The sequence below is a fragment of the Castor canadensis genome, chromosome X (assembly GCF_047511655.1).
Source record: "Castor canadensis chromosome X, mCasCan1.hap1v2, whole genome shotgun sequence".
Classification (NCBI taxonomy): Eukaryota; Metazoa; Chordata; class Mammalia; order Rodentia; family Castoridae; genus Castor; species Castor canadensis.
Window position 1 is genome coordinate 51419969 of NC_133405.1, and position 72089 is coordinate 51492057.

The 72089-nt window shown below is 39.7% G+C and overlaps 1 protein-coding gene, 1 long non-coding RNA gene and 1 pseudogene across 12 annotated transcripts; 1 reads left to right on the forward strand and 2 right to left on the reverse strand.

Moving 5' to 3' along the window:
- Positions 1 to 13062: 13062 nt before the first annotated feature.
- LOC109700398 (cyclin-dependent kinases regulatory subunit 2 pseudogene) lies at positions 13063 to 13287 on the forward strand (annotated as a pseudogene).
- An 8840-nt stretch (positions 13288 to 22127) lies between these two features.
- On the reverse strand, positions 22128 to 48786 carry LOC141419606 (uncharacterized). 4 transcript variants are annotated; one of them, XR_012444242.1, is made up of 6 exons: positions 48601 to 48786; positions 33256 to 35196; positions 31188 to 31314; positions 29620 to 29696; positions 29066 to 29315; positions 22128 to 26046 (listed from the first exon to the last, which is right to left on the reverse strand). It is a non-coding gene; the product is annotated as an uncharacterized lncRNA (long non-coding RNA). The 4 variants fall into 4 exon arrangements; XR_012444240.1 differs by having other exon boundaries at positions 29066 to 31314; positions 33256 to 33593; positions 35056 to 35196; XR_012444241.1 differs by having other exon boundaries at positions 29620 to 31314.
- A 13448-nt stretch (positions 48787 to 62234) lies between these two features.
- Positions 62235 to 69504, reverse strand: Gprasp3 (G protein-coupled receptor associated sorting protein family member 3). 8 transcript variants are annotated; one of them, XM_074062187.1, is made up of 6 exons: positions 68503 to 69460; positions 68378 to 68433; positions 67772 to 67843; positions 67116 to 67212; positions 66654 to 66734; positions 62235 to 65956 (listed from the first exon to the last, which is right to left on the reverse strand). In XM_074062187.1, exon 6 carries the CDS (start codon positions 65682 to 65684, stop codon positions 64041 to 64043), a length of 1644 nt encoding a protein of 547 aa, XP_073918288.1. In that variant the 5' UTR covers positions 65685 to 65956; positions 66654 to 66734; positions 67116 to 67212; positions 67772 to 67843; positions 68378 to 68433; positions 68503 to 69460; the 3' UTR covers positions 62235 to 64040. The 8 variants fall into 8 exon arrangements, with proteins under 8 accessions (XP_073918288.1, XP_073918289.1, XP_073918285.1 ...); XM_074062188.1 differs by lacking the exon at positions 67772 to 67843; XM_074062184.1 differs by lacking the exon at positions 67772 to 67843 and having other exon boundaries at positions 68138 to 68433.
- Between the last annotated feature and the right edge of the window lie 2585 nt (positions 69505 to 72089).

The following is a 72089-nucleotide window of genomic DNA, read 5'->3' on the forward strand; positions in this document are numbered from 1 at the left end:
TTTTGTATTGTCCTTGTCTAGAAGCCCTCTGCCTAAGAGCCATTCCTTCTAAGCCTCTTTGTTGCTTAAATTTGGCCAAAAGGGCCTGGTTGGCACTGACTCCCACCTGATCTGCTCATTATTCCCTCCCAACGTGGGCCCAAGACCAACCAAATAAACAAAATCCAGGAAAAAGCAAATCCTGACGATGACCAATCAAGAAAGATTTTCAGTCTGAGGCCATATCACCCTGAATGCACCCAATCTCATCTGGTCTCGAAAGCTAAGCAGGGTCAGGCCTGGTTAGTACTTGGATGGAAGACAGATCTTCAAAAGAGACTGCTCAGAGACAAGCAGTTTGGAGAGAAAGGGGGGAATGCCATCAATGTTCAAATGGAGTCACTGGTTCCAGACCTCTCAAAAACTGAAGAAATTGTTCTTATGCATGTGTGGCTATCTGGCATTAAAGCCCTTCCAGACACAAACTCATATTTTTAGACAGGGTCTTCTACTTAAACAGAGACAAAATACCTATTTTTACTGGCTCTAAACATGTCCTTTCGTAATAAAGATGGTGGTTTTAACTTTTTTTTTAAACAATGAGTTTTCTTGGACATTTACACTGACAGTATATTGTTGCCGTAGTAATTCTACTCAGTTAAAAAAAAAGACATTGGGTAAAAATAAAATAAAATATCCAACAATTAAAACCCCATTGAAGGGGCCCTTTTGTTGTTATCTTGTCTACTCCCACCATAGCTAAAATAGCAGTGATTGCTCCTTGGATCCACCACAGTCTAGTCAAGCCAGCTTCTCTCAAGTGGGAATGCATCCCTGATCCAGCTTCACCGTGCAGGATCACCCTCTGGACCACAACAGAACTCTGCTTCCCAGGAAACAACAGGGGACCGAAAGCAATGGAACTACAGCCCTGCGCTTAATCACCACTGGAAGCTGACTAGTCTACGCACAGCAGAAGCTTGAGGAGTCAACTCTCCAACAGGACAAACAGGTTGTTTTTCACCCCAGTTATCTCACTGTAATGCATTGTCACCCCTTGTCTGTATCTGCTGCTGTAGTTCTCACCCTAGTCTTCGCCATCGGCTTGGCAGAAACTGCCCCCGCTGATTAGTCTCATGGTGAATGGTTTTTATTTGCTGTCTTCTATCTCTTTTGAACAGGATGCATAATTACTATTTTTTGTTACTGATCTGGTTTAACAAAGAACAAAATATGCAGCCCTCCTTCATAATGGAAAGCTGCCCCTAACTACACCCATGGCACCTGTAATACTGTAAATCTTACTGTACTTAAGCCATCCGATTAAACACAGAAAAAAGTAATTAGTATCTAAATAGATTAAAAGGGTCTTGACCCTGAGAGTCTGATACACCTCAAATTAGTAACTGTTACCCTTGAGAGTTCCTCATACCAAGTTTTTCAGTCCTTTTTTAAGGAGATGAAAAAATAAATTTTCCATCTCTGCCAAAGCTAAAAACTTGTTCCTCTCACTGGCTGAGTCTATAGCCCAGGCACTAAATGTCACTTCATGCTATGTTTGTGGGGGGACCAACATGGGAGAACACTGGGCTTTGGAAAAGGATGACAAATGGCCTTACATGTAATGATGTTATGAAAATACAAACCCCTAAATTAAGATGATGCTCTTTTACCCTAAGTGGGTCCAAGCATCAAAGGGGAGAATAATGTAGCAGGGAGGAGGATCAGAAGAAAACAGACTGGACCTGAGTCCTGAGAAAGTAGCAGGGAGGTAGGGATGGCATAGCAGAGAGATAAAACCTGAGAAATCTGAACACGAGGAAGGTCACGTAGCACCAGGGAGGGGAAAGTCACATAGCACTAGGGTAAAGTAGCCAATAAAATTAAATATAACCACATATGGATTAGACCTTGCTTTTTGCTTCTGTAACCTGCTTACAAGGGTATATAAAGTGAGACCCCTTTGTTCTCGGGGCTCAGCCTTTGGACATAAGTCTGCGGAGTCTGTGCTGGCACAATAAAATGTTGCTTCCTGCTAATCTGCCTCGACAGTCCCATATCTCAGCTAGTAAGCTCCCTCAACACAATGACCAAGAACTCATTTCTCCAGCCCAACTTTCAACAGTTTCTGCAGACCAGAGTGGCCACATGAACCCTGAATACTCTCCACTCACCCCACCCTTAATCCTTCATCTCTTCCTTCCTTGCAAGGCAGCTGAGGATCCTAGCACCCAGGAGAGTACCTTCTCCAGGATCCCCACAGCATCCACCCAACCCAGCTTTCCAGAAAACTCCTAGCTTCTGGGCCCCACAAAGCCAAGTTATGACACTGCCAGTACATCCTAGTCCCTTGATTCTGATTCTTCCTCAGACTCCAGTTCTCTGAAGAACCCCAGAACCTTGTCTCCCCAAATCCTGCTAGGCCATACTCACCTCCAGCTCTGCAAGGAACCAGGAGCCCCCGAATTACCTCCCTATCTCACCAGCAACTGGCAAGGGCCCCAGGCCAGGAGGTGGCTCTGAGTTGCTGATCTTAATAAGTGTTTTGAAGGTTAAGGATCAGGGTTCTGGGAAAAGCCTCTGACCTCTCAATAAAGCTGCAAGAGTCCAAAGCTGGCTTTGTCTGGTGAGTTTATCTAAGGCTTTTTCTCTGCTTAGAAACCTACCCCACTTAACTCCTCACTTCTATCCTCGAACTAGCTCCAAAGCCCCTCTCTTCCAGGAAGCCCTCCCAGCCCCCTAGGACCTTTTTTCTTTGGTAGGACTAGGGTTTGAACTAAGAGCTTCACCCTTGCAAAACAGATGCTCCACTACTTGAGCCACACCTCCAGTCCATTTTACTCTGGTTATTTTGAAGATGGGGTCTTGTGAACTATTTTCCTGGGCTGGACTTGAACCACAATCCTCCTGATACCAGCCTCCTAAGTAACTAGGAATACAGGCATGAGTCACCAGCACCTCACCTCCTAGGATCTTTGCAATCTTACAATTCATCTTTTCTCTGTCTAGACTAATGTTCCTACCAGCTCAAAAAAAGCTTTATTATATCTCTACTTCATATAAATATATTAAAAAATGAGCAGCCATACCCTTCCTTACCCTCAAGGGCAGTCTTTGAAGCACTTTCTTCCCTTCTATTCTTAAGCACTGGGTGAGTGTGATTGCCCAGAGAGGGTGCTACCTTTCCCCAAGGGAAAGGGAGATGAAAGGGAGGGGACCTAGATGAGCAGGCAGCCCCTCACTGGCTCTTTGGAGTCCTTTGCGGCCTGGGCCTCCCTTGCATGAGAGAACTGAAAGAAAGGATAGGGGTTTGTTGGTCTTGGAGGAGCGACAAATCCACAGCAGAGCCAAGATGGTAAGGCAAGAAGGGAGGCGGTTCCCCAGCCCCAGCACCTCAAGCAGAGGCAGCATGCTGCAGAACCCGCCAGATGGGGTGCCCCAAGTTCCCCCCAAGTCCTCCTGAATAATCAGAGGCTAGTGTCTCAGTGGTGGCTGCTGTGTTCCAAGAAGCTCTGGGAAGTCCTAGACAGTGGTGGTGGCTGTGGTTGGCCTCAGCATTCAGATGAGCTACTCCTCGGGGTGGCAACTTGAGATTGGGGGTGGTGGTGGCAGCGTATGGGCACCCACCTGCTTCTTGTTGCTGGGGCAGTAGGTGCTCTCTCTCTCTGCCTCTTCTCCCAAAGTTTCTGAATCAGCAATGCCAGCCCCACATCCAGAATGGAGAAGACCACAATAATGGCAGTGATGGCCCCCTGAGACAGGCCTCCAATGGAGCTGGGGACAGTGCGCAAAACAGTGCTGCTATTTTGTGTTCGATGCTTATCCCCAGGCCCAGCCCCAGAGAGCTGGCAGCAGCAGCAGGCTGAGCACCAAAAGCAGCCCCAGGAACGAGGTCACCATGGGCCTGGCGACAGGTAGGTGGCACCAGGAGTCAGGTTTCTCCAGTACGCCACTTCTGCATCTTGGGCCCGGGTTACCTGTGACCAGGCACCTGGCCCAGGAGTCTTTGGCCTCGCACAAGTTCTCTGTCCTGGTCCCTAGCTCGAACCCTTGCTCAGTCCCTCAGTTGCCCCCACCCCACAGGCCCTGCCTACTCATGTCAACAAAATGATTTTTAAAAGAGACAAAAAAATTGTGATAATGTTAAAGGATTAAGAAATCCACTAAGAAGATATTAGATATAAATATGTATATACCAAGTCACACAGCCAAATATTCATAGAGCACAAAGAAATATGAAAAAACACATTAGTAAATATTTGATTTTAACACACTTCCTCAATCCAAGAATATTCATGTGGCATAATTTACTAAGTACAGAAAAAGCCTAAGCAATATAACTTCAAGGGTAGATCTTTCAGGTAGACATGTAGAACTCTGATGCCTAATATTAAACAATACACTTAACTTTTCAGATGAATACAGAACATTCAAGAATTTTTAAGTATATCTGAGGCTGTTAAATCATGGGCCCAACTGTAAACATGGATTTAAAGTGCAGAATTTAATACAAATGATAAGAAAAAAGAACATAAGAGAATCTATAGCTAGGGAATTTGTTAGGTAATTCTGAAGCTCGAGAAATTATCAGAGAATTTTCAAGCACTAATTATCCACGTCGATAACAATGCAAGTAAGAGAAACAAATACTCAGTCAAAAATCTAGATATGCAGCTGGGAATGACTTTTCATGCCTGTAATCCCAGCTCCTCAGGGAAAGGAGGCAGGAAGATCACTAGTTTGAGGCTATGCTGGGCAAAGGTAGCAGCAAGACCATGTTCCCAAAACAAAACAACAGAAAAAAGTCTGGGGGCTTGTCTCAAGTGGTGGAATACTTGCTTAGCATGTGCAAAGACCCTGGGTTCAATCCCCAGCACCGAGGAAAAAAAGTCCAGATAAGGAAACAATATAAACTAAAAGATCGCAGACAGAAAAGGGAATTAAAGGTAAAAGTAGAAATTAATATGTAATAAAACAACACTATGCTAGAATTTATGCATAAAATTAGGAGAGGATAAAGAGTACATCGGTGAAAAAGTATTATGAATAGTAGTCAACAACCATGAAATCAGGCAAAATACCTAAACCTACATACTCAAGAACCCTAGTGAACCAGAAACAGTGAACCCAAAGAAATCCATGAAAAGGTACATCATAGTCATACCTTCAGAAAACTAAAGACACAGAAAAGAATCTTGAAATCAAAGAGAAACAATGCATTGCCTATAGAAAAAAAAATAGAAAAGACAGTAAATTTGTAGAGAGAAGTGATATAACATTTTTAAGTGCTAAAATAAAGGACCTGTCAATTTCAAAGTCTATGTCTAGGAAAATTATCCTTTAGGAATTAATGGGGCTATAAAAAAAATCCCAAGTGAAGGAAAACTAAGAGAATTTATTGCCCTCAGATATACCTAAAAATGGCAAAGAAGATTGTAAGAATAGAAAGAAATATATAAAAGAAGGAATCTAGGAATATTTGGAAGGCAGAAAGAACACAAATAAAAATTTATGGTTAAATAGAATACATTTTCCTATTCCTCATAAGATTTCTAAATTCTTTGATGGTTGCAGCAAAAAGCATAACATTATCCATTGTGGAACTCAAGATACGCAGAGAAAATAGTTTATATTATACTACTATAAATGTCAGATGATATGTATGTCTGCTGAGGGTGGTAAATAGACACATTTTTGTATTCTAATTACCTTATTATTAGTCAAGATTTCAGCTGATGTCATAAATGTAATAAACATATTTCTCAAAACATGGCAAATGAGAAAGGGACTTTATTGATCACGCCATTAGAAGGAGCTAGGCATGTAAGCATTCAATAGGGTACTTATTAGCAATGAATGCATGAATCAATAAATTAACTAGATATCCTGGGATAGGATGTACACATCTTCCCCACGTTCCAGACAGTTAGGATCTAAACACTTCTTTATACACTTTGTTATTTGGCCACAATAATCTTTCCTCTTCTCTTAAAAATATCTCCATTGGCAACTAAGAGAAAGGATGGACAAGTGGGACTACATAAAATTAAAAAGCTTCTGCACAACAAAAGAAATGGTCTCTAAACTGAAGACACCACCCACAGAGTGGGAGAAAATATTTGCCAGCTATACATTAGACAAAGGACTGATAACCAGAATATACAGGGAACTTAAGAAACTAAACTCTCCAAAAATCAATGAACCAATAAAGAAATGGGCAACTGAACTAAACAAAACTTTCTCAAAGGAAGAAATTCAAATGACCAAAAAGCACATGAAAAAATGCTCACCATCTCTGGCCATAAAGGAAATGCAAATAAAAACCACACTAAGATTCCACCTCACTCCTGTTAGAATAGCCATCATCAAAAACACCACCAACAACAGGTGTTGGTAAGGATGTGGGGAAAAAGGAACCCTCATACACTGCTGGTGGGAATGCAAGCTGGTGCAACCACTCTGGAAAACAATATGGAGGCTTCTTAAAAAATCTAAACATAGATCTGCCATATGATCCAGCAATCCCACTCCTAGGGATATACCCAAAGAATGCAACTCAGGTTACTCCAGAGGTACCTGTACACCCATGTTTATTGCAGCGCTATTCATGATAGCCAAGTTATGGAAACAGCCAAGATGCCCCACTACTGACGAATGGATTAAGAAAATGTGGTATTTATACACAGTGGAGTTTTACTCAGCCACAAAGAAGAATGAAATTTTGTCATTCACAAGTAAATGGATGGAACTGGAGAACATCATCTTGAGCAAGGTTAGCCAGGCTCAGAAGACCAAAAATCATATGTTCTCCCTCATATGTGGATTTTAGATCTAGGGCAAATACAGCAATGTTGTTGGACTTGGGTCACACGCTAAGGGGAGAGCACATACAGGAGGAATGGGGATAGGTAGGGAACCCAAAACTTGAAAGTGTTTGATGTCCACACTGCAGAGGAACTAATACAGAAACCTTAAAGCAACAGAGGTCAATATGGGAAGGGGATCAGGAACTAGTGAAAAGGTCAGGTAGAGATGAATCAATTCGTGTTGTAATACATTTGTGCACAGAAGCAATGCTAGGAATCTCTGTATAGCTATCCTTATCTCAACTAGCAAAAACACTGTGTCTTTCCTATTATTGCTTATATCTTCTCTTCAACAAAATTGGAGAAAAGGGTAGAACAGGTTCTGCCTGGAAGTGGGGGGGTAGGGGGAGAGGGAGGAGGCGGGGGGCAGGGGGAGAAATAGCCCAAACAATGTATGCACATATGAATAAATGAGTAAAAAATGAAAAATATATCTTTATTGGAATGCAATGCCTTCCAGAGGTTCCAAATTACTAATACCACAAATCTCATTTTTGTCAGACCTATTCCCTGGTATTAAAAGCTTCTGCTTCCAGGTCAAAGGAGTTAGGGTACCACAAGAATCATGGAAGAAGCATGAGGTCTTTTTTTAATAGTAAAGGTGTCAGGACTTTCCCCAACCCAAATCCATGATACTAAACAGCCCAGAAATGGCACTGAATGTTCTCCGTAATAGCTGAGTGTGTGTGGATCTCTTCTCCTTACATTCACAAATGCTCACTAAAACATACTGATGCTTTCAGGTAAAAAAATATATATTTTTTCTGTTCAAGATCAGAGTAGTTGGGGTGGGAAGGAAACAAACATTGCCCTTATAAAAGACATACCAAAGACCATGCTGGGATCTTGACTGAAGTTTCTGCTTGAACCCTTAGAAAGTTTCCTTGAGATAAGGTCAGGATTTCCTTTAACAAATGAGGAGAGACTGTGAGTGGTAAATCCCTGTTCACCTGATTCCAGAGCCTATGTTTGGAACCTCCCCTTCATGCCACTAGTGAGTTTACAGACACTCTGGAAAGTCATATGGAAACACCTACTTTATTTATTTATTTATTTATTTATGGTACTATGGTTTGAACTCAGGGCCTTAATAATAAAATAAGCCAAAATAAATCCTTCCTCCCTACCTTAAGTTGTTTTGTCAGATATTTTGTCACAGTGATGAAACAAATGACCAACACACCTAGTAAAGCTAAAAAGCAATTAGCTTGAAATATAAAGCACACTTAGCTAATAGAGATAAGGACAAATAACAGCAACAGAGAATTCCCTTGAAAATATACAATACCAAGCTATAGTAATTAAAACAGCATTGTACTGGCATAAAAACAGACACATACATTAATTGAACAGGGCAAAGAGCCCAGAAATAAATGCAAGCATACACAATAAACTAATTTTTTTGAGACAGGGTCTTGTCCAGACTGGCCTTGAACTGATGACCCTCTTGCCTCAGCCACTTAAGTACTGAAATTATAGGCATGTGCCATCACATTGGGTTTGTGATAAACTAAGTTTTGACAAGTTTGCCAAGAATACACACTGATAATAGAATACCTCTTCAATAAATAGTGCTAGAAAAATTGAATATACACATACAAAAGAATGCAATTGGACTTTTTTCTTTGATAATGCGAAGGAAAACTATAATAAGACATCACCTAATACCTGTAAGGATAATTATTCATGAAAATGAAAAAATAAGTTTTGATAAGGACATGGAGAAATAGACCCTTATACACTGATAGTGGTAATGTAAAGTGGTAAAGACATTATGCAAAACAGTGTGTTGGTTCCTAAAAACATGAAAAACAAAATTACCCTGTGATTTACCAATCAAATTCTTCTTCTGTTATATATCCAAAAGAAATGAAATCAGTATGTTGAAGAGACATTTACACTCCCATGTTCATTATAGCACTATTCACAACAGCCCAGATATGGAAACAACCTAAGTGTCTGTGACTATATGGATAAGTAATTGTGGTATATGTGTATGTTTGTATGCAACGAAATATTATTTAACCTTAAAAAGGAAGACATTATGCTAATTGAAATCAGCAAGGAAGGAAAATGCTGCATCCCACATATATGTGAAATCCAAAATAATTAAATGCATAGAAGCAGATTGTAGACCAGGCATTTGCAGGAGTGGGAGAGATAAAGGGAGATGTTGGCCAAAGGGTACAAAATTACAGCTATGTAACATGAATAAGCCTAGAAATATAATGTACAGCATGGCAATCAGAGTTAATAAAAATATAATATACATAGAAAAGGTTTTTAGATTTCAAGAGCTCTCATTAAAAAGAACAACTATGTGAGGAGATAAATGTTAATCTGCTTCACTGTAGTAAGCATTTCTTTCTCTATATATCAATATATAAACATGATTTTGTATACTTTAAATATATACAAATTTTATTAAAAATAAATATTTCTAAAATTCCAAAACCACAAAGACTAATGAAATGCACACAAATTGTTTGCCTTTGGAGACCAATAATATTAAACAAAAAAGCAAGCTAAGATGAGAATCTATACAATTATAATTTTATAAAATATGTGAAAGTGAACACATAATTGTATATATCCAAATATAAGTTTGTACTTCACGTACAGATAAAGACATCTAAAGAATATCCACAAATCACTGACAGAGTTCTCCCCACATTAAGGTGCGAGACAGAAGGTAATTTCATTTTATAAACACTTATTCCCTTACTGTTGAAAATGTTATTATCAGGAAAATCATTGGGGTATAACTTTAAGACAAATTTTAGGCAGGTATTCACAAAATGTTATACATATAATTACTATTTCTGAAATATGTTCAAAGCATTTCTTGTGAAGAGAGAAGCAGATGAAAAAAATAATTGCTTAGGCATAGCAAATGTGTACGTTCTGTGTGTGTGTGTGTGTGTGTGTGTGTGTATGTGTGTGTGTCTTTGGCTGAAACACAGAACCAACTATGTCCTTGTTTTCAGGTCTCAAATTCTACCACTCCATAAACACATTCACAGGAGCAGTTTTCTCTCAATCCCAGAGAAGAGCTGGGCTTTCCACTTTGGGCTTAGAGATCCCGGAGGTGATGGATACAGAACAATTGCTGCCACCTAGTGGAAAACTCCATAAAGCCATATGTGGAACCATAAAGCCTCCTATCTCTCTTTGATCACTCCTGTTGACTCTCCATCTGAGAATTGTAAAGCTTCAAAAGAGCAAAGATGCATGTGGCTCCAGTTTGCTTTTCTTTCTCCTTTCTTAAATACAAAGCCCTTAATTTGGAAATGAGAAAGCAGATGATAGTCCTTAGAATAAGTCATGAAATAGTATGGAAAGTATATAACCAACCTTGCTTCAAAAATTCCTATTTATATTAAAAGATTAAACATAAGTTTCATTTGATGTTAACCATAATCTATATTTTGTTCATTGACCATTTCCTTTATCTTGTTTGTTCCCTCATAGTATTAGCTAATATGTCTGTACTATAGATATGGTCCCTCCCAGAAAGCATTCCATAAACACACCAAAACCCCACTCCTATAAAGTCTGCCTATACTTTCTCTCCACCCCCTCTCTATTATACCTTCTCTAGGTTACTATGGACACAGCTGCCCAGACCAGTTTCACTGAATCATGGGCTGAACTTAGAGACAGGTTGTTGCATAGCAACAGAGGCTCCAAGCCAAATATAGCCTCTGGAAGGGAGACCATCTCAGGTAACTGCTGGTATTATTAGAAAAGTAGATATAATTGAAAACATCATCAAAAGAAGACCACCTCCTCTTTCCCATCAAGGACCTCTGGCCCACACACGTCACTGTGCTCTGGGCAAATTTAATACTGGCTTGATCCCCCTGTTTTCCAAACACCCCAGGGTCTCATTAACGGAAAGGGGCTATATTGCCACTGGGATAGTTTTCTGCATACATAGAATGGTGTTCCATCTTCAGAACCACCCTGTAATGGAGTAATATCAATCTTTTTCTTTTTTTGATTTCTTAAGGCAGGGTCTTGTTATGTAGCCTAGGCAGGCCTCAAACTCAGCCTCCCAAGTGCTGAGATTACAGGCATATACCACCATGCCCGGCTTCAACCCTTTTTTCAAGACCAGGAAACTATGCCTTCAAGATAGCAAGAATCAAGACTTCTTTGCTTCAAAAGGCAGCATGGGGTAATTCATGAGGAGAACAGAGATCTGGGATTGAGTAGGCCTATGAAAGCATGTAAATGTGCTCTAAAGTGCCCAGGTCAGCATCTCACTTAGCCAGAGTTGACGGACAAGGTCCTAATTTATCAGTATGTGGTTCTTATTTTAAGAGACCACTACTGCCCACTTAGCTATATCTCCTGTCCTCCTCTCAACTGCAGGAGGATGTTCTGTCCCCTGTCAATGGAATGTTAAAAATATCCCTGAACACCTGTGCCCTTCAAAAGAGTCAACCCTCCCCCATGACTGTACTGATCTGCCCACGTGAGAGCCACAATGTTGCTGTCATTGCTTACAATATCAAGAACCAGTTTCCAACAAATGCAAACAATGTTCGCAATATCAAGAACCAACTTCCAACAAATACAGACAAGGCAGTATCATCCTCTCACAGGGATTCCAGATGGATCTCAGGAGAGGAAATGTGCCACCTTTATTATTGATTATCACATTCAGAAAATTTTGGTTTAGGTCCATAGCTTTCAGTCATTTCTTGTATCAAGATCCCCTCCTCTCAGGGCTTTCTTATAAGCCGACAATTTCCTAGCATCCCTCCCATACCTAATTCCAAACAAAGCAAACACCTTCAGAGCCACAGATGGAGCACATCTTAGTCCACAGAAAATGATCCCAAAAGTAGAGGCAGCTTCTTGAGCCCACCATTGGGCTGCCATCTCCAGTTGATGCTATCATGTTACAAATAGGGGATCATCAATCATTTGCCATCTTGCCACTTGATTAATGGAATTTGACATGAGAAACAAAAATCCAATTCCATTTAATAAGTATTTTTGAACTTTCAATTTACCTTCAGGTTAGTCATAAAAGTCTATTTTCCCTTTGAGCTCATAAGATGGAAGATGCTATAGAGGAACAAGCTATCAATCTGTAATTTCAATGACTGTTTTAGCACTTTTCCAATGTGACAGATATGGAAATGAGCAATAACATTGTCAATTAAGGCAGAAGTTGGTATTAGCTACCTTATCTGATGTGGAAAAAAGGGAATAAATGGGCTCTCACAAACCCTCTAAGTGCCAAATGGGCATATCCATTTTTGAGGCCTTTATTAGTATAGTTCAATACATGAATGAATTAACTTAAGAGCAAGATGGCAAAACCCATATCCTCAGACCATAATATGTTTTTGAGAACACCAACAGTTGGAAACAAACCTGAGGCATCTGCATGGCCTAATACAATTGAGTGAAAACAGAATTAGAAAAGTAAGAACAATCTCCCATTCAAGTATTTTCTGGGCCAGTCTTGCTTAGCTTCCATGATAAGATGGACATGTTTAAGTTGGTATGTCAATAGACTAATTATCTAATACAGATGATTGAAACTTGACTTCTGTCTTTTACAATATAGAAATATCAACTCAAAATGATCAAGCACTTATTAATATTGAGACCTGAAACAATAAGAAGAAAACATAAGAGAATTCAAGACACTGGTGAGATAAGATCTCAAAAGCATGGGAAAAAAGCAAAAATAACTAGGAGGAATTATGTCAAACTAAGAAGCTCCTGCAAAGCAAAGTAAATAATCACTGAGGTGAAGAGAAAACCTATTAAATAGGAAAAAATATTTGCAAATTGGCTGGGCATGGTGGTACACGCCTGTAACCCCAGCTCCATGGAAGACATAGGTAGGGGGATTATAGTCTGGGGCCAGCCTGGGCAAAAAAGCATGAAACCTTATCTGAAAAATAACTAAAGCAAAAAGGGCTAGGGGCATGACTCAAGTGGTAGAACGTTTGCCTAGCAAGCACAAGGCCCTGAGTTCAAACTCCAATACCACCAACTATATATACATATAAGTATATATGCAAATTATTGATGCCTGGCTAAGGATTGATATCCAGGAACTCAAAAACTTTAAATGCCAAAAAGAAAATATACTATCATTGGAAGGGTTGCCCTAGCCTGAGGAAGACGTGTGGCCCATTGTTCCTGTTCTTCACACTTTTCATTTTCTGCCCCTCTGTATGCCAGCAGGATGGCCCATAAGCAGGCCTGCTACATGGACAAGTACTTTGATGAACATTAGAAGTATCAGCATGCTGTGTTACCCAGAGAACTTTCCAAACAAGTATTTCAAACTCATCTGATGTCTGAACAGGAGAGACTTGGTGTTCAATAGAGTGTAAGCTGAGTCCATTACATTTTTCACCAGCATATTCTTCTCTTTGCACAACCTCTTCCAAAAAGAACAATAAAATGAAGTAATCTGGGATTATCTATTAAACCTTTCTTAAATTTAAGGTATATGTTTTTACAAAGTAGTATTCAGTGAATACTTAAGAATGTACAATTCATCTGTACCTGTGCATAAGCCGTATTCTTCACAGCAAGAGAACCCAGTTAAATACAACTGCAAGTAGGTCATTATAAGGTGCTTAAAAATTCTTCCAGTCAGTTTTCTGTTACTATAAGTGCCTGTTGGACTTTACCTGTTACTTTTGTTAAATAAAGTTTGTGTACTGCATTTTTTTAAAAAATAAATAATCCAATTAAAAACTGGGCAGATGATCTGAATAGATTTTTCTTTTGGCGGTACTGGGATTTGAATTTAGTGCCTTGTGCTTGCTAAACAGGTGCTCTACTACTTGAGCCACACCCCCAGCTCTGGATAGACATTTTTCAAAAGAAGATATACAAAGGACTACCAATATATGAAAAAATGTTCAACATCATTAGCTATCAGAGAAATGCAAATTAAAACCACAATGAGATTCATCTCATCCCAGTTAGAATACCTTTTATCAAAAAGAGGATATGAAGAAAGGAAACTCTTATAAGATGTTGGCAGAAGTGTAAATTAGTAGAGGTACTATGGAGAATAGCATGGAGGTTCCTGAAAAAATGAAAAATAGATCTACCTTATGATTGGGCTATCCCACTTCTAGAGATATATCCAAAGCAAGGAAATCATCATACTAAAGTGATACCTACATGTTCATATCTGTTGCAATGTCCACACCTTTATCAGGGTCCTCCCACACACCCTCACTCATACTTTTAGGATATAGTAGTCCTCTCTTGTCTGTGGGAGATATATTCCAAGATTCACTCAGTGGATGCCTGAAACCAGAGAGCATGGAATCCTGTATATTTGGGTTTTTTCCTATATGGACTGCAGTGTTGCTATATAGTTCTGGAGCTAATCTGTCCTTCCATGTTTCATATCCTGATGCCTCCTTTACATCACTACTTTTATGCTTTTGGGAGCATTATTTAGCACTGTAATATTTCAATAGTCAATCTGATAACTTAGGTGACTACCAAGTAATTAATGGGCAGGTAGCATATACAGCACAGATACACTGGACAAGGGGATGAATCACATCCTGGCCTGCACACAGTGAGATGTTGCAAGATTTTGTCATGCTACTCAGGATGATATGCAATTTAAAAGTTATGAATTGTTTGTATCTAGAATTTTGCATTTAATATTTTAGATCACATTTTTATCGCATGTAACTGAAACTATGGAAAGCAAAACTGTGGGTAAGGAGGGACTTCTATACCATTCTTTCCAAACTGACAGCCTCACTTAAATAGTAGATTCCCTGCAAGGCTACAAATTCAAGTTGCGTTGGAATTTTGTCAGTCAAAGGATAAGAATCTGTGTTTGATTTTCAGAAATCTCAGCCCTGCAGCTATGGAAAATAAGGGTTTCCATTGAGGCATCTATGGAAACTTTCAAATAAATGTCTGTTGTTCTTGAGCTGGGAATTCAAATCCCTGAGCAAATCCCTTTCTTTTCTACTTTGTCCAAGGAGTTTAGAGCAACCTGCCATTCTTACTATTCTTCTGCCTGACTAAAATATTCAAATTATGTAAGAAGATATCCAAATCCTTACTTCTTGTAAGCGGGTAATTAGAATTACCTAGTTGTAGTATTTTTTTTATCTCTACTGACAGATCATTTCATGCTCTAGCACTGCAGTCTGTACTACTGAAAATAGAGTCTTTAGTATCTTTAAATACAATCAGGTAAGAGTACTGATTCCAGAGACCCTAAAACCAATTTAGAAGACTCATCAATAAAATTTTGTTCCTCTGCAAACATTGCTGGTACCAAAATCTGTATTAATCTGAGTTCTTCAGAAAACCAGACATATAGGATGGAGATAGATTTATTATAAGGAATTAACTCACATAATTATGGTGGCCGACAAGTTCCAATATCTATACTCAAGAAGTTGGAAACCCAGAGGAACCACTGGTGTAGCTTCAGTCAGAGTTCAAAGGCCTGAGAACTAGGAGAGTCAATGTAGTTACAATCTGAATACCAGCCAGTTCAAGATCCAAAAAGTGTGAATGTTTTAGTTCTGGTCCAAAGGCAAGAAAAAGCTACTTACAACAGCAGCCAGGTGGGAGAAGGTCCTTCTTAGTTGCAGTATATTCAGCCTTTTTGTTGTAATAATGCCTTTAACTAATAGGATGAGGCCCCTGTACATTAACCAGAACAACTATCTTTACAAGATTTAAATGTTAATGTCATTCAGAAGCATCCTCATAGTCACACTGAGACTAATGTTTAACCAAAAGCTGGGCACCCTAAGGCCAGTCCAGTTGATACATAAAATTAACCATCAGTGTATATATAGTTATGTTTGTGTGGTTAACTATGTTAGTACATTATATACAGAAAAAATCTAGAAAATTGCAATAATAAGTTAACAGATAATACTTTATACTATGGAGGGGGCAAATATTGAGCAGAAGAAAGATACAGAGTAATTTCAGCTTCTAAATATACATTTCTATATTAATACTTGTTAAACAATAAAATTATTAATAAATACTATGAAAACAGTTATAAAGTTTTATAAAACAGGAAAATGGTAGCACTTAGAATCATGTTCCTTACTATGGTGTTAAAATACCACATTAAAAAGAATTGCTTAGACTCAAAAAAAATGAAGGGCAGGAGGAAAAAACAGGCCTTTTCCAGGAGTAGGCACCAGAGGGTGGGCACAAGGAAAGGGGGAATGAGGGTGTATATGATGGATGTATTTTGTATCCATACATGAAAATAGAAGAATGAAACCTGTTGAAATTGTTCTAAGGGGGGGAAGAAGGGGAGAGAGAAAATGATGGAAGGGGTAAATCTAACTAAGATATAATGTAAGCACATATGTAAATATCACAATGCATCCCCCTATCCAACTATTTTACGTTAATAAAATTATTTTTAAAAGAATTGTTGAGGAATAATTCAGCATGTGCACATTAGTGAGAGATGGAGAATACTTTTATTTTATAAATTTGCATATCTAAAGCTTTTTAATAGGACTGGGGATCAATAGTTTTTTTATATTTGGTGGTACTGGGGTTTGAACTCAGGGCTTCTTGCTGGCTAGGCCGGCTCTCTACCACTTGAGCCACATCTCCAGCCTAAGGATAAAGTGAGGTTTTTTGTTGTTGTTGTTATTTATTTTCCTGTTTGTTCCCTATGGAGTCTTGTTCCTTTTTTTTTTTGGCAATATTGGGTTTTGAACTCAGGGCCTTGAGCTTGCTAGGCAGGGACTCTACCACTTGAACCATACCCTCATCCCTCTACAGCATTTCGATCATTGAAAATTTATTGAATAAAATTTTGAAAGCATTAAATAATTACGAACTAGTTACAAATATGAGGCTCCTACAGGTATTGTTGCAGAAACATTTTTACAATATAGTGTTTTATGCATAAAAGAAACAGATCAAAACAAGTTAACTGACAGTTTTTCCTGAGTGTATATCTGTTGTGTGTGTTTCTATGTTTTAAACTCAGCAATTATTCATATACTAAGTGGTGAGGCTTTTGGTTCATTATATAAAGAGGCTAGACTTCCACACGTAGGAAATGAAGATTCTAGGATAATATGACTATAGGAGGATTGCCAGAAATCCTCCAGGGAGTGGAGATTTCCAGAAAGCATTGGCCTATACGATGGAATCTATGCACCTCTGATAACCTGCCCCCGCCCCCAGACTGTCAAGTGCCCTAGAAGGCTTTCACTACTGCAATTCTTACTCTGTTCACCAGGTGGCATCTAGCTTCACTTTTTTCAACAGATTATTTTCTCACAATAAAAAGGCATTTTTTTTTATAAACAGAAACAATTTTTTTCTCAAGGCAGATTGTGAAACAATAAGTAGCAAGCAAGTCAACTCTATTTGAAAAAAATGGACACATTTATTAAAAAAAAGACTAAGAAAACATGTATGGTCTCATTTCCTGCTTATTCCTGCATCTGCATGTCATGTCATTCATTTGTTAATATGTTAGGAGTTTACTATGTGACAGGGACTATCAGTCCAATTCCATATCTGCATCCTTCCCCCTTATTCTTTTGATCTCTAGACCTGCATAAAAGAAAATGAAGAAAGGGAGCAATATGGATGTCGGCATCCTTGCACAGTGAATGATTCATACAAACTTCATTCCAACAATGTTTCGCCCAAGCTTTCCATGAGTCCTGGAAATCCAGCACCTATTCAAAAAATGATATGGCTGAGTAGAGAGAGAGGTTGCCACCTTGGTAAATTGAAGCATCTGTGCTCTGCACATCCATCCTCTTGCATAGCACTAAGAGACTAATATCTGCTCCCGATGGTACCTCACTTACAAAGAGGGAAGTACAAGGCACCCCTTGTGTGGCTTTAATATTGGTTCCTTTTATTAGTGGGAAGTAAAGGTTTGCTTTATTTGCCCTTCAATAAGATAGACTTCTTGTACCTGTCTTTTCCCTAGGAGGGAGATTCCTCCCATTTATTCTTCTGAGGTGACTTTACATGAAGTTACCTCCTTTCCCACACAGGAGACTAGACCAAGAGCCACAGGAAACAGAGTAATGACTTAATTCTTAAAGACAAGTATAAGCCTGAAATCCCCAATCTGAATACCTAACTCTCCCAACTTAGTAAAATTGTTTTTATAGATTTTTCATGTTATGTTCACCACTCCTCTGCATTCCTGCTAAAGAATCTGTGAGGAAATAGGCATTCTCATGTATTGCTGCAGGTAATGTCAAATGGTATAACTCCCGTTAAGGGGATTTGGTTCTATCTATAAAATTGCATTGGTATTTACTCTTGGAACTAGCAAGGTCTCTCCTAAGAATCTATCCCAAAGCAACAGTGCAAAAATACAAAAATTCATGTTCACAAGGCTTTTACTAGAAGAAGACCAGAAACATGACAGATGTCCATCCAGTGGCTCTAAGGTGCATGTACAAGCCAGAGTATCATGCAGGTACAGGAAGCAAGGATTCCCTCTCTTTACTGACATGGAGGGATCAAGATACATTGTAAGAGGAAAATGCAAGGTACAAAAAGTGTGGAGAGATGCTGTTGCTCAATCTAATAGCCAGTAGCCACATATTACAATTTAATAACTAAAATTACGTACTCGGTCTATCAGCAGCATACACAATGTTTTACATGCTCAATAGCCATGGATACCTAATGGCTCAAAGTGCAGATGCAGATACAGAACATTTTCATTTCCCCAGAAATTTCTATTGGAAATCATTGGTGTAGTATATGCTAGATTTTACCTGTTAATGAGGAAGGAAACTAAACAGTGTAAAGAAAACATATTATACCTTATCTTTTTAAACTTGCAGGTTAAAACAAAGACATAAAAATGATTTCCTATATGGGAGAGCAGCCCAGAATGGTACCCAATGATGTACATTAAATGTTAGGCATATTAATCGGTTCCATGCACCAAAAAGGTCAAAAAATGACCTACAGTAACCAGTACTGATACTATAAATTCATATCCCACTAAAAAAACCAGGTTCCCCTGGGGGAAATGGCTTATTCTAGGATTAGATTCAGAATTGTACCAGATGAGTCTGCACTGAACTATCATATCAAAAAGCATTGCAAAAAGCTCAGAAGCCAAGCTGAAGGAATTCCCACTGGTCAAACATAAAATATAAAAGACTAATGGCTATCATAAAATACACCAAATATATAAGCATGAATTCATCCATTATAACAATCTAACAATAACAACAAAAGAAAAACAAAGCAAGCACTCTGTTTACCTACGTAATCTCCTAAGGAAATAACTCATTGTTTTGAAAATGAAAATGTGCAAAATAATAAACATTTATTCTATTCCTCCTGACCAAAACTGAGTGTTATGTAATAGTTGATTGAGAAATTTCTTTACAAAGAATTTCAGCTAGTGAATGTAGAAGATAACAGATTTAGAATGTCAACATTTTGCAAATTTTAATGATTTGCAGATCTATATGATCTTCAGAGACTGCAAAATATTTGAGGTGAAAAGAACATTCTACAATGGATGGGTGGAACTAACAACACATGGACCTAGTGAACAATTTTAACATCAGAGCAAGTGACACAACCAGCAATGATAAGGCTCTTGGAATAAAAGTACAGGAAATAAAATACCACATCTGAGGTACTCTTGCCAAAAAAACAAGAAAGTAAAAAAAAAAAAAAAAAACTCCACACTACCACAATCAAAATAAGCCTTAAATCAAATTACCAATTCCAAGGAACTAGGAGAAACCTGAGAAATATAATAACACAATCAGAATACAATTCACAAAATCCAGAATGCAGACCTCTACAGGATAAAAGATCCAAAGTCATAAGAGAATGAATGGGAATGTTTTTCAAAGTTGAGGGACTTTCTTTAGATTGAGAGATACTTAACCCTTCAGATAGAGCTATATGAAAGATAAATTAAATTAGAGAAATTACAATTAAAAACACAATGAAATATCACCATACACCTAATAAACAATTTTAAGATGAAGGAACATTCCAAGTATCTGTGACCACATACAAGTAAAACACAGGTAGAAACAGATTGGAAAAACCACTTTGAAAAACTACCTGGCAATATCTACTGAGATGGATGTACCTGTGATACAGAAATGTAACTTTTTGGTACATGTCTATGTCTAATTGTTACTACAATGAAATAAATGCCTTAAGCAGGCTAACTTGATAAATAGAAAAGCATTATTTAGCTCACAGTTCTGGAGGTTGGGCACAGTGTGTGTGTTGGGGGAGGGGCAGCACTGGTTTGGCCACTGATGAGGACCTAACAGCAGATGGTGTCACAATGACAGAAAGCGAAAGAATAACTGTTTTTATAACAACTCACTCTCTCAAGAGCTCAGAAGTTCCACGAGAACTGCCTTATTCCCTTCCAAGGGCAACTACCCTACTAACCAAAGGACCTCCCACTAAGCCCCACTTCTTAAAAGTACTTTGTGGTGCTTTATTGAATAATATGTGTATTGCACCATACTAGGCACCCGTCAGGGACCAATGACAGCAGAACAATTGGGTGAGCTCATCATAACAACCAGAAGATACACTGGTCTTCTTATCAAGTGCCTTTGTCTTCTTTCACCATCTACCATCCCCTAACAAATTTGAAAGGAGTAAGAAGTGTGCTGAATTTACACAGGCATTGGCGATCCCACAATAACCACAGACCTATGGGCTTACACGTGTGTTATCACTGAAGGTCCCAGCGATGCTGAGGGTGAGCGCTCTCACCCCCACGTCACACAGGGGGAAGCTGGGCTCAGAGAGTCCCTCCCTGTCTTACCCTCCCACACCCCACCTGTACATGGAAAGCAGCTCCAGGACACCACCCTCCCTGGGCCCAGGAGGGTCCCACATCTCTCTCTCACGACACATCCCGGCACCGAGTCCCAAAACGGGAAGGAGCCGACCTGGGTCTGTGATCCCTGCGTCTCTCCACCCCCCGGGGGGTTCATTACCCCCCACCGCGGGCACCCACACCCTCAGCCTGCTGCACACAGCTGGAGGCGGGAGCCTGCTCTGTTCCAACCAGTTCACGCAGGTCTCCATTACAAAGTCGTCATGGTCGCCAGGGTCGCTGTGATGACGTCAGGTTTCTATGGCAACCGCGATGCGCAGACTTGTCCTTCCCGCCGGAAATGCCTCCGCACAGCCCTGGCCTTGACTCCCCTCACCTTTCTCGCAAAGCAAAATGCCTTCCCTGCATGCAGGCATCTGAGCAGCAGAATTAAAGGATCTAGGATGCTATGCCATCATCGCCAGGATGACGTCAGGTTTCTATGGTAACCACAATGTGCACAGTATTCTACACAACGGAAATGCTTCCAATAGCATTGCCATCTGTGCCTTTCCTTTTCCCTGAAAGCAAAACATTTTCACTCTTTAGGTCACCTGAGAAAGCATATGCATTAGAGAAACTCAGCAAGGACACAGGAAATTGGCAGAACTCTGGTTGTAAAAAACAACCCATGTCCCGATCTCAGGAATTTTGTTTGCTTTAAAAGTGACAGTCGGGAAGTAGTATCAGTACAGAGATGGAAGGAGATATCCCAGTGCTCCAGGAAACAAGTAAAATACTCATCAATCTGTGCAATCAGCCATCTGTGACTGAAAACTAAAAGACTGTCCATAATCATGTAATTGAATATCTAGTGACACCACAATTATCATTTAAGGAATTGCAGTTACCTTCTAGGTAGAAATGTGGTCGATTGAACTATTTATTAGGATATTCGGGGAAATTCTTATTCTTTTTTTTTTTTTCATTTTTCTTTTATTATTCATATGTGCATACAAGGCTTGGTTCATTTCTCCCCCTTGCCCCCACCCCCTCCCTTACCACCCACTCCACCCCCTCCCGCTCCCCCCCTCAATACCCCGCAGAAACTATTTTGCCCTTATCTCTAATTTTGTTGTAGAGAGAGTATAAGCAATAATAGGAAGGAACAAGGGGTTTTGCTGGTTGAGATAAGGATAGCTATACAGGGCATTGACTCACATTGATTTCCTGTGCATGTGTGTTACCTTCTAGGTTAATTCTTTTTGATCCAACCTTTTCTCTAGTTCCTGGTCCCCTTTTCCTATTGGCCTCAGTTGCTTTAAGGTATCTGCTTTAGTTTCTCTGCATTAAGGGCAACAAATGCTAGCTAGTTTTTTAGGTGTCTTACCTATCCTCACCCCTCCCTTGTGTGCTAAAGCTTTTATCATGTGCTCATAGTCCAATCCCCTTGTTGTGTTTGCCCTTGATCTAATGTCCACATATGAGGGAGAACATACGATTTTTGGTCTTTTGAGCCAGGCTAACCTCACTCAGAATGATGTTCTCCAATTCCATCCATTTACCAGCGAAATTCTTATTCTTGATTCCTGACATCTTCCTTCTTCCATGAGGAAGGGCATCCATGACCAACACAATTCTACCTTTTCTTTATCTTCACTCCTTCTTGTTAGACTGAAGAGAAGCATGGAAGGATAGGTGGTAGGCAGCTCAACTTCAGCACTCTGGAAAGAGTGCCTGAGGAGGGGGTACGAGAGCCAGAACCCACTGCTAGGCACAGGCTTAGGATAGTGATAAGGAACCCAGAGAAAGATCAAAGCTGGGAAAAGGATCAAAGATGAGTAAAGCCCTTTCCCCTAGCCGGGGCCCCTGCATCCAGCTATCTCCCTAGAAACTGCGAGGACGTTCGTCCACAGCTGTGCTGACATGATATATTGTAACCTTGAAAAGCTAACTGCCAAGTCTGCTTCTGTACTCTCTGCTTGCTTGCTGCTGCTTTCCTCTAGATATAAAAACCCCAACCACACTGAGCTCAGGATCCACGCCATGTTGCAGATAGTCAGGTGCTGGCCCATTAGCGTAATAAACTTCCTTTCCTCCAACCACCTGCATTTGGAGTCTTATTCTCGCTGGTCAGTCATACTTTCTGTAACGTTTTCTGCAACATTTTGGAGGCCCCAGGGAGATCAGACCGCTGAGCCCCATTGGGCAGCGGGTCCCCGCTCCCTGGCCCTGTAGCCTGAGGAGGTTGCTGGAATCTGGAAGTGCGCACCCCAGCTGTGATTCAAGGGTCTCCTTCCAGGCGACTGAAAGAGGCTGCAGAGACAAGGACCAGGCCCTGGAATTGGTGGAGAGAAACGGAGACCTGCACCAGACGTCTGGACCAGGTAGGAGCCCCGGGGTAGTCAGTGTAGGAGCTGGAGCAGATTGATCCTCGAAGGAGACCAGCTGATCCCTGATGTGATTCCAGGGTGACGCATCCCCTTCCTCTGGGACCGATGTGATTCTGTTCAACTGGGTTTAGTGATCAGTGTAATTCTGGTCAACTGGGTTTAGAGTAAGCCAGGATTTGAGGGGAACTAAATAGGGACTAATTGTTTTAAACTCTGAGTGAATGGTGTGTGACTGTGCAGCTTGACTCACTTGCATTTTAAGCTGGAATCTGTGGCTCCATGGCTGGGTACCCTTAAGGTCCCCTGAAGGCTATGGAGCCTGAGTGGGCTCATCCTGTGATTTCACAGTGAGTGACATACAGTCTATGGTGAGATTGGGTTACTGCCTGATCATAAGTCACCCTGTTGGGCTGATCCCACTACAGCTAAGTCACACCTGACTTCATGGTCTGGAGTTACGACCAGGTGAGCATCTGTGTGGCCTCACTGAGAGGCACCCCCCTCCTTTGTCTGTCTTGTGACATCGTCAATTATTAGGCACATATAAAATGGACATCCTGAAGGAGGACTGAGGCTCAGCACTAACTGAGCTTTTACAAAAATTAACACATGAAAGATGGACTTGCACTGATACATAAGATCTGGTCTGACTTAAAGAAAAGGAATATTGCAGAAGGGTTATGAATATCAAGAAAGGGTAAAAACAAAAAGAGCAACTTTGACTGTTGCTGGTAAAAAACAACTGTTCCAAAAGGTTGGTGCAGTAAGCTTGGTCTGTTATTCAGACAGTCATGAGATGCTTATGTTTCCCTTACTAATGGCTGGTCAGATTATACATCCATCTAATGGTGTACTCACAGTGTATGTGTATATGTAAATATCTTCCAAATAGTACTTAAAATGCTGCTATAAAGTTAATATGATACTCAAGGTAAAAAAACGGTATTTATTTTAAAGGTCTCTGTTATAAACTGCTTGGGCTTTTTACACATAAATATGTGAACATCTTGAGAACAGTTCTTATTATAGAGTCAATGTAAAAATTATTGCTCTGTTCTGCTGCTACTTTTTAAGAAAACAGGTTTCAAACATATTTCAATCAGGTCTCACTAGGATGCAGGCATTCAGGGATTAACACTCCACCTCAGACCAGAGGAAAAAAAGAAAAGGGGGGGGGTGGCCACAGCCTGAAACAGGAATATTAAAATATTGATAATTAAAGAAATGACCTTTGCATGTTTCATTCTGCCATAAATACAATCTGAAATTAAATTCTCTCTTATAATACAGGGGTCTATTAATAAATGGGCCCCTCTGGGTCAAAGTGCCTAATGGTGCTCCAGACTATGCTTGCTAACTTTAGAGAAGGCTTTCTGGTGACTATGGGGTTAAAATGAAACCAGCCAAGCTTCAGAGATTCTGTGAACTGTAATGGCCCACCTTTAATGCAGGATGGCCAGCAGAGGGCACCCTAGACTTGGCTATTATCCCCTGCATCAGGAACATAATCACTGGGGATCCAGGTCATCCTGACCAGTTCCCCTACATAGACATATGACAGACATTTACAGCTCATCCTCCTTGGCTTAAAAAAATGGTTTAAAGACAGTTTCAATATTCTGATGACAAGGGCTACAAATACTGAGACTCTTAAAAAGAAAAGGCTCCTCCTCCAGTGCTCCAGACACTCCTCAGCACGGAGAAACGGAGACAAGTTGCCCAAGCAGTCCTACATTTGTTTGAGGCTCATCCCACCCCCCACCACCAATGGGAGAAATGTTGTATAAGCCTATGCCCAGAAGGCTTTTCCAGAAGCTAAACCTGCATGGGACCCAAATAAAACAGACTGCCTTAAAGGGGCCAGAGGTGCCCTTTAAGGTTCTGGGAGTATGGGCTAAAGACAGTCCTCTGGGGATTGCCATCAACATTCCTCCAGTGGTAATAGAGATAAAGCCAGGAGTCACTCCAATAAAAATGAGACAATACCCAATCCCAATGAGGACACAAAAAGAGATATCTCATCACCTCCAGGGACTTTAAACTATGGAATCCTGAGACCTTGTCAACCTGCCTGGAACACTCCCTTGCTTGCCAGTTCAGAAGCTGGGCACCAATGATTACTGCCCAGTGCAGGATCTCTGGGCAGATGATCAAACAGCAGTGACTCTGCACCTGGTGGTTCCTAACCCATACACCTTGCTGGCCCTGATACCAGCAAAGGCTACTGGGTTCTCGTGCTTTGACTCAAAAGATACATTCTTCTGCGTCCAGTTGGCACCTGTGAGCCAACCCATCTTTGCTTTCCAATGGGAGGACTCCCCAGTCAGGGGGGCAACAATAGTTAACCTGCACCCGTCTCCCACAGGGTTTCAAGAACTCCCCAACTGTCTTTGGAACTGCTCTGGCATCAGATTTACGAGCATACCCAGCAGAGAAAGCCAGCTACACACTCTTACAATATGTGGACTCCAACGATCCTCTCAAACTGATCCTGAGGAGGGGACCTTCAGCCTTGCCCTATTCACAAACCAAAAGTTGACTAGTCTATGAATGGCAGAAGCTTGAGGAGTCAACTGGCAGACAGTGGACTGTTGTTTCTCATGGGCAATGTTCTATGGTGATGTTTGAGTTCTGCCATCCCTTGCCTATCTCTCTTTTGGTATTGTAACCTTGTCTTGGTCAGTAGCAATAATAGTAACTGCCCCAGCAGGACAGAGCCTAAATCAAGAGGCTCTTTCTGACACTCTTTCTCTCTTATTAACAGGATGTGGTATTATTTTTGGTTGTTTCTATCCTGGGTTCCCTTTTCAAATGGTAATGCCTCATGCCAACTTTCCAAAGTAACCTGGGTGATACATATTTACCAGAAGAGGAGGAGGAACCCTTCCATTCCTGTGAGGAGATTCTAGACAAGGTCTTCTCTTCCCGGCATGACGTAATGGACACCACTATTCCTAACGCTGACCTGGAATTCTTCACTGATGGAAGTTGGAACCTACAAGAAGGAGAATACCAGACTGGGTATGCAATGACCACCATCAAGCAAGATGTAGAACATGGACAGCTGCCAGACCACTGGTCAGCTCAGAATTATGTGCCCTTACCCAGGCCCTCACTATAGCAGATGGGAGGAGAGCCAATATCTACACTGACTCACGTTATGCCTTTGCCACTTTACATATCCATGGGGCCATTTACAAAGAGAGAGGCCTACTGATGTCTGGAGGTAAAAAAGTAAAAAACAGCCAGCAAATCTTACAACTGTTAAAGGCAGTCTGGAAGCCCCAAGCCATTGCAGTCATCCACTGTCCAGCCCATACCAACCGGCCAGATAAGATCAGCCAGGGAAATGGACTGGCGGATAGGACAGCAAAAGAAGCAGCCCTCTTAAAAGAAGTCCAAAAGGAAGATGCTACTTCAGCCAAAGTATGGTTTGCCCTCCCTGTCCTCCTAGACCAGCCAGAGTACAGCTCATAAGACAAAAAAAAACAGGCCCATAAAACAGGGGGCTAAAGAAAACTCAGAAGGCTGGTTCATCACCCCAGAAGGTAGGATCGTAATACCAGAAAAGGCAGCTGTAGGTCTGCTAAGGCTGGCATACGACATCACCCATTTGGGCAAAACCTCCCTACAGGGACTATTACAAAAATATCTGGTCATTCCTTGATTGGCGACTCTAACTCAGTTGGCCAACAAGGCTTGCTTACTCTGCGCCCAACACAACCCAGGACAGGGGCCCAAGCCCCCGCTACTCATCCAGAAGAGGGGAGTCTACCCATTCCAACACCTGGAAATGGACTTCACTGAGATCCAGCCAAGCAAAACTTATTGGTACCTTCTGGTAGTGGTCTGTATTTTTACAAGCTAGGTAGAAGCATATCCCACCTGCACGAAAAAAAGCTACAGAGGTGTCAAGAACACTAGCCAAGAAAATCATTCCCCGGTTCAGGGTACCGAGCAGCATCGGGTCAGACAATAGGCCTGCTTTTGTCAGTCAGGTGATCAAAGGAATATCTCGTGCAGTTGGCCTGACCTGGGACTTACATACCCGGTATCACCCCCAGTCATCAGGCTGAATGGAGAGGATAAACAGAACTATTAAAACAGCATTGGCAAAACAATGTCAAGAAACAGGACTGCCCTGGTCATATGTATTGCCCTTGGCCCTGTTCAAGATCAGATGCACAGCCAGAAAATGCAGAAATGAGGCCTCTCCTTTTGAAGTCCTATATGGACGGTTGCCACCACTAATACCTGAGTAGGCTGGAGACCTTCAAGAGTATGGACAGATCAGCCTCCACAGGTTCCTAAGAGGTTTAGTATATGCCTCTAGGTAGATTGCTTGACACCTAGGACACACAGAGCCAGCCTCCATGACCCTCGAGCCTTTATACCTGGGGGACTGGGTTTGGGTCAAAACCCCAGTTAGAGGGAGTCTAGACCCCTAATGGGAGGGACCTTACCAAGTCATTCTAACCACTCCTTCAGCCCTTAAGGTTGCAAGACTAAAGCCATGGATCCATCAGACACACGCCAAGCCAGCAGAGGATCCAAGCCAGGAGTGGAGATCTTGAGCCAACCTGAACCAGCCAATGAAACTGACCTTGACCTTAGGAAGCTCTGATGAGGCGTCAGACAGACTTACTGATCCTATTGACAACTGTGATCATAATGACTGACTCAGAAGTGAGGCCTTTAGGCCCTTCTGGGATCTTCCATAGGCTAGTATGGGAGGTCAGACTCTCGGAAGGACAAGAAGGAACATTTTTTTAAATTTTTTATTTTTTTATTATTCATATGTGCATACAAGGCTTGGGTCATTTCTCCCCCCTGCCCCCACCCCCTCCCTTACCACCCACTCCGCCCCTTCCCTCTCCCCCCAACCCCCTCAATACCCAGCAGAAACTATTTTGCCCTTATTTCTAATTTTGTTGTAGAGAGAGTATAAGCCATAATAGGAAGGAACAAGGGTTTTTGCTGGTTGAGATAAGGATAGCTATACAGGGCATTGACTCACATTGATTTCCTGTGCGTGTGTGTTACCTTCTAGGTTAATTCTTTTTGATCTAACCTTTTCTCTAGTTCCTGGTCCCCTTCTCCTATTGGCCTCAGTTGCTTTTAAGGTATCTGCTTTAGTTTCTCTGGGAACAACATTAATTAATCGCACCACTTGTGCTTTCTTGGGCCCTTGTGTTGTTTCCTTTAGGTACTGCCTAGGCTCAGAGGTCAGAGCAATAGCTCACTTAGGGCCCACCACCCTGATCTGCTCTGGCCAATTCAAAGATCGCTTATCCAATGTGTATGGCCGAATACCATGGACCTGGAATGACTATGGGGGGCCCCTCATAGTCATTGATTTTGCCTCCTTGGGGGCTTGGGAGGGGGCCTCCACCAAAGGCCAGTGTGTCAGTATTCAGAGGCTATCCTCAACTACAACACAGAGGAGTGAGCCAGGAAACAAAGTGAAGAAAAAGGAGACCTTTTCCAGTTAACAATAGATAAATCCCAACAGTGGGGAGCTAGGGTCTTTGGACTGGCATGGTTCCTCAAACGTAATTGGGAAAGTCGAGTGGTCTTAAAGACCTTTAGACTTGAGATTGAAGAAACAAATCACTCTCTCCCAGTCAATAAAGCCAACTTTCTGGACCCCTGGGAGCAGGGGCAGATCCTCCCTCCCTCCTTGGTTGGGACTAATTGGCCCCCGTTATACCCTGATACCCCTCTCATTAAGATGATGGCCCTAGCAAACAGCAGCCATCAACTAATACAGCAAACAGACCCAGAACTAGGTAAAGACTGTTGGATTTGTCTGAGAGCCAGTCAAGTGTCATATGCCGGGGTGGGCCTAACTAACATATCAGAAATACATAAGCTAGGCCTAAACAACTCTACTCAGCATGACAATACCTGCCTCATGGGCCCAGCTGTCCAAATAATTGGAGAAACTAAATGCTTTAACAAAAAAAGCCTACACTAATTTGGTTAAAGGAGCCAAAGTGCCCAACAGAACTTACTTTGCCTGCCAGAGCAGGATCCATACTTGTTATCCAGTGGGACGCTGTGCCTTAGTTTTCCTAGTCCCAGACGTAGACATACTTCCTGGGACTGAAGTTGCTCAGTACCTGAACCAGCAGACTGAAGGTCGGACCAGCTTCCGACAGGATCCTATCCTTCTCCCGGTACTTCTGGGAGTCGCCCTGACAGAAGCAATGGCTACAGGGGCTACTGCCATTGGTCTCCAACAAGTCCAGCATAGCCAGCTATCTAAACAAATCCATGAGGATTGAGAATTAGTACAACAGAACATTGTCACCCTGCAAAATCAGTTAGACTCACTGGCAGCTGTGGTCTTGCAAAACTGCCGGGGGCTAGACCTCATTACTGAGGAAAAGGGGGAATTTGTACATTTCTAGGGGGAAAATGTTGCTTCTATGCAAACCAGTTGGGGATAATGAGAGAAAATGCTTGCCAGTTACTAAAAACTCAAGGCAAGAAACCAGGAAACATTTTGGAGTATGGGGTGAAGGAACTGGGCCCCATGGGTAGCCCCCTTGACAGGCTTACTTACCATGCTTCTCTTACTACTGCTCCTAGGGCCTTTTGTGATAAACCTCCTCACCAGGTTCATTCGCAACCAGATGGACGCTGTTAAATTACAGTTAGTGAGACAGTACCAAAGATTACCTCTAGATGACTTCCCAGAAATGGTCATAAGAGATTATGATGGATAAGAGGAGGGAATGATAGGGAAACCCAGAGAAAGATCAAAGCTGTGAAAAGGATCAAAGATGAGTAAAGCTCTTCCCCTTAGCCGAGGTCCCTGCATCCAGCTATCTCCCTAGAAACTGCAGAGGGCCTTCGTCCACAGCTGTGCTGACATGATATATTGTAACCTTGAAAAGCTAAATGCCACGTCTGCTTCTGTACTCCCTGCTTGCTTGCTGCTGCTTTCCTCTAGATATAAAAACCCCAACCACACTGAGCTCGGGGCCAGCACCATTTTGGAGATATCCAGGTGCTGGCCCGCTATCATAATGAACTTCCTTTCCTCCAACCACCTGGATTTGAGTCTTATTCTAGCTGGTCAGTCATACTTCTGTAACGTTTTCTGCAACAATAGTTGCAGAAGCTGGTGGGAAAGTACCAGGAAGGTCACTGGGTGAGAACATTTTCTTGTGGGTCACCAAGGAATGCTGTTGCTTGCAACTAAGGAAGATAAGTTATGGTTAGGTCATTCATCTGCTCAACTGTCCTTGGTGGCCACTCAGAGATAAAGATTAATAACTGTCCCTTTGTCAGTCTTTGGGGTGGGGTGAGGAGTTTTTAGTAAGCCAGCTGAGAGGGGGAGAGGGTCTGATCCTAACATGTCTGCCCCTTACTGTTTATCCTAATTCTTCTCTATTGTGGATATCACTTGCCTGATTGGTGAGTTAGAAAGAGAAACAGAGGTTGCATAACCAGAGCCTCTCCATCCAAAACCCTTTATAATAACCTGTGCTTAGAGAACATATGTTCTCTGATTCTCAGGAGTGGTTCTTACAATGAACCCACAACTTTCCTCCCTTTTTCTTGTCTCTGTGGCTCCCCTAGTATTCCCATGGTCTTGTTCCAAAACAAACATATGAAAAAATGTGCAGCATCACTAAACTTCAGTGAAATGCAAATCAAAATCAAAATGAGTTATCACCTCACACCTATTATGATGGCTATTATCAAGAAACAGAGATAATAACTTTGAACAAGGATATGGAGAAAACAGAACCCTTATACACTTGGTGGGAATGTAGATTGCTTCACACATTATGCAAAAATGTATTGTAGTGCCTCAAAAACTTAAAAATAGAGTTATCCTATGACCCAACAATCCAATTCCTCTTTTTGGTATATACTCAAGAAATATGACATCACTATGTCAACAAAATATCTGCACTCCCATATCTATTACAGCACCATACACAATAACCAAGATACAGAAACAACCCTAAGTGTCTATTGACAGAAGAATGAATGGAGTAATTGTGGTATGTGTACAATCAAATACTATTTAGCCTTGAAGGACATGATATCATTTGTGATAACATTGCTAAGTGTAAAAAGTCAGACCCAGAAAGACAAATAACGCATGACTTCACTTACGTGGACTCTACAATAGTCAAAATCAGAAGCAGGTTGGAGAGAGGATGTTGCCAGCGATGGGAGAAGGGGGAAATGGTGAAGTGTTGATTAAAGAGTAGGAAATTGCAGCTATCCAAGATGAATTAGCCTAGAAATATAATGTATAATGGCTAGTTAATAATATAATATGCATTGAAAATTTGGTCAGAGTAGATTTCAAGTGCTCTCACAAAAAATGGTATCTGTATAAGGGGATAAACATGTTATATCACGTCAGTGTAGTTATATATTTATATAGTGTCAGTTATATATATGTAAGTTGCTATAGGTATACATGTGCAATATTTTTTATTTTACAAATATACATTCCCTTGTTATAATCATGAAAATGTTTAAAGTAATTTTAAGATGAAATTTGGGTCAACAAAAAGATATGCACATGTTTTTATTTTTGCAATATGTACAGACCATATTCCTCATGGGGGAAAAAGTAGATTAAAAAATAACTGCCTAGGACTAGGCTGTAGCTCAGCGGTAGAGCACTTGACTATAATACATGAGTGCCTGGATTCGATCCCTAACACCACCAAAAAAAATAATTGTTTAGATATAATAGATGCATGTACATATATGTGTGTATGCATGTGTCTGTTACTATGGCTGAAACACAAAGACATTGTATGAACCTTAGCTTTTAGGTCTCAAATTCTATCACCCCATACATGCACATGTAGGATTAGTTCCCTCTACATCTCAGAGAGTAGTTGGGCCTCCTGTCTTTGAGCTTAGAAATCTCAAAAAGTGGTGGATACAGAGGGATTGCTGGCATTGAGTGGGAAAGTCCAGAAGATCTGGCTCATACCATCAAGTCATGTCTCTATCTCACTCCCACCATTCTTTTTGAATCCCCACCTGAGAATTCTATGGCTGTAATTATGTGTGGTTTTGGCTTTGTGTTCTTAAACATAAAAACTACTATTTTTAAGTGAGAAAGTGAATGTTATTCCTTAGAGTAATTCACGAAACATCTTGGAGAGTATGTTGCCAATTCTTCTTGGAAAATTCGTATGTATATTTAAAGACCAAACATAAGCTTCATTTGATGTTGACTCCAATCTATATTTTGTTCATTGACTATTCCCTTTACCTTATCTGTTCCCTCATAGCATTAGCTGATATGTCTGCACTGTAAACCTGATCCCTCCCAGAAACCATTCCATAAAGACATCAAGTCCCTACCCTTTTAAGGGCTGACCACCCTTTCTCACCACCCTGTCTCTATCATTCCCTCTCCAGAATGCTATGGAAACAGCTGCCCAGACCAGTTTTCCTGAATCATGGTCTGAGATCAAAGGCAAGCTGTTGCATAGCAACAGAGGCTTAGAGCCAAATATAGCCCCTGAAAGAAAGAGTGGTCCCAGGTAATGCTGTTGTCATTAGAAAAATGGATAAAAATCATACCTCCAAAACATCCTCAAAAGCAGCCTATCTTCTCTTTTTACCAAGGCCCCCATCCCATGCACCCAGACTTGTGTGCCTAGCACTCTGTGCTCTGGACAAATGGTACTATTGGTTAGTTCCTCCATTTTCCATGCAGCTCAGGGTCTCATTAACAGGAAGGGGCTATATTTTCAAAGCCATGTTTTCCACACATACAGACTGTCATTCCATCTTCAGACCCATCCCTAGGGGATATAACCTTCCCTCCCTAGGGAGGTTATATCAATTCTTTTTTTGAGTTTTGTAAATAAACTGTATCTCCCAGACGATGAGAACCAAGTCTGCCTTGCTTCAAAAAGCGGCTGGCAGTAGTTCTTGATGAAAACACAGAGTTCTAGTTCCAGCTTATAAAAGCATGAAAAAGTGCTTTAAGTGCCCAAGTCAGTAGCTCATTTAGCCAGAGTTGATGGTCCAGGTCTTCATTTATCAATGTGTGGTTCTTGCTTTAAAAGACGCCAGCTGTTCACCTAGCTGACCCTCCTCCTCACCTGGAGGAGGTTATTCTGTTCCGTGTTAAAGGGGTGTTAAAAGTAGTCCTGAATACCTGTGCCCTTCAAAGGAGTCAACCCTCCCCTATGACTCTACTGACCTGCCCACGTGAAGGCCACAATGTTGCTGTCATCGCTCACAATATCAGGAAGCAGTTTTCAACAAATACAGACAAGAAGTGTCATCCTCTCACAGGGATTCCAGATGGATCTCAGGAGGGGAAATGTGCCACCATTATTATTGGTCATCACATTCAGAACTGAATAATCTGGTTTAAAGGCACAATTTTCACTTCTCCTCACAGGGCTTCCCCTCCCATACCTAATTCCCAGAAAGTGCACACCCTCAGAGCCTCAGATAGAACACATTGTAGTCCACAGAAAATGATTCCAGAAGTGAACTAGAGGCAGCTTCTAGCGCCCACACTGGGTCTGCCATCTCCAGATAATAGTGTCATGTTAAGGGTAATGCATTGCCAGGCATGGTGATACATACCTGTAATCCCAGCTACTTGGGAGGCTGAGGCAGGAAGATCACTACAGTCTGAGCAAATTAGCAAGACCCTGTCTCAAGATAAAAATTAAAAAGGGTTATGGATGTAGCTCAATTGCAGAGCACTTGCTTAGCATGAGCAAGGTCCTGGAATCAATCCCCAGTACAGTACAATATACAGCATCATCAATAATTTGCTATCTAGTTGCTTGATTCATGAAATTTGGTGGCAGGAACAAATATCATCTGCTAAATTCCATTTAATAAACTATTTTGTATCCTTCTGATTTCCCTTTGTACTCTTAAAATTCTAGATACTATAGAGAAACAAGAGCTGTCAACCTGCAAGTTTAGTGACCACCTGACAGCAATCTTCTAATGGGGCAGGTCTGGGGAAAATAAATAATCAAATTGCCAATAAAAGCAAAAGCTGGTAATACCTGATGGTGGTGAAATGAAGGAGAAACAGGCTTTTACATGCATTATAAGTGCCAAACCAGCATATCTATTTTTGAGGCCCAGATTATTAGTATTTAGTAACATGAATGGTCTTAGATACAGAAGTCCTTTTTCTACCAACAAAGGAATATCAGCTGAGGACTTAGAAAGGGTCCTTGAGGTGATTCTGGTCTTCATCTAGGTGAAAGAACCCTAGCTCAGGGTTCAGGTCAAAAAGTCACATGAGTTCCCTTGTCAGAGGAGGAAAGGAAACTAATATCTATGGAGCACTTTATTTAAAGGGACCAGCTCACTTTTTGTGACCTAATGACAAAAAAGGACTGAATTTAACCCTCATAAGGACACTGCTAGTGAGTTATTGCTATGCTGTCTTCATTGATAACATGTGGCTACAGAGCACACACTCCAGAGCACCAAACTGAATGGCAAAGTGTTTGCTCACCAAGCCCAAGGCCAGAGAGTCTAACAGGGAAACAAGATGCCAGCCTGAGCACTTTCAGTTGCTGCTGGCAGATCAATAGCAAATGTGCCAGGACACATCATTCTGTGAGAGTTCATCTCTGTTCTCCCTGTGTTTACCTCCCTCCATTTCTAGCAAGGAGACAGGCTTTCCCTTCCCTTTCCCCTGGCCTTACAGGAGGTTTAAGGCAGCGCTGGAAGCAGAAGCTGTCTGAAGTCAGTATTTCATCCATTCTTTATGAAAACCCAAACTTACTGTAAATATTGGGCTGCTTGTACTTAGTAAAGAGGGTAGAGTCTCTGAGGACACAGAAAGGGGAAAGGAAAGCATACTTCTTCCAGACTGGTATAAGGTTATATGTTTACAGGTCCTTCCAATTTTGGGAAACTGAGCACTACTACATGTAAACACTTGGGTAGGCTCCTGGGTGATCCATCTAATGTAGTCATCCTGCCATGAGGCAGATTTTCTGTTTGGTTGAAAGGATACATGGAGCAAGATCATGGATCCTGAGGTCACCAAGCCAGCTAGAACAATGATCAGCTTAGCCCTGAGCAGTATGGACACATGAGTGATGGTGGCAGGGGTCTCCACAGGCTGAATCTGATGGATAAGTTCCTATAAATGGGACTGAAAAAGAGCATGATATTAAACATCTGTCTAATGAACTTTAAAATCTCTTTACCAATGTGTACCAACAAAATGCAAGATAAGAGCAGCTGGTTTTTGAAATGTGTGCAAATAATGAGGTTTTACAATGTTATTAATATTTGTTCATGTGATATACTTACGATGGAAAGTTAGATCATTTCCCTATCTTATTTCCCTTATTATAAATGTAGTGTTTCACATGTGCATTTCTAAATGCAAAGATAATGGTCCCATACAATGCATCATAATATGTTCTGGAATAATTCTAGTGTTTGAAAAGAAAACCTAATTCATGAATTTATGTTTATGCCACATCCTGTTTATAATGGAAAATGTAGACCAAGAGAAATACATACACTTTTGGAGGAGGACAAATTGGTACAATCTCTTTGCAGAACCATTTAGCAATATCTTATGGAAGAGGAAAACAAGGTACTTGTCATTCCACTGCATTTTTAAGTCTGGACTGCATAGAGTCTTAGATGTATGTGCAAGCATCATCATAGTAGCATGGCTACAAATGTTAAAAACAACCCCAAATCACTTATTATATAGATTCATAGATCTCAGAAGCACGATTTTCAAAGAATGAAAAATTGCAAAAGGGCACTATGGCTGGCTAATTAAAACTGCCATATCACATATATTTGTTGCTAAAAGCAGGCAATAATGTATTTGTATTATTCTCACAACTTTGAAAGGAAGACTTATTATTCATAGCAAACGGGATAAAATTAAACTCACTGATGCAAAATGAATTTTTCAGAGTTATTAGTAAGCAGAATAGTAATTCTGACACTAACCCTCCCCAACCCACCCCAAGGTGATGACCTTTTACTACTTCAAAACTTGTAGTTTTACATCTCTCTTATTAAAGAAGCTGATGGTGCAGATGAAATCCCAACTTAAGGTTCTGTAGGAGGAAATCAATGTGAGCCAATGCCCTGTATAGCTATCCTTATCTCAACCAGCAAAACCCCTTGTTCCTTCCTATTATTGCTTATACTCTCTCTACAACAAAATTAGAGATAAGGGCAAAATAGTTTCTGCTGGGTATTGAGGGGGGGGGAGCGGGAGGGGGTGGAGTGGGTGGTAAGGGAGGGGGTGGGGGCAGGGGGGAGAAATGAACCAAGCCTTGTATGCACATATGAATAATAAAAGAAAAATGAAAAAAAAAAGGTTCTGTAGGAGGTAAGTGAATACAATATCAGGGTCAAGGTCTTGTGAGTATCACCTCATTTTCATCTATACATTCTCTTTATTTGGAGGCTCAATGAGAAACTGCTTTTTCCATATCAACCTAGAATATTAAAAAAGGACATAAAATGACAAGAAATTAAAGGAAATGGTTTAACCATCTTCTATCTCTAATCTCTCAGCAAGTATTCTGCAAATACAGGAAAGGCCTCAACGTTTCGTTCATGACATAAGTGTAAGTACATGCTACTTCTTACTGGTATATTTGCAGGGAGTCTCTATGACAGTTACATTGTTTTGTTTAGGTAACTGTCATCAACTCTGTTGGTGAGAGGAGGAAGTTGACAAGGATGGACATTTGCTGTAGTCCTACTATGTTGTCATCTACTCAGTACAGGATTTCAATTTACCCCTCAAAACAATTTCGTAAGGAATTCCCTTGTTACAGATGAGAAAGGGCAGGCTAACAGAGGCTGAGAAAGTATTACAGCACCAAAATGATGTAAATGGCAGGAATGGGGTTCTAATCTTTAATCACCATATCTTTCTTATACATTATCACCTAGGGTAATATTGCCCCCCAAAGGGGCTGAAAGTTAGTTTTTAAGTAAAGATGGTTGGTAGATATTGGATATTACAATGTTTTCAGCACTACAAAGGACCACTGTACATAAACACTTAACATTTCATCTGTTATTAAAATTTCACAGTCTTGGAAAAAAGAATATGTAAGGAAGGAGATGTATAAAAGTCCTCCACAGCAGTGTCAACGCTAAAAGTTTGGGAAGCACTGTATACACCCAGTGATCTCTTATGTAGATGATGGATCAGCTCACTCAAGAAGCCCTCTTAGTGATGACAATGATGATGATGATACTGGTTAAAATAAAATTCTCCCCCCTTGGGGCAAAATACCTAGGTGTAGTCACCATGTAAATTGGTTGCACTTTAAGGTGAAAGACAGTTACTCAATGAAAACAATAGATATTTAATCTGGGACATTTGAATTGGAGAGTAGGAAATTAATGTTGCTAGAACTAATGAAACCAATACATATTCTAATTTGTATTCCCTTTAATCTCAACATTTACTCAAGTAACATTAAATGCATAGTTCAGATGAGGTTATAAGAACTTAGGAAAAGTTAAGTAAATCAGGGAAATCACTTAATTAAGGCCTACTCAGTAGTAAAAACTAGAATTTCACTAAATCATTCTATCCAGAAGCTACCAGGAATTCGTATGCTCTAATCTCCCTGGGTGCTCACAAATAATGCTGCCAGAGGTATGGTTTAATTTATTTACATTATGAGCTTTATTACTCTTAAATTGTGATGTTGAAAATTTTAAAACATGGTATAGCAAATTGAATCATCCAATCTTGTCTGAGGAGACTAGAATATATACTTTGAAATTATGAAACTGCAATTATTATAATACATGAAGCACTCTTAGTAACCAATATGGAGAAACAGACTAATGACCTTCTGGTAGACAGACTCTAATCACTGGCAGACCAGTGATCTTTGCTTCCTGGTATACACTCACTTGTGTAATCTGTCCCATTGTGTGTGGGCTGTAAATAATGAATAGCTTCTAACCAGTATCTAGAGGACTATCATAGATGCAGAGCTCTAGGAGGGCAGAATGGTTTTGAAGGACAGACCCAGGGAGTTCTCCTGGGCTCATTCTCCCTGCATTCCATTTCTGCTCTATGGCAGTCCCAACTGTAGCAGGCCTGGGTACAGCATAGGTCACCACTCCATAGGGTAAGGACTTTAAGCCTTGGAAGTTTCCATATGGTACTAATTAATTCTACAGGAATGCAGAATACAAATGTTCTGGTGCATTAATTCCTCCTTCTAGATTTTAAAAGATGGATTTTAAAAGCCTGAGAGCCCAGTGAGAAACCTTGAATTAGAGCCACCACAGAAACTTCCCACTACAGCAATGCTTAGTAGAGACACAGATTTTGGCCATCACTAAGACACTGCAGAACTGTAGACCTCTTGGTGTGCGGCACCAGCCTAAGAGAACTGCAGGTAGAAGATTCCATTTCATGAGAGCTGCTGCATAGACTGAGCAGGGCTGCCTGACACTTTGGGGGCCTAGCCTCAACCTCAGTGTGCTCACAAGATGGGACAAGGAATAAAGAAAGATTATTCTTCAACTTTAAGACTTAATGTTGTTTACCCTGTGATGTTTTGGATTTACGTGGGACCATTTACTCCTCTTTTTTTTGCTTAAATATCCCCTTCGAAATGGGAATGTGTATCCTATGCCAGCACCATTGTTGTATTTTGGAAGTAGATAACTTACTTTAATAGTCATATCAAACAAGGGAATTTACCTCAGGATGATTGTTGCCATGAGTATTATCCAGATATGATTTAGCTGAGACTTAGAATTTGGATATTTAAATATGTGCTGGAAAGAGTTAAGAAGCCATTGGAATGGAATGAATGTATTTTTTCATGAGAAAATAACATAGATTGGGGTGGGGGGGCTAGTGGCGGAATGCTGTATCTTGAATGTGACATGATAAGGCTCCCAGTGTGCTGTGAAATGAATGCTTGTTCTCCACCCCCCAAAATCTGTATGTGGAAACTCTAATCCTCAGTATGTGGAACTAGGGACTTTGGGAGGTCATTAAATCATGAAGGTAGAGCCCTCATGGTGGGATTAGTCCCCTTATAAGAAGACATGAGAGAACTTGCTTCCTCTCCATGCACACACCAAGGAAAGGCCACAAGAGGACATATCAGGAAAAGGACCCTCACCAGAACCCAATCATGTTGGCATCTTAATCTCAGACTTTGAGCCTCCAGAGCTTGATGTCTAAACAATGCACTCTATGGTAACTTGTTATTGTAGCCCAAACTAAGACATGGTATAAGGCTATCAGAAGTATATAAACCATATGTGAGGTACTTTTGCCAAAAACCTGAATGGAATCATCTCTAATTACCAATTTACAGGAAAAAGAAGGACCAGAGGAACATAAACAAGACAATAGAGGTGCAATGAAAAAAAACAGACAATCTAAATCCCACAGGGCAAAAGTTCAGTACATTAAGCAAATAAATTTGAAAGTAAAAAAAAAATGAAATAACCTCCATATTAAAAGAAAGTTAAATTTTCAGAGACAGTTAAGTTAATGAAAAAATTTAGACAAAATTATAACCATAACGCATTATTACCACCACTACAACAAGAAAATAAAAATATCAAGCGTTGGTGAGGATGTGGAAGCTTCAAAACTCACACACTGCTGTAGGAAAATAAATTAGGACAGCAACTTTGAAAAACTGCTTGGAAATGTCTACTGAGCTGAAATAACGTGTACCCTATGATGTGGGAAGGTCACTCTTAAATCTGAGGCAGGTATGTGCCTAAAAGACATGAAAATTAGTGTCTGTCCAAGCATATGTATAAGACATTCATAACACCATTATTCATAAGGGGTCAAAAAATGAAATAAGCCCAAATCCCCACAGCAGATATACTTATGAAATATCCATTCCATATATTATCCACCAATCACAATGAATGATTAACAACTATAGACAACAATAAATGTAAATCTTGCATGCTATGTATTAATAATTAAAGGGAGTTAGGCAGAAGAGAATAATACATGATGTATGATTTCAGGAATTTTTTTTCTAATCTCCCCATAAAGTTTTAGGCTTAATAAGAAAATTAACACCTCATTTCCTTTTATTTTAAAGTACTTAGTGTCTTTTTTATATTATCTGTTGGTTACCCTCAGGAAAGCATGCATCCTAAGCCTATAAAAAGTGATTTACTATACGTAAAGGTAAGGCTAATATTTTGTCTAATGAATGATTCAAGAGTGAAAGACAGGAGATATACTTAAGCCACAGTGCCATCCCTAACTCACTCACTCTAAGTGACCTTGGATAAGTCACCATAGCTCATCTTACCTATCACTGGGGGCCAGACCAGCCCTGCCTCCCAACCAAAAATATCAAGTGTACAGAATAAGATGGTTTCCACATAAAAACACTATGAGTTCCTAGAACGGAAAAAATGCATCACAGAATTTCAAGCAGTTATCTTTTTTCTCTTGAGACAGGATCTCACTATGTAGTCCAGGCTGGCCTCAAATTCACAATCCTCCTGCTTCAATCACCATTGAATTATTGGTGTGCATCACCATGCCCAGCCTAAGGAATGAGCTTAATAGTAAGTTGTCTATTGCATAGTAACTATGACTGTTGCAAACATTTTTTGTAATTATTAATTTTTTTTCTGAAATAAATACCAATTAGCACGATGAGGAATGACTCTAGAAGCATAGATTCCACCCAAAGGGCTGGTCCCTTAGCCACCATTAGCTGCCAGAATTCAGCAATTGTCCATTTCTTCTTCCAAACTATACTGGTTTCTTCCAAAACGGGTTCTGAGAACAGACTAAGGACAAGCCCAAGTTATACCGTATGAAAACTGTTTCAGTTTCACAATGTTTATTTTAGCATAGTTTCACTCATAGAAGAGAAAAATATTTTCTTATTTTTTAGATTTTAAGTGGTAAATGGTCCTAAACATGATTATTTTGAAATGTCTATGCATTAGATGTTGGGATTAGAAAGCTTAATCATCTTACAATTGAATCTTATTCACTAAGCAAATTATTGCATTATATTTTATATTGACAGGTAAAATTCATATATATTAAGGGAACACTGTAATACTTTGATAAATGTTTTCATTGTAGAATGAAAAATAACATGCAAATTATTTTTAAAATCACTAATATTTACTATAACCCCTGCTAGAAGATGTAACTATCCAGAGAATGCCTCAAAAGCACATGGAGCAACTGATACTGGAACACCTGGCTCTGAGGTATTAGGAAAGTGAAAGAACCTCTCTGTACCTATATTTCCTCTTCTGTAAAGTGGGGAAACATTTGTGCTTAACTCATGGGTTGCTATTTTGAGAATTCTTTGTGTTAATACTTGAAGAATGTAAAGAATTCTAAGTGCACAGTAAATGATCACTATCATTAGTTGTATAAATGTAAGTTGAGATTTTTTACATTTTGATAGTTTTATAGTTTGTAACTGTCTTAAAGAATAATAGTCTTACAACTGAGTCATCTTCCTCAACTGACACATTTCATTAAATCACCAATTTTCACTATAACTACTGTTAGATATCTAATCTAACTATCCTGAGGATATCAAAAGCACTTGGAACAACTAATATAAGAAAACAGCATCACCAGGTCTATGTGGCTGAACAAGTCCAGGGGTCCTTGATCTATCCCTTCCCCATACCCTCCATGTACAGCTACTGCAAGTCCTGCCTGCCTTACCTCCATATGACTCTGTCAGGAGCACCCCTCCCTCTGCACCTAGCTACAGCACTGCTCCTACTCCCCCTCTGCCCTCCTCTGACCTTTGGTAATAGCATCCTGATGGTTGTCCCTGCACACTCTCTAGTCACTCTCCAGTCTATTCTCCACTCATTAGCCAGTCACATTCTGACAATAAGAATCAGGTCATGTCACGCCCACATTCTAATCCTCCATACTCAGAATACAATGCAAATGTCTTACACACCCCAAATTCTGGAATCTGTCTGACTTTTCCACCTCATCTCCCACCGGTCTGTACATTGTCTGCCAGGCTCCAGTCACTGGGTTTTTCTTCTGCTCCTGGATCAAATGGTGTCCACACAGCACAGGGACACTGACAAAATGGTCAATCCATGCCCAACTTCTTGTCATTCAGATTCAAGAACACCACTTCCTGAGAAATAGTTTTGCTGACAAGCCCATCTAAAATTATTTCTGTCCTCTGATTTTCTACTCTAATTCTTTTTTTTTTTTGGGCAGGGCCTCACACTTGCTAGGCAGGTGCACTACCACTTGAGCCCCTCTGCCAGCCCTTTTCTGTGTTGGGTATTTTCGAGATAGGGTCTCTTGAACTGTTTGCCTGGACTGGCCTCGAACCATGATCCTCCTGATCTCTGCCTCTTGAGTAGCTAGATTATAGGCTCGAGCCATGGGCACCCAGCTTCTATTCTAATTATTTATTGTCTTCAAAACACAAGTCCCCATATAAAATCTCCCTGGCAATTGGTTTCTTTGCCTGCTTATTGACAATTTTCCCAAACTACAATGACAGCTTCAGGGTCCCTGTCTGTCTTGTTCTCTAAGATGTTTCCCAGTACCTAGACCAGTATTTTGTATATAAATCACTGAACAAAAGTTACTTAATTTGATACACCAGAGAAGGCACAGATATGTAAAGGTGAGTAACAAGAACAACCAGCAATAAAATTAAACACTAAAGATGTTTCAAGACATAATGGAAATGTGGACTTATCCCTGCTTAATGTTACATTTCCAAATATTCTCTTTGCAATCAGGCCATTATGTTAATAAAAGAGGTGACATTGACATAATGAAGGAGGCAAAGTGAGAATAGGGAACTGTAATTTGTTGAGGTCCTAGCAGATGACGCATACTCCAGGTTTTTATTTTCAACACTTGTTTTCTTCAAGTCCTCAAATGGATACTCTGAGGTCGGCATCATTACCTCCTTTCTACAGGTGAGAATATGGTCAGGCTCGGAGAGTAAAGTACATGGTCAAGGAATTCTAGGGAGTTATCAAATGGTTAGTGAGGTCAACTTCCACTGGCCATTGCTGAGATAGTTTCAGCATAAATCGTTCTCTCTCTGTCTCTGTCTCTCTCTCTCTCTCTCTTCCCATTTTATGTGTATATACATATACATATAAACACACATATAAATATATATACATACATGGTAGTCCTTTGGTTAAAATATCAATCTCTGAGTCATGCTGATATAAGTAAATACATGAATAATTACATTTATAAATAAGACAGAAAGAAAAGCTCTACTCTACATTCAATTACTGATTAATAATTATGAAAGGCTTATTAGAATTTGAGAAGAGACACTGGAAAACTATCATACAAATAAGCAATTTAGACAAGAAACAAAAACATCTGCTCATTCTGCACCAAAAGTCACTATGGCAACCGTGCTAGTCAAGAAAAGCTAGGAAAACCAGCAAACACTTTCATTTGTTTCACAATGTGTGCTAGGAACTAAATCAGATTGAAATAGCCATAGTAATTAACCGTAAGTATTGCTCACTATATATGTTCCATGCAGCCTCAGCAATACACATATACTTATGTACATACATATATATTCACAGCAAAAGTGTTTCCAAGTTGTTGTACCATTTTTCATTGCCACCAGGAAGGTATGAGAGTTTCATCTTCCGCAACCTTGCCAGTGCTTGATATGGTCAGCCCTTTTAACTTTACCCATTCTCATGAGGATGTGGTGGCATCTTGTAGTTTAACTCTCTTTCTCTCACCATCCCCAGCCCAGGAATTCAATGAAATGGATTGCTGGAGGGGTGTTAATAAAGAAAAATTCCACATTTCAACAGATTTAGTTTTGATCACATATAAACTTGGAAGCTAATAATCTATTTTACTGGTAGGTTTTTTTTCTGGACATGATATGTAGATTTATCACGGGGGCATTTTTCCCCCTAACTTCAGTACATTTCCCATGATTTTTAAAGACAAATGTGTTTTAATCATCAAGCAACTTTTTCATCCTAGAGTAAGCAGCCTGAGTGACATCTCAAACTAAATGATTAGTGAACAGATACTGTTAAACTTTTGTTTAGCAATAGGCTCAGTGAAAAATACAGAAATAAAATTTAAAATACTAAAAAGCCTCAGGAAATATGAAATATTTAGGAATAACTCACCCACACACATACAAGGCCTATAAAATATATACTACAAAACATTGCTAAGAGAAATTAAAGAAGACCAAAAACATAGAGACACATACTGCCTTCATAGTTTGGAAGACTCAGTATTGTTATGGTGTGTACTCTTCAGACTGACCAATATATTCAGTGCAATCTCAATAATAATAATAATACATATTTTCAAAAGAAACTGTCATACGCATTCTAAAATTCATGTGCAAATACAAAGGACCTAGACTATGAAAACAACTTTGTAAAAGAACAAAATTGGAAGACAGAAATCTGATTTCAAGTCTCCTTATACAGTACAGCAATCAAGACAGTATACTATTGGTATCAAGGTAGAAAAGTAGATCAAAGTAACAGAATAAACAATCCAGAAATTGACCCACAAATATGGAAAAACTGATTTTTATCAAAGATTCAAACCAATTCAATGAGGAAAGCATAGTGTTATCCACACATTGTGCCAGAACAAATGGATATCCATATGCACAAATATAAATGTAATCCATATGTTGCACCATATACAAGAGTCAACTGAAACTTCTAAAACAAAACACAGGAGAAATTCCTTGTGATCTTCAGTTAAGTGAACATTTCCTAGATGAAATACCAAAACCACAATCCATAAGTGAATGAATTAATAAATTGGAGTACCTCAAAGTTTAAAACTTCAGGTGTTACAAATACACCGTTGAGAAAAATGAAGACAAGTCCCTTACTGGGAGAAATATTTGAAAATCATATATCTGATTTTTAAAAACTTGCATTCAAAATACAGAGAAGTCTCACAAAACTCAGTAAAAAGAAATAATGCCATTCAATACGTAAACAAGCAAACTATTTGAATAGCTACTCCACTTGAGAAGATAGACAAATATCAACTAAGCACATGAAAAGATGCTCAACATTACTAATGATTATTTCCCTAAATGTGGGCTTGTCACACCCTCTCAGTACCTTAATTCACAAATTTGCAATGGAGGCTCATCTTATGGAATTAGGGTCAAATACTGAAAACAGTGTGAAAATTATATATTCTGTAAATTTCTCTTTGATATCCTTTCAAAAATGAACTGATGACATGTCCATAAATTTCTCCCAATGCATAAATTCAGACTACAATCTGAGTCAAAATGATAACAAAGTCCTACCAAGCCTTCAAGGATAAGAAAATTTCTTTTTAATCCAATGTAACAGTCCACAGATAAAGAGAACATTCATCAAAACCATAATGCTTTGGATATTCGTTTCTGCTTCATAAGCACCCCAAAACAATATTTTCTCTGTTTGTTCTGTGCGTTGACTGTGCTCATCTAGATGGGAGTTCTTTGCTCCATTATGCTGTCACCAGTAGTCATCTGGAAGTTCGAAGAAAGCCACTCACATAGATGACAAATGGTGCTACCATCTGTGAAAGCATAGCTGTGAATGCCAATCGTGGAGCACTTTGGTTTTTCTCCAAATACATTAGAGCTTGACCAAGGAGCACCTTTGTTCTTTGTTCACAAAGCCCTGCATGTATATATTTGTCAGTTTAAATTTAACCTAGTTAAAATTAGGATAATTTTAATTTTAAAATTAGGATGATTTTTAATGTATAAAGTGGCATGCAGTATCATTTTGTTTATCTGAAATCAAAACCCAACTGAGTGTGGGCTGGGAATGTGGCTTATGGATAGAGTGCTTGCCTGGCATGTATGAAGCCCTGGGTTTTATCCCCAGCACCAAATAGTGTGCTGGTATCTGGTACTTCTATTTGTAATATCTGCCCACTCTAAGGAATGAGCCTGTAAATCTGTGAATTTAATGACTATCTGAGATGCCATGTCTGGGGAAAAAGAACAGATTGTTAGTAAAGACAAAAGCTAATATTAACTAGTGTTGAGGGAATGAAAGGGCACCATGTACTTGCATACACTGTTTGTTCCAAATGGACTTATCCACTCTCAGAGGCCCATATTATTAGGACTTAATAACACAAGAGGCCTTTGAAATAGAAGTCTGATTCCTGTCAACAACAAAGTTTCAGCTGAGGGGGCTGGGGATATAGCTCAGTGATATGGAGCTTGCCTAGCACACGTAAGGCTCTTGCTTCTATCCCTAGCACCACAAAAAAAGTTTCAGCTGAGGGTTGAGAAAGAGAGCATCAAGGAGATTCTGATCTGCATTTGGTAGAAGGAATCTAGCTGAGGAATCAGGTAAAGGAGCAACATGAGTTCCCTGCATTGAGGAAGAAAGGTAGCTAATATTTACAGGGGAGTTGTTTATCTAGGTCCAGCTCCAGATTACTCATATTATTGACTGGATAGAATGCTCCTGGCAACTCAACTAGTGAGGTATTGCTATGCTTTCTTCATAGATGTGTTTGACTACAAAGCACTTGCTCTGAACTACAAAGCTGGATTGCAAAGAGGTTGTTCACCAGAAAGAAAAGTTGCCAGCCTGCGCACCTGGAATAGCTTGTGACAGATCTGCAGCAAATGTGTCAGTTCACATCCTGCTTGTGACAGCTAATCTCTGGTCTCCCTGTGTATATCCTAAGTGGATTTCCAGCAGGGAGCCAAGCTGGTGCCCCTTCTCTTGCATCAAGGAAGGTTTATGGCAGAGCTGGAAGCGAAGCTGTCTGATGCCAGTATTTCTCCCATCCTTTATGAAAATTTAAATTTGAGGGGAGTATTGGGATACTTGTACATTGTGGGTAGGGGAGAGCCTCTAATTCCAGAGAGAAGGGAGATAAAGGGATACTTCTCCTAGACAGGAATGGGGGGAGGTCTATAGGTCCATCTGGGAGTAGAGACCTGAGCACTACTCCACATCAACCCTTGGAGTAGCTCTGTGGATAGTCCCTTATGACTGGGCATTTAGTCAAGATTTAGATTTTTCTGTTTGGATTGAGGGGTGGTTAAATCAGGGTCAAGAGGCCTGAAGTCACGGAGCCAGCTGGAGAAATGGTCAGATCAACCCTAAGTACTGAATGGATGAGTAACAGCAGGAGGGGCTTTTCCAGGCTGTTTGGTAGGTAATTTCCTACAAGTGGGACTGCTTTGTCAAAGAACATGAATATTCAGCATTTTAATGCTTACTATTTATTTTTTATTGTTTATTCATTTATTTATATGTGCATACATTGTTTGGGCTGTCTATCCCCTTGTCCCCTGCTTCCTCCCTCTCCCCCCAACCCCCTCGCTTCCAGGCAGAACCTGTTCTGCCCTCTTCTCCAATTTTGTTGAAGAGAAGAAATAAGCGATAGTAAGACATAGCGGTTTTGCTAGTTTGAGATAAAGATAGCTATACAGAGAGATTCCTAGCATTGCTTTCGTGCACATGTGTATTACAACCCAAATTGGTTTATCTCTACCAGACCTCTTCACTACTTCCTGGTCACCTTCCCATAGTGGCCTCTGTCAGTTTAAGATGACTTTATTCACTCCTCTACAGTGGGCACATCCAACATTTTCAAGTTTTGGGCTTCCTACCTTTCCCTATTCCTCCTGTATGTGTTCTCCCCTTAGCGTGTGACCCATGTTCAATAATATTACTGCATTTATTTTAGGTCTCAAGTCCACATATGAGGGATAACAAATGATATTTGGCCTTCTGAGCCTGGCTAACTTCGCTTAAGATGATGTTCAGCAGTTCCATCCATTTACTTGCAAATGACAAAAGTTCATTCTTCTTTGTGGCTGAGTAAAATTCATTGTGTATAGATACGTTTTCTTAATCCATTCGTTGGTAGTGGGGCATCTTGACTGTTTCCATAACCTAGCTGTTGTGAATAGTGCTGCAATAAACAAGGGTATGCAGGTGCTTTTGTAATAACCTGAGTCACATTCCTTTGGGTATATCCCTAGGAGTGGTATTGCTGGATCATATGGCAGATCTATGTTTAGTTTTTTAAGAAGCCTCCATATTGTTTTCCAAAGTGGTTGTACTAGCTTACATTCCCACCAGCAGTGTATGAGGGTTCCTTTTTCCCTGCATCCTTGCCAACATTTGTTGTTGGTGGTATTTTTGATATAGCTATTCTAACAGGAGTGAGGTGGAATCTTAGTGTGGTTTTGATTTTAATGTTTACTATTTAGTTGAACTTAAAAATCTCTTTGATAATGTGTTCCATATAACTACAAAGTGAGAGCCCCTGTTTTTCCATATACATATAAACAGAAGTTTTCATGATTTTTAAATATTTATTAATCTGATATCCTATTGTTGGCATACTAAGTTTCATTTTATTTTTTCCCTGTTGTATTCATCTATAAATGGTGTATTTCACATGTGCATGTTAAATGATCAACTAGTAGTCCTACTTTATGCCTCCAACTATGTCCTGAAATAATTCTGGAGTCTGACAATAAAACCTGATCATGGAGTTTGTACTTACATTGTATCCTGTTTCAATTGAAAACGTGGAGTCATGAGAAATCCATACACTGCTGGGAGAGGACATTGGTGCAGCTTCTTTGTGGACACACTTGGCAGCATCTGTGAGAGAGTAAAGTGACATCGCCAGCTGCTGCTATCTTAGATACGCAACTTAGAGAATCTCAGGCATGTGTGTGAGAATGGTAACACAGCATGGCTACACTATGGAAATTCCCTCAAGTCACTTTATTACACAGAAACACAATTCTCAGAATAAAACATGCCAAGAATTGATAAATGTATTTCTTACATAGTAAGAGCTAAAATATATAAAGCAATTAGGTGTTTGTTTCAGAATGTATTCATGACGAGACCAGAAAGTCTTGACAGTGTTTCCCTCCGGAGGTAGGTGGCAGTCAGTAGCTTATATAGGAGTATACACTCTACAATGTTTATTTCATAACCTTGGTTGTGTACACATTTGTCTATTATGATACTGACCATGCCCATTTTGAAAACTCTTAAATTTAACATATTGTGCATGGAAAAATAACATTTTATGCTTGAATAAAGCTCTAATTTGTTTTAGCTCTGATTAACATATAATCCATTATCCATTTAGAAGATGCGTTCAAATACCACTGGGAATATATTTATAATCTTCAATCACATCATGCCTGGTAAAGGCTCTTATCATGTGCTATGTCCTCCCCAGTTATCACACATACTATATAATATATAAACACTATATAATATATAGATTTGACCTCACTGGAATGTATTAATTTTCTAGATGTGTAATCACAAATGTAGTGACTGACAGCTACACAAAGGTCTGTAGCTCAGAAATCTGGCACAATATCACTTCATTCTCTGCTCAGGGTCTCATAATGCTAGAATCAAGGCATCAGTGTAGGCTCACTGAGGTATCATCTGGAGGCTTTAGGTAAGAATTCTATTCTAATATTATTCTTGTTGCTGCAGAAATCATTTCCTCATGACTATTGCACTGAAGTCTCCATTCCCTGATAGCTTTCATCCAGGTGTGCTCTCAGCTCCTAGGGACTGCTCCAATTCTCTGTCATGAGGCCCCCTTCTTCTTCTAGCCAGCAATGGTGCATTGAATGTTTTCTGTACTGTGATTCTCTAAATTTCCGTCTTCTGAACAGCCAGAGAAAATTCTCTGTTTCCAAAGGGTTTGACTAATTAAGTCAGACCTACCAACTTAGTTTCCCATTTGCCCCACACAAGAACACAATCATGGGAGTGATATCTCATCATATTCCCATAGCCAAAGTATAAGGGATTATACAAGGTTGAGCATCACTGGATGTCGTCTTAGAATTCTGCCTAATGCATGGAGATTCAGTTTTAAAAATCACTCAAACTTTAACAGTGATATCTAAACTGTGTTTTCTGAACCAAAGTTATAGGGTATAATTGTGCTAGAGGCCAGGACAATGGAAGTGATCACCTGTAGTGAGGGATGTCTGATCTCCTGACTCCAGTCTTTGGTCCAGCATCCACATCACCCTGCTCTGTAATGCCCCTTCTACTTTAGAATTCAATGGGAAACTGCTCCTCCAGTGTTAAACTAGATGATTAAGAGTCAGGAAAGCAGAGCAGTGATAGGAAAGGTGGTCAAAACTCTTTCCTCTTCCACAAACCCCACTAACCAGCACTGGCCCAAAGCTCATACATTTTGGTATGTTTTAGTGCTTTCTGCTCCCTGTCCAGCAGACCCACTATGGGGATTTGCTCTTACCTTCAGGAGCTCAAAGGAAGCATGCTTCTCTTATGTTAAAAGGGGTAGTGGATAAAGGGAACCAGAAAAACATGAGACACAAGAAGAAAAGGGGTGGATGATTACTTTCCTTGAACAGAAAGGGTGTAATCACCTCTTTCCGTCCCCCTAACCCAACGAAAACACTCATTCCACCACATAGAAATGGCATAGACACACAGTGAAAAAAGAAATGTGCTAGTATTTTCCTTCTTCTTTCCAAGTGCTCTCTAGATCATGCTGCCTTTCAGGGTATTCACATTGGTGGTTCATACTCTCCTAGTAGCATTGTAAAGTGCTGGCAGATTCCTATCTCTAGGCAGATCCATTTTCAGAAAGTGCAAGTCCCCTTCTTTTTCTCTTCCAATATACTGCTCAGCCTGTCTTCACAGGCTCATTGAGATTAGGAGGGAAAGGGATCATAAACTTCAACTCAGACAGTGGTTGCATGGTCTCAGGGCACTAACTGGCTCCTGATGAGCAAATTTCTGAGGTTGGTGGGTCAGTTCAGGGAAGCAGAAAAGTAGATGTTTTTTGAGAAAGAGCTGTTTCTGGGAAGGTGCTAGACGTCATAGGTTCTGTTCAGGTTCAACAGTTACAGACAGGGAGATATTTAGTCATAAAATAAGGCAGTTCATGTAGTACATTATCTTTAAAGGAATTAATCAAGTCCTCCTAGCAAAGTGAAGAGAGCTGTGTCTATTGAGGACCAGGTAAAGGGCTTCTGAGAAACCTCCACCCTCCCCAGTAGTAATGGGAGAGGAGATAGAAAGAGAGCCCTTGGATGAAGTCTGTCCTCAAGGCCCCTGGGGGAAGTGGAACTTTGTGTTTAGAATAATCTGTCCAAATCAACAGTCAGGTTTGCAGTGAAGCCCTGAAGGAAATAACCACATGTAGAAAGGCAGTGGTTAGATGCCTTTGATGAAGCTGCTGCAGCATTTCTCATCACTTCCTATGTACTGGCAGAAATAAATCATAAATCATTTTATTCAGTATTATTTTTGTGACAAAATACGCATACACAGAAAATTTACCATTTTAACTACTCTAAAGTGTATAATTTAGTGGCATTAAGTATATTCATAATGTTGTGCAGGTATTTACATTATCTAGTTCCAGAATTTTTTATGATCCCAAAGGGAAACTTCATATCAGTTAAGCAGTCATTCCCCATTTCTTTCTGGCAATCACACATTTCTGCTCTGTCTATTTGGACTTGGCTATTCTGGATAGTTTAGATAAATGGAATCAAATAATATGTGACCTTGTGTGTCTGGCTTAATTAGCACAAAACACATATTATTTATTAATGTCTTATTAGCATAAAAATCTTACCATGTTTTCTAGGTTCATTCACATTGTAGCATATATGTACTTCTCTTTACAGCTGGATAATATTTCATTGTGTGGCTATTTCACATTTACTTACCCATTGATTAGTTGATGGATGATCAGTTCTATTCTCAAAACCCTATTATTAATGCAGGGAATTTTAATTGGGGACAATTCAGGCAACTTGTAGGTGACTCGATTCAACTTACATATACAAATCCACATTTTTGTAAAGAAAAAAAGGGGGTACAAATGGCCAGCAAATACATGAAGAAGTGTTCAACTTCCCTGGTTATAAAAGAAATGCAAATCAAAAACAACACTTAGATTTCATCTCACCCCAATTAGAATAGCTATAATCAAGGGTAATAAGAACAACAAATGCTGGTGAGGGTGTGGCAAACAGGAACACTTATACACTGCTGGTGAGAATGCAAATTAGTACAACCACTATGGAAAGCTGTACGGAGATTCCTCAAAAAACTAGACATAGAACTGTCATATGATCCAGTGATACCACTCCTGGGCATCTACCCAAAAGAACATAATATAGGATACAGTAGAGACACCTGTACACTGATGTTCATCACAGCACTATTCACAATAGGCAAGCTCTGGAAACAATCCAGATACCCTACAGCTGATGAATGGATCATGAAATTGTGGTATATATACACAATGGAATATTACTCAGCCACAAGGAATAACAACATGGGGTTTGAAGGTAAATGGATGCAACTAGAAAGCATCACATTAAGTGAAGTTAGCCAGAATCAGTAACACAAAAGACACACGTTTTCTCTCATACGTAGAAGATGGATCCAAAGATAAACATGTACACAAAAACAAGCATGATCATATACAAACTCAATTATAGAACATGTTTGTAACAGTGGAACTACTCTATACAACTGGGGAAAGAAAGGAAAAAAGAATGATAAGAGTATCCATAATATCACATACCATAAAATGGGAAGGTAGAGGATATAAGGATGTGTATTGAAAGCTGTTGAAAAATGGAGCGGGGGGGGGTGGTAAAAGGGTAAGAGAGAGTATTCAAAGGGATTGAACAGACCAAAGTAAAGCACACCCACAGAGGGCATACATTGAGACACCCCTTCAAACATCAACTCAAATATTAATTATGAAAACCAGGACTGTAAAATAGGCACAGTGTGGGGGGGGATACTGGGGGGAGGGTGAAGAAAGGAGATTAAGGTAATGGTATATGGTTGATGGACTTCACACACCTATATGAAACAGAACTAAAAAAACCTCTTGCAATTGCTTTAAGTGGGGTGAGGAGGGCTGAGAGGGAGAGACAATAAGACTAATTGGAATTGTCACTATGAATCTCCCCCTTGTACAATTTATCCTAATAAAAAATTTTAGAAAAAAAAGAGTCTATCAGAGAAATTTTATAAACTTAATATCCATAATAAATTAATTAAGGTGCATTCATATAAATAATGGAATATCATGCCACCATTAAAATAAATTGAATATAGGAAATTACTTTTCAGTTATTAGATTGGCAAATATTTTTTAAATTACTGATATCCAGTATTTTTAAGGGTATAGAAAACCAGGTACTTTCAAACACTGTTGGTGGGTATACAAATAAATCAAATTATTTTTAGCTGGGCACCAGTGGCTCATGCCTGTAATCCTAGCTATATTGGAGGCTGAGATAGGGAGGATTACGGTTCAATGCCAGCCAGGGCAAATAGTTTGCGATACCCCATCTCCAAAATAACCAGAGAAAAATGGACTGGAGATGTGGCTTAAGAAGTAGAGGGCTTGCTTTGCAAGTGTGAAGCCCTGAGTTTGAAACTCCAGTCTCACTTAAGTAAATAAATAAAATAAACAAATAAGCAAAATTATCTTGGAGGTCAAATGTACAATAATTATTAAAATTTAATGGTGGATTCATTTGAAAATACAATTATATATAGAGAAAATTTTCATATTTCCACATGTCCTTAAAAAGCTGTAATCATATGTTAACTGAGCTTTAGTTTCACAGGAACATAATAATAAACAAAATCTATCACTTTTAACTGGTTAAATAGACTACAAAACATCCATACAAGGCAATTCCAACAAATTTCAAAAAGAAGATTTGCATGTACTAAAACAGAAAGTTGTCTTGAGATTAATGGTGAAACAAAAAAATGCAAATTGAGAAATTATTTATAAATATATGCTTATATGCATGCCTGGGCTGAGCTGTGGGTTGGGCTAAAATCTTTTGTATTAGGACGTATACAATAGTGAAGATGGATGGCAAACTAGACAGTATTTCATTTCTTAGGTTTACTTTCAAGAAGACACTGTGTCCAATTTGAGTTGTAGTCAAGGCTTTATCCTTAATCTTTCCATGTATGAGACAGACATCCCAGGCAGAAGTTATGGTTGTGTTCAAAAGCTAGGACTGAATAGGAATTTATTTCCTATGTTTCCTGCATTCCTTTGCTATTTAAAGTATGATCCACATACAGGAATGTGAAATTTAGGCTGGCTCCCTGAGTTGACGAGATGGAGATAAGGGAAAAAAAACTCCAGAGATTTATGAGAGAATCCCCATAAGGATTCAGTAAAGCACTGATAACTTCCTGTGTGTGAGAAAATCCTCAAGGTCAGGGAAAGAAGGGCTATAACGAAAGTATTACAGTACCTGACCTTCACACTCAGAAATTCTCCTTACCCACCAGTCAAACCAAAAAATGGAGTTTTCAGAAGATTCTTCTGTGAATAGTGAGTGATAGCCCTAGACTAAACAGGATTCTGATAACACCCAACACACCTCAAAACCAACACCTAGAAGGATCAAACTGTTTCCAAGTAACTTAATGTATCCCAGAACGAAGCTCAACAACATTTATGTGAATTCAAAATGCAGCCAGAACTCAACTGTGTAAACCTTAGATATACATGAAAAGAATGTCAATCCTTATTTTACATGATATAGAAAAATTAACTCAAAGCAGATCATACCTTTACATTCCCACTAGCAGGGTAAAGGGTTTCCATTTTCTCCACATATTTTGCCAATGCGTGTTATCTTCTGTCTTATAGATAATAACCAATCTAATGGGTGTGAGGTAATATCTCATTGTGATTTAATTCACACTTCTCTGGTCATTAGTGAGGTTGAGTACCCTTTTTGGTAGTACTGGAGTTTGAACTTGGGGCCTTGTACTTTCTGGGCAAGAGCTCTACTACCTGAGCCATGCCTTCAATCCTTTTTGCTTTAGTTTATTTTTCAGATAGTGTTTGGCTCTTGCCCAGAGCTGACCTCTGACCACAATCCTCCTACCTCTAACTCAAATGTAGCTGGTGTTACAGTTGTGTACCACCACGCGCAGCTTGGTTTTTGAGATAGGGTATTGCCAATTTTTTTGCCTGGACTAGCCTTGAACTGTGAGCCTCTTGTCTCTACTTCCCGCCTAGCTAGGAATACAGACATGCACCACCATGCCCAAGCACCTTTTAATATACCTCTTGGCCTATTCAGGTGCCAAATTTTAATTTGGTTATTAATTTATTTGGTGTTTCATTGTGGGTGTTTCTTATATATTTTGGATATTAATCCTTTATCAATAATATAGTTCATGAATGTTTTCTCCCATTTCATAGATTGCCTTTTCACTCATTTCATTATATCCTTGGATATGAAGCAGTTTTTCAGTTTGATGAAGTCCCGCTTGTCTATTTTCACTTTTTACTGTCCATGCTTTTATGGAAAATGGTATGAAAGTTCCTTAAAAAATTTAAAGCAGAACTACTATCTGATCCAGTGATCCTCCTTCTAGTATATATTCAAAGGAAATGAAATCTGGATCCTGGAGTGATGACTGCACTCCTAGGTTTATTGTAACACTAGTCACAATAGCTAAGATATAGAACCAATCTAGGTGTGCATCATTAGCTAAATGAATAAGGAAAATGTGGTATATATACTACTCAGCCTTAAAAAGGAAGTTAAGTCCTATTTGCAACATGGGTGAACCATTTTACTGATGAAAATGTGTTTAGCCAGACATGGTGGAACATGCCTATAATCACAGCAATTGGGAGTAGGAAGCACAGGCAGGAGGGTTGTGAATTCAACGCCAGCCTGGGCTAAGAAAAAAATTTAAAATTATAAAAGGGAAATTGCATTCTATTGTTTACTCTGATTTATTGATAGAAAAGAAGGATCTCTGCTTAGTGCAAAGTATGCCATTAACACATATTATTGTTATGTTTTGAAGCCCATGAATGCAAATAGACAAAATAACACTGTGCATTTTCTTCTAGGGAACTGAGGAAAATCACAGGTACCCAGTGCCTGCTGCATATGTTCTCTGTGTGTTATACTTTAGATGACATCCAGTTTGTAAGAGAGAAATTGCACTGTGATCATTTTCATTCTCTTGGAGGTAATTTGGTTTATTACTCTTTTCCTTTGTCTCAGACAATTTTTCAATCACTGACCTTGGAGAAGTTTTGAAGTTGGAAAGAAAAGTCAATGTGAGTATAATTGGCAAGTTATGGAATCAGCCTAGGTACCTATCAACAGATGAACAGATAAAAGAAAATGTGGTATATATGTACCTTCAAGAATGAAATTATGGGACTGGGGGCATGGCTTAAGTGGTAGAGTGCTTACTTAACAAGTGTGAGACCCTGAGTTCAAATCCCAGTACCACCGCCAAAAAAACAAAAAGGAAGAATGAAATTATGTCATTTGCAGGAAAATGGGGATTGAACTTGAGATCATCATGTTAAGCAAAATAAAACAGACACAGAAAGTCAAATGTTGCTTGTTTTCTAGATGCAAAAAGAAAACACACAAAAGTAGAAGATTGTACTATTTGGGAGGAGAAAGGAGATCAATGGGAGAAGGGGGACAAGTGGTGGTAATACGGGGTGAGTATGATTGAAGCACATTATACACATGTATGGAAATGTCATAATGAAATCCATTATTTTGTAAAATTAATATATGATAATAAAAAAACAAATGAAAAAGAATGTAAGTGTCAAAAATACTCCCATTTGGATTTTTGTGCCTATTTTAGACAGACCTGCAGGAGAAAGTCTGATTCTATTTTATAAAGGCAGCATCTAACTTCCAGTCAATTCTTTGCACCCAACAAATGAATTTTCCTATTTTTGTTCACAAATTAACTAGTGGAGCACCCGCCAGAGAAAGAAGGGCAGTGAAAGATAGCCTGATAAATGTAACACAAAATGTTTCAGGGTCAAGAAAATAATGATGCAACAAATGGCCTACCACTTATAGCTGTTTAACTTTATCTCTGAAAGTTTCCTTCATGGAATATAGATTCATGAAATGAGATACCATACATAAGTGCTTGTCACAGTTCCTAACACATGGAAAATAGTTAAGAAATCCTACACTTTTGCAATTCTGGTTTTTGTTCTCTTATCACCACCCACCTGATGCTTGGGCAACTAAAATGGGTCCCTAAGACACAGGTCTTTTGTGAAGAGTAAGCACATTACCTATGAGTAGTGATTCTCCAGGGGTGGTGTGTGAATATCTATCTATCTTTCTATCTATCTATCTATCTATCTATCTATCTATCTAATCTATCTGTTAATAATACAGTCTGGGCACCATATCAATTAATGTTTAAACCAGACAGTTCCTGGCCTTACAAAACTGCCATGAATGAGGAAGGGTTCATTGAATGTTGGGAGCACAGTCACTATATGGAAACTCTAGCTTTCTCACTAACTAGCAATACTGTATAACCTGTGGAAAGTTTCTTAACTTTGTTCAGCCTTAACTTCTCAATCCATCAAATATTCTGGCAGAAGACAGTATATTGTCCTGCTGAAAATAAGTGTCCAGAGATAAGAGAGCCTTAAACTTATCTTAAAGCAAAGTTTGCAAGTTGCTGTATTCAAGATAATTTATTGATTCATAATCGTGATACTTCTCTGAAGCTCATTTTAGAAAATAATTACCACTCTCTTTAACCCAAAGAACTAGAGATACATTTATATTAACTTCATGACAACATAACTGGAAAGCAACTGTATTCAGTGCAATCTTTCTGGCTGTCTTATTAATAACACCCATTTGTTTTGAGGTGTACTTGTGTGTACTCATCACTTCCTAGTCTACTGACAGTAGCTATTGCTCAAGTGTGGGTCCACAACAGAATTCAGTACCATAGTATCAACTCAGCTAAATTCTCTCTCTCAGGGCTGGGGAATGCAGCTCAGTGGTAGTCAAGGCCCTGGGTTTGATCTCCAGCATGGCAAAAAATACTCATTCATATATTCATTCTCTTTCTCTCTCTGTCCCTGTCTCTCTCCCACCTTCCTCCCTCCTTTTCTTCCTCCCTCCCTCCCTTCCAGAACAAAATGTAAAGTGCTATAACTTTTCTGGCTGTCAACTGATGATGTTTTCAAACGCATGAATTTGAAGACAACAGTTAAGGGCAGCAATGAGGAGGTATAATTATACACTGTTGGTAGGAATTTAGTTAGTCAGTCACTATGGAAATAGGGAGGTTATTCGAAAAATCAAAATTAGAACTACCATATGAAACTGATACCACTTCTGGGTATCAAAAGAATCAAAGTCAGCTTACTGTACAGATACCTGCATACCTATGTTTATTGCAATACATAACTAAGCTATGGAGTCAGCCTAGGTGCCCATCAAAGGATGAATGAATAAAGAAAACGGAGTAATATTTAGTCATAAAGGAGAATGAAATTGTGTCATTTGTAGGCAAATGGATAGGACTGGAGACCATCATGCTAAGTGAAATAAGATAGACTCAGGAAGACAAGTGTCACATGTTTTTTTTTTCATATGTGGATTTCAGAGAACAAAGGACATGAATATAAAAGTATGACTATTAAGGATGTGGAAGGGGATAAAAGGCAGAATAAAAGAGGAAAATAGAGTATGATCAAGGTAAATTATATGCATGTATGAAAATTTCACAATGAATGCCATTACTTTGTACAATTAATATACACTAACTAAATATATAAAGAAAACAGGCAAAATGATAAATATATGTATATACTAGACTCTCCTACCCCCACTAGGTAACTGTCATATGTATGGATTTAAACCTAACGTAATATGGAGGTTTGATTGGATTGTAATATTCCTAAGTTTTATGTAACCTTTAAAATGTTATTATAAAATAACAAAGATAATTTTTTTGCCCATGAGAAGCAAAGGTTAAGGCTTGGGGCATGGTTCAAGAGTCATAGCAAGCTCAAGGCCCCAAATTCAAACCCTAGTACTACAAACAAAAAAAGAAGCAAAGGTTAAATGTTTATAACAAATGTTGGCAAGTATATGAAGAGACAGACATTTATTCTTGATGGGTTCAGTGGGAATTCATTCTGAAACTCAGGCAATATATTTTGGGATTTATAAATATCTGTGAGAAGAATCAAAGCAGTCCCTGACATCAAAGATATGCCATGATATTCACAGCTGGGCCCTTTGTGTTACCTTGTTAAATATAAATAATTTCACAGAACATCAACATCAGACAAGGCCCTTCTGTGACTGTGGTGTACCAAAACAAAAACAAGGCCATTCTGCAATCATATAGGATTGTAGAAAAACATTATCCCAATCAAAAAAAAAAAAAGACAGCTGGCTAGTATCAGTGACTTCTGTTTCTTTACCAATCACAGCTTTGGCCTTGGCCTAGTCTTCCCCACTTGTAGAACAAGATTTATTTAGGTACCAAATTAGGGAATTACTCATGCTCCCTGACAGCTTTGAATCTACAGCAAAACCTCCATTCCTTTTACCTTTCCTCAAATCACCTAACACAGTCCCAGTCCTACAATAAGTCATTTCTAAAGCCTTCTTATTGAAGCACCCCATGATCCCCCAGAATGGGTATTCTTCCCTGCTGTGATAATAAAACCAACTTGTCCAAATACAGGCATGGTCCTGGTGGTCTTCAGCTAGAGAGAACTGCCATTCATGATCTTTAACAAACCAGTTCCATTTGAAGGAATTTTTCTTATGTAAATCTTCAAAGAGATGAACAAGGATGCTCAGTGTCCTTGATCCTCATAGGAAAAAAACCCAATGTTCATAACCAAGGGATTGATGAAATAACATATAATACAGCCATATAAAAGAATATATGCAGCTGATGAAAACTACAAAATAACGCTGAAATTATAAAAAAAAACTAAGGATGGGGAGATATTTTATTGATGGGCCAGAATATTAAATATTGTTAGATGCAGGCTCTTGCCAAATTTATCTATTGATTCAAACCTATACTGATCAAAATATCAGCTGGAATATTTGTAGAAATTGACAAGCTGATTCTAAAACTCATATGGAAATACAAGAATAATAGTAACCAAAGTAACTGAAAATAAAGTTAGAAGAATCACAAAGCCTGATTTCAAGACATCATAAAGCTATAGTAATCAAGACAAGAGTGGCATTTGGATCAAGATATACAAGTAAATCAGTGGAACTGGACAGAATTTGGAAGTAAATCCACACATACAGGGACAACTAATTTCTGACAAAAATACAAAGGCAACTCACAGAAGAAAGAAGAGTCTTGCCAGCAAATAGTGCTAGAACAATTGGATATTACTAAGACAAAAAACGAATTTTGACCTATGACTTATACCACATACAAAAATTAACTCAAAATGGATTACAGCCTTAACCACAAAACCTAAAGCTATAAAACTCTCAGAAGGAAACAAAGGATAAAAGCTTTGTGACCTTGGTTAGACAAAGACTTCTTAAAACACCAAAACTCAACTAGTAAAAAACCCTTCTCTTCTAAGGACATTTTGAAGAGACCAGACATACCACAGACTAGGAGAAAATATCTGCAAAATATATATCTGGTAACACATATTAAGAACTCTTAAAAATCAATAAACCGGGTGCCAATGGCTCACGCCTATAATCCTAGCAACTCAGGAGGAAGAGATCAGGAGGATCATGGTTCAAAGCCAGCCAGGGCAAATACTTCCGTGAGACTCTATCTTGAAAAAAACCCATCACAAAAAAGGCCTTGTGGAGTGGCTCAAGGTGAAGGCCCTGAGTTCAAACTCCAGTACTGCAAAAAAAAAATCAACAATAAGGCCAGATGCCATGGCTCAGGCCTGGAATCCTAGCTACTTGGGAAGTGAAGAACAGATCGTGGTTCAAAGCCAACCCCAGCAAGTAGCCTGTGAGACCTCCTATCTCAATTAATAGCTGGGTGTGGTGGCACACGCCTGCCATCCCAGCTATGCAAGGAAGCACAAATAGGAGAATCATAGTCCAGGCTAACTTGGGCATAAAGTGAGGCCCTACTGCAAAAATAACAAATGCAAAATAGACTGGTATAGCACTTGCCTAACAAGTGGGAGACCCTGAGTTCAATCCCCAGTAATGCCAAAAACAAACAAAAAATGGGCAAAAGATGTACATCACTGAAGATAGACAGATGGCAAATACATATATGAAAAGATGTTCAACATCATTAGTTATTAGATGCAAATTAGAACTACAAGGTATGGATAAAATTAAAAAGACTAGCAATACCAAATAGCAAGGATATAGAAAAAAACATTATTCTCATACGTAACTGTTGAATATAAAATGGCACCACCACTTTGGAAAATGTCAAAGTTAAATATACATTCCTAAGTATTTATTTATCCATAAGAAATAAAAGTATACACCCATAGAAATACTTGTACACGAATTCTCATAGCAGATTTATTTGTAACAACCAAAACCTGAACCCAAACCTGTCAACAGTTGAATGGATAAACTGTGGTAAAGACATTTAGTGCACTACTACTGGGCCATAAAAAATAATGGACTATTGAGACACAGGATACAGATGAAACTCAAATAATTATGCTGAGAGATATAGGCCAGACTCTCCCCTCCCAAGAGTATATGCTGTATGATTCCATTTATATGTAATTACAGAAAATGGAAACAACCGTTGTCAGGAAGCAAATCAGTACAGAGAAGTAGTAAGGGGCATAACAGAGGCATTAAGCTTTTAGAGCCTGGCACCATTCACTCATGCCTGCAAGACTGAGATCAAGAGGATCACTGTTCGAGGTCAACCATGGGGAAACAGTTCACGAGGCATGGCTCAAATGGTAAAATGTCTGCTGTGCAAGTGCAGAGCCGTGAATTCAACCCAGTCCCACCAAAGGAAAAAAAACAAGCTTTTGGAACAATGGATGTATTCAGTAGCTTGTGGTTATGGTTTCATATATTGATGTCAAAACTTATCAAAATTGTGTGCTTTAAATATGCAGCTTCATGTATGTCAATTATGGCTCAATAAAGCTATTTAATAAAAAGCATGTGGTAGACCTAAGTTGTAAAGATAACTATTAAAAGGAAAAGGTGAGATGCTGAATACTATATACCTGTTCTGTTTTTGGAAATGAGTAAATTCATGCATATTACACATGAAGAGAATATGCAATGAAAAATTATACTGCACACCAACTGTTAATAGGAAAAACATTTAAGTGATTCAAAATATTTTGTAGAAGCGTATTTATTGACATGGAAAGATGTTCAAAATATACAGTCAGTGGGGGGAAACAAATTACAAGTAGTATTTACAATTTGATCTTGTTCTACTTTTTTAACTATCTGAAAATCTCAAAGCATAAAATTTGATAGCTTCACACATAAACACTTCTGCCACATCTCAAAGATTTTAATTTCTGCCATGAGTCTTAGAGAATATAACCATAGCCCAAAAGTCTTGAGATGCTTTCTGAACCATACAGATTTCCAGGAATCACTATTTTGTAGGTTGGGACAGCAGCCTCTCATCTTGTTTCCTGTTCTAGATAGCTGAAGCTGCAGTTCTGGTTCTGTCAAATTTTAGCTAGTAAAAATGCAGAAACTAGGTTGCCTACTAAAATGGAGCCTTTGGCTTTTCATATGACATACAGAATAAATCATCTATGGTAAAAAAAATTAATGTATGATTTTGCAAGGAAAAATAAAGCAACTATCTTTTTAAAGCAGGATATAAAACAATGTACAGAATGATTCCAACTCTTTGAAGAAAATTACATAAGGATAGAAAAAGAAAAGAACAACACAAATCAAGTTTCACAATCTGATGACTTCACATCTACATCTTACTCATTTATCAAAGGTTTGGATACCTATCATGTCCTAGATGCTGCCAAATAAAATATATATATTCATCCCAGACTTTTTTCCTGATCCTCAGCCACATATAGCTAAATGACTAATGAACAAGTGCATTTGAAAGTTAAGAACTATGACTCCTGGCAGTGATATTATCCACTGCAAAATTAAACCATTAAAATCAAACAACCTTCAAAGGTGAGCTTTGAAGGCCATCACCTAAAAATGTAAAGGACTATAAGGTAGTATGGTGAGATGGGTTCTGGTGTCAGGTAAAACATCCATGCCACTTGTCAGCTGCGGGAATCTAGGAAAAAGTATTCATTGGCTCTAATTCTCACTGGAGAATATCCAGAACAATGAGTTTTAATAAATACATGAGTACCTAGCTCACAAAAGCATTCTAAGAAGAAACAAATTTGTAAAATGCAGTACCAACAGTGCCTAACAGAGGGGGCACTCAGTAAAATGTTTTCTCCCCATACCTACCCTCCCTTCTCTGACATAAATAAAATAATGTAAAAATGTAAGAGCTATAAATGTAGTTGCAAAATAAAAAATGAACAAATAGTACATTTTGTCTGAGATTCAGGGCCAATTCTGTGCTGTAGAGTGAATGTCTGATGCAGCTAGAACAGGAAAAATAGAACTTCCTCTCACATGAAACAACCTATAATAAACCCTGCCCTTTAATGTATCAAGAGGGCACATTTTATAATGAACATATATATTATATATACCCACATACTGTGGGTACTGTTTGTTATCTTTATATATATATATACATATATATATATGTATATATATATTACTTATGCCTTATTTCTGTAACTAGATTGCAAATCCATTTATTTTCTTTTTTGTCATTTGAGGCCACCAATGGATCTAAGCAGATACTAATGATCAAGGTAGCTTACTTATGATGAACTAGTTCACTATCTTCTTAAATACAATGTTAAAAATCTGCCAGTCTAAGCAAGATAAAAATCAACAAACATTTTCATCTCAAGATGTAACATCCAATATACCAAAATGATCTAGCTCTAAGCCACAGCCTGTCAAAAATATAACAGATAACGCACACACTGTAATAACCAAAACATTATTCAAGGCTCTGTGGGAATATCCAACCTCTCAGTTTGGAGACTGTTAAGTATTCTCTCATTTCTGGCTCATTTCACATTGATTTGATAATCCCTTTAACTTCACGGAAAATGGCCGTAAGTGTATTATAACTCAAGTGGTCAACAACTACAATTGAACCCTTTCTAACGTGCTCCTTTATGTTAATAAATATGGCTACACCAGTAACAAGATTGGCTTTTGCCTCTTTCTGGTTAAAGATAAGTTTCAATGCTGCCAGTGCCTTCATATTGATCATGTCTCTGGCTGCAGTTGGATTTTCAGACATATTCAAAAGTAGTTTCAAAACAAGATTTCTGGTTTTACGATTTCCCTGGGACAGCAAATGGAAAAGCTCTGAAAAATAATTGGCAACAATGTAGTGATGGACATAATCAGTAGTCAGTTGCCCTAGTATCTTTAATCCAGATTGCTGTCCAGGTGAGTTCAAGGGGAAAGACATGGTTTCCTTACACATATGCTTAACATGTAATTCAATCTTGCGTTGTCTTTCATCTCCAGAGGGAGGATTCAGAGTAATTACAGTCTTTTTTCTTGCTTCAGGGGAAGGAAAACTGAGCAAGCTTTCAATAAGTGTCACTACACCCACCTCATTAATGAATTCTTGGGCAAATGGATGAACATTATGGATACCCATTGCAATCTGTGCAATTTTATGAATGAGAGGATCTGTAGTTGACTTAAGGATGTTAACAAGTTTTTCAAATTCTTCAGAATTTAGGTAGCATTCCATTTTGCAAGGGCAAGCAAATGGTTTAATCCCATTCACTTCCCTGATCCTAATTTGTTGTCTAATTTCATCTAAGGTCTGGATGCAAGGATCAGAACCAAATGGGTACTCAGGGATTGGCTGTGAGCTTGAGCGAGTGCTCTTAGAGGAGCAGGCTGCTGCAGCAGGTGAAGAATGAGTATTTTCTTCAGCTGAGGCCAGAACAACAAATGAAGAAGGCCGTGTCTCAGGTGGGACCTTAGATTTAAATCCTAATATTGCTGGAGTTACAGCAGGGGCTTTGGGCCAGATCGTTACCTCTGACCAGTCCTTGGGCCTATTTTTTTCATTAATTTCATCTACTGGCTGAGGCCTAACTATTCTGTACACAGGTTTAGGATTCGAGTCAAAGCTAGTATCATCCCCTTCCCAAAACCAGTTCCCAATTACATTCTCTTCTTCTTCCTCCTCAGTACCTGACCTAGACTTGCAGCTGGCCTCTGCCACAGGCTCCAATACCTCAGCACTGCTCTGGGCACCAATATCAGCTTTATCTTCCTCCTTAGCACTGAAACGATTACCAGCCTCTTCTCCCTTCCAGAACCAGGAATTAATACTACCCTCTTCCCCAGCCCAGAACCAGGTATCAGTACCAACCTTATCTTTACATTTGGCACTAGTAGCCTCGTTCTCAGTCTTGGCACTGCAATCTGCCATGGCTTTCACTGGAGCTTTAGGCTCTAACTGAGCTCCTTCCTTCATCTCAGCAACAACCCTGTTCTTAGATACTGCCTTCATCTCTGCCACTGCATCTGATTTAGGTTTTGCCTTGGTTTTTGCTTTGGCCTGGGTTTTGGCTACAGGTTTGACTACACCAGTCGCCTCCTTCTCTGCCCCACCTTTACCCTGTACGCTTGCCCTTTTTTCAGTTTTGGCCTGCGCTCTAGCCTTATTCTTTGTCCCCGTCATGGTTGAAGCAATTATATATATATTTGCCCTGAGATGGCCTTAGTTTTCAGTGTATCACAGGTTGGTGTCTTTACACTCTTTTACTGGGTCAGAGATGAACCTGGTAGCAAGAGGTAAGAGTCAATTGTCAGTTTAGCAGTCACACAGTCTCCTTTCAATGATATGGACAAAGTAAAGGCACAATCTGGCTGGGGGAGGATGATGGTGCCTGAGAGGAGACCTGTAAAAAGTGATGATCTTCTGTCAATCCAAGGCCACCAATGGAGACAGACCTGAAGTAGAAGAAAGAAATGGGCTTTAAGTTCCCTCCAATTTTTTTTCTCTATGCAAACAGGCAACAGAAGATCATGAGAACACAGATGGATTGGGTGACAGAAGTTGATTAGTAGAAAACTATTATTTCATTTTATTTCTCAATGTCCTGCCCAAGCACTACCATTCTTTCCTTGGCACGAAACACAACAGGAATAATGGATAAGTTGCTGAGAATGAGAGAAGCTATGGAGTGTTCAGTATTTTGGACACATACTAGGCACTATAGGTCTATCCAGACAGGCCTCATGTCAACCTGCACTGATTTGATGCAATTTTCTCCTCCTTCCTCACTTCCAGTGTTGATAATGCCTACAGCCATCAAACAGGCAGACTGATGTACAAAAATACATATGGGATTGAACTCTGCACTCTGGTTTCCCAATAACTGCCTTTCCAAATCTATAACTTTGGTTATATAACACTTCTGGCCCTCACTACTTTCCTTATGACTCTTCTCCCCATTTCTTGCTGCAATATCTGTCAAACATAGTCCTGGCTCACATTGCCCCCATTTTCTGCACACAAATTTGAGGGCAATGATGTCTGGAAAGTTGATAAACAATGGATCCAACATATGATCTGGTCTCACCCACATGCCAACAGTCACTTCCACCCGCAATCAGCAGGGGTGATCAAGCTTATATTCATACCTACCTTGGATCCAAATGAATAGTTTTTGTTCTTTTTCTTAATTCACCTCCAAGTGAGCAGCTACCTACAGGTCTCTACAGGAACCTAGAAAGGAACAGACCTACTAACAAAAAAGCAGAGGCAAAACAAAGAGACTAAGAAGGCCCCATATCCGGGACAAGGTTTGTAACATATGCTTTTGTGAACTGAAGACTATGTTCAATGTCTCCCACTTGTCTGCACCTCCCCAGTTATTCCTTAGCTATCTCCCCCAAGACTTCAGTCTGTCTGATTATATCCCCAACCCAATTTTGAAGCTGATCATTTTCCCAGCAGGGGCTACATCTCTTTCCCTGAAGAAGTACAGAAATAGGCAGTGGAACACAGGCAAATACATTTAGACAGCAGGCAGGGAAGCTAATGAGCATAAGCATTTCAATATAATTTTTGCATGCTCCCCTTTTCCCATGCATACCTAAATCCTACCTCATTCACCACTAAATTCAGACTGCCCACATAGCAGGGTACTCGGAGGATGCTATCCTTCCCACCAAAGAAGTCTTCTCTGGCTGAAAGTCACAACCTATAGAAAGGCAAGATATTCATCAAAACATGAAGAAACTATGCTGAGCTGGGGGTGTAGCTCAAGTGATGCAGTGCTTAGTTAGCAAGCACAAGGCCTTGTATTTAAACCCCAGTACCACTACTATAAAAAAGGAAAATAAAAAAATATGTTGACAATAGTAGAAAAATATCAGGTTAATGGACAGATTTCCAGAAGTAAGGACTGAACACCTTGTTTATAAGAATCAGGAACTAAGAGAATGAAGTCTAGCTAGCATCTCTCACAGTACGATTGATGCCCATCTGCACAAATGCCATATTTTCTATGAGACTGCCTCTGTACAAAAATTAGGGGGACAACAAAAGGTGCCTGGAATTGATAATGTGTGGGGTTCCAGAAACAGACACTGAAGAAGCAGATTGACTTCAAACGTTCTAAATTGACCCTTCATAAAAACTTCCCTCTAATTTTAACTCCCATTCCCACAATATCAAAATATTACTCAAAGTGGACTGGGATACTGAGAAAAATAGATTCTAAATATCAAAGGCAGATTAATACCATACTATTTATTTACATGGCTTGTTGCTGTGAAATCTGATCACTCTTCATCTTGACCATTTGCTTGCACTAAACTGGGCATGAGGATCTAAATATAGAAGGCAAAAAAACAGTGCTGTGCTAAAGAGACATGAATATATTTTGGTGTCTTCATAATTCACCCTCAAATGGCTCCCCTTCTCCAGACCTACACAAGACCTACTGAGTGGCCTTTGACATCAAGCAGGAGCCTGTGGGAAAGGACAGCACCCAGGACACCGGGCCCCAACAGACCCCTTTTCAGAACTAGGGCCCGAGTAGGGAAGGCGACCACTCTTCACCAGTTGAGCTCAGATGCCCGCCTCTGTCCCAGACCTAGCGGCCTCCCACAGCGCCCCCCTACCCGCTCCAGCTCCCGTGCCGCCATTTCTTCCGCAGCAGCCTCCCCCACAACCCTCTCAGGGCACAGACACGATCGAGGGCGGGGCGCGGGCAGCTGGGAAGCGGGCTGGAAGGCGGTCGGCGCGGCTGGCCTCCATACCATCTGAAGGAGCCGCTCTGCCCACCCCGCTCCGCCCTTGGCCCGGCCAGACCCGCGCCGCTCACAGCCTCCTCGTCGCCAGGGGTCCCCGGCACTGCGCACCTCTCTGGCGGATCCGTTCCGACCCGCTCGCCTCCTCCGCGTGGAGCTGTTGGAGTCTGGGGGACAGGCGGTCAGCCGGCCGGCAGTGGGAGACCACCCCGCGCCCCCCGCACGCCCCCACTTGCCTTTTCAGGCTCAAGGCCCAGGGAGACGGGCTCCCCCTGCTCTCCTGCGCTCTCCTCTCCTCCCGCCGCTCCTTGCTCAGACTCCCACCGCTTTCCGCGCGATCGGAATGGCAACGAGGCGCCCCGCCCCCACGCCTCTGCACCAAAGCCGGCAGGGGCTGCGCAGGATGCGGCAAGAACCGCTCGCCTCGAGGGTGTCGGGAAGGGGGGCGGAGGGATACGGCGCGAATGGGCTCGACGCCCCCTCCCATGCCCACCATAGTTCCGACCCGGAGTGGGCGGGGCCGGGACGAGCCCCAGTCTGAGGGGCGGGCTCCTGCCGGTTTGCCTCAGTAAGACCCCCGACCGCCTGCCCTAACTTGGCGACCACCCCCACCTTTCTGCCACCGCTATGGTGCGTGGCCAGGAGGGGACTCAGGGCCAGCGGCTGAGCTGTGGGGGAGGGGAGGGGGGAACCGATATCGGGAGGTCTGGAATTGCTGCGCTGGAGGGAGCAGCGGATGGATACCTACTCGCCCCTTGATGCGGTGCACCCCACACTGCGCACTGCCTGTCCCCTCCCCTCTATTACCCCGCCTGCTCCCGCTCCTTCCCGGATGCTACCGGGAGAAACGGTGTCAGCACTGCAGGCTGAGAGGGCCAGGTGACCTCACAACACAGCAACAAGGGGTCTCTAGGGGCTTCTCCCATGTTTTTCTTCCATTGCTTCATGGAGCCATGAAGGGGAGGAAGGCACTTAAGGGGACTGAGGTGGGGGCCCCCATTACAGGCCTCACCTCTGCTCCTCTTCCAAAGGAAGGCTGGCCTGCACCTGTAGTCTCAGGAAACCAACCATTGGTCTGTGCCAAGTGTCATTCCTTCTGCCATGCTGAGCTTTTCTCATTCCCAGTGGGAACTCATTTGGTCATTGCGCTGTCCCCACTCTTGCCCAGAAAAGAGGGCTTTTCTCTGTCAGGACACACAGGGGCTCATATGGTCCTCCCTCTACTGAAACTCAGCCACAAAGTTATTTGGTCCCAAGTAGGACCCATCCTGACTCACTCCACTCTTCTGTCAGGAATGGGAATCATTTCCTAGGCACTTCCTCAAGGTAGATCTCAAGGGCTCTCTTCAACACCTCCCTCAGCCTTACATCCTGCCTTATGAATGCTTATGTTCTTTAGCCCTGAATATATACAAGTTGAGTCAGACTGTAAGTTCTATAAATGAAGGGCTCCATTTTGCTTTCTTTTCCACTATTGTGTCCACAGCACATAGTAGACAAAAGTAGTCAGTGTTTTAAGGATGTGAGGGGCCAGTAAATCATGAAAATTTCATAGTACCCAATAAATTAGTGGTTGCAGCTCAATGCTAATCTATATATGCCTCTTTGTCTTTGATGCTTATAACCTAAGGGCTTAGCCCAGAGTCTGCCACACAGTTGGTGCTCTCTGTATATGTTTTTTTCAATGAAGAAAGCAGGAGGTGAATTAGGTTCTTGTGAACCAACTTCAGAAGTACTCATTTGTTAGAAAAACTAGTAATACCTGCATTGTAAATTATAGGGCACAAAAAGGCAGAAAAAATAATGATCCTTTTACCTCATCATTTGTAATACCTTTAGAATCTCTAAATATGTCACACTAATGTGATTTAGAAGATATTAATCATACAAGTTATTTCTTATCCAAAATGCTTGGGACCATAAGTATTTACAGGTTGAGGACCCCCTAATCTCAAAATGCAACATGCTTCTATATCTGAAACTTAGGAGTTTCAAGCATCTAAAGATAAAGTTTGGAGTATTTTGGATTTGGTGTTGAGGTACTCAATGGTGAAGCCTATGTAAATATTTTAAATTCTGAAAGACTTAGAAATCTGAAACATTTCTGTTCCCAAGCATTTTGGTAAGAGATTCTCAATGTGTATGTACAAGTACATTCATTAAATTCAGTATCTCTTACAATACCAATTAATTATAAATAATCTATCAATTGGGAAAGGATTAAGCTAAGTGTGATATATTTATTCTACAAACAACTATTCTAGCCTACTATCTTATCAAAAAGAGCAGAGTAGCTGTCTATATACCAAAAGGGAAATAACTCCAGATAAAGTGAAAATGCAAATTATACGATAAACACAATTCCTTTTATGGAAAGTATGCTGTGTGAAAAACATATAAGGTATTTGCTATGCAGAGAAAGATGGCATGTATGTATTTTAGAAGCATCCTCTTCCTTTTTTTTCTGTATATATTCTATATTGTTTGTTTTACAATAAGAATATATTTATATATGTTTGGCATATGTTTTAGCAGTTTTGATTTGAACCCATGTGGTGGTGTTTTCATTCTCAAAGAACCATAATGAGAATTCTGATGCTGTATTGTTCACATTCTATAGGACTGGGAGACATAATTCACTTATAAGGATAGAAAACAAAATTATATACTTAAAAACGTATTTTCTAAGTGAGATCCTCACATGCTTTTGATGACTACATTAGCAAAAATAGTGGTTTCTGAACAAAGGAGTGAAAATTCCCTCTTCCTAGTTTGGTCTAGCTACACCTGAGTATCACATGTAAGGATGGTTGTTGATACTGAGATGCTCAAAGATGAAGACACTAGTAAGAATGTCTTTATTGTTCTCTGACACATGTCCTTTCTCTTTATAGATGTATGTTTCTAACCTATATTGTTCTTTCTCCATGAAGAACTTATTTTCCCCTTTTAAATTAACATATATGAGTTGTACAAAATAATGAGTTTTATTGGAAATTTTCACACATAAATATAAGCATATAAAATACTTTGGTCATTCACACACACATACACCTGAAGAATTTCTTCACATTAGATGTAGGGCAGATCTATTGGCAATGAATATCCTCAGTTCTTGAGAATTTATTTCTTTTTGATATTTTAAGGACAATTTGACTCATATAGAAGTCTAGGTTGATGTTTTTTCTTCTTTCAATATTTTAAATATGTCAGTTAACTTTTTTCTTGCTCCCATGATTTCTGGTATGTCCACTATAATTTTTGTTCTTGTTCCTCAAGGAGATTTTTGTTTGTATCTTTCAATATTTTCTCTTTGTCTTCCTGCAGTTTGTATATTACATGCCTAAATATAGACTTCTTTGGTATTTATGCTGATTTGGTATTTTCTGAAATTCCAGGATCTGTGATTTGGTGCTTGTCATTAATTTTGAAAAATTCTCAGCTATTATTACTTTAAATATTTCTTCTATTTCAAATTCACTGTTTTCTTTCTGGTATGCAAACTATGCATATGTTATACTTTTTGGAATCTTCCCACAGTTCTTTGATATTTTATTCTTTTTTTCTTATTCTTTTTTTATTTTTGCTTTTCAATTTGGAGATTTCTGTTGATCAAACTTACTGATTTTTGGCTCACTTTCTCCAGTCTACTGGGCATTCTTCATTTTTGTTACGGTGTTTTCAATTTATAGCATTTCCTTTTTATTGTATATTTTTGCTCCATTGCCCATCTATTCTTGCACACTGCCTATATTTTCTATTAGAGCTGTTAATCTATTAAACATAGTTACTTTAAATTCCTTATATTATAATCCAACATCTA

Bases quoted from the DNA above. Each gene is read 5' to 3' on its own strand.
- Gprasp3 (XM_074062183.1), bottom strand. From the start codon at position 65,684: ATGACGGGGACAAAGAATAAGGCTAGAGCGCAGGCCAAAACTGAAAAA.